Source organism: Protopterus annectens, chromosome 7.part0, assembly GCF_019279795.1.
Source record: "Protopterus annectens isolate FY-2018-M chromosome 7.part0, PAN1.0, whole genome shotgun sequence".
NCBI classification, from domain to species: domain Eukaryota; kingdom Metazoa; phylum Chordata; order Ceratodontiformes; family Protopteridae; genus Protopterus; species Protopterus annectens.
Window position 1 is genome coordinate 1,889,594,394 of NC_056739.1, and position 72,089 is coordinate 1,889,666,482.

Here is a 72,089-nt window from a genome sequence, read left to right on the forward strand (position 1 = left end):
GCTGCAGATGTCTTGTGAGGTACATTCCAAAAGGGGCATTGTACTCTATAATGGGTCTAATGAGTGTCGAGTAGAGGGGAACAATGACCTCTTTTTTTCCTGGATGAGAACCATTTTATGATGAGGTGTGCCATGTAGAAGGACTTCCAGACTACTGTAGCGATGTGACTATCAAAGGAGAGACTACTGTCTACCTGGGTCCCAAGGTCTCTTATCACACATTCAGTGTTAAGTAGATTGCTGCCTATTTGGTAGTTCATGGGGACAGAGTTTTTACCAAAGGGGATGACACTGCACTTTTTGGCATTGAGCTTGAGACCATGGCTCTGACACCAAGCATCTGTCTCAGTGAGGTCCTTCTGTAGGATGTCCACATCATTTGGGGACTTGACTATGGCTCCTAGTTTGCAGTCATCTGTGAACTCTGTTAGCCAGAGATCTTTTGTGTTTGCCTGTACTTCAGAGAAGTAGATACAAAACAGGAGAGGTTCCAGGAATGAACCCTGTGGTACTCCACTTGTCACGGGTTTGAGGTAATATTTGGAGTCTGCAACTTTTACAGTGTGGGTTCTGTCAGTGAGCCAGTTGGTAATCCGTCTTGTGATGTAGGGATTTATACCTAGTTTAGTAAGTTTAGCTATAATTCCAGAATGGGGGAGGGTGTTGAAAGCCTTGGAGAGGTCAAAATAGGCTGTGTGAACCACCTTACCCTCATCTACGGCTTTGGTGACTGCCTCAAAGAAGTCGATCAGGTTCAGGAGGAATGATCTACATTACATAAACCTGAACTGGGTGGGATCCAGAGTTTGGAGGTTACCAATGTCGTTGATTATGAGTTCCATGATGATACGATCCATGGCCTTGCAGACCAGGCTCGTCAGGCTAATAGGGCGAGAGTTCCCTAGATCAGTGGTGGCTCCCCCATTGTGGATTGGGATAACTGTTGCTGTGCGCCATTCAGTGGGTACAAAGTCTGATGCGAGGCTATTACTGAACATGGTGCTTAGGTGGGGAGCCAGTTCGTTCTGATGTTCGTGTAAAATGCAGCCTGGGATGTTGTCTGGTCCCATGGATGCTGTGTTTTTAGCTTTAGAGAGTGCAGCTTTTTCCTGTGTAGTTGTGATTACAGGGTGTCTGAATTCTTCCTGTATAGATATGGGCCCTTTAGGGGATGAGGGGGTAAAGTTATCACTGAACCTATCTGCTAGGATGTTGGCAGTATCAGTTGGTTCAGTAATTTTTGTGCCATTGTGCTGTAACTTACAGCAGATATGGGTGTTGCCATTGAAATTCTTGGCATAGCTATAGAATGCTTTGTGGTTGTCCTTAGAATTAGTGGCGATTTTATTTTTATAGCTAGATTTGGAGGATCTTATAAGGGATCTCAGTGTCATTCAAAGGGGATCCAATGTCTGTCTGCCTGGGATGACATGCTGGACAAGCCACGCTGCTTCACAAGGGACGGCTTGCACCTGTCACCCCTGGGCTTCCGGATATTGGCAAAGGCTCTTGCCAGCCCCATAGTGCCTTTTTTAGGCAAGGCTCAAATTCTAAACCTACCACCCTAGAACACCAAAAAGGAAAAAAACTAAGGGTAATGCTGCTCAATGCCAGAAGTCTCACTCTCAAGATGCACGCACTCGAGGCCCTTCTCAATATGGAGAACATCGATGTCTGTGCTGTGACAGAAACCTGGTTCACGGCTCCTGAGAGCACCCCAGCACTAACAGGTTTCACCTCATATCATGCGTTCCGGCCCCAAAATCCGGACAACACCAAGAAAGGAGGGGGGTGTCCATATTCATAAAGGACAACCACACCTCAAGGTTGGTGGCAACGCACGATGCATCGGAGACCATTCAGGTGCAATTAACCATAGGCAAGACTGCTCTGCAATTTGTAGCATGTTACAGGCCACCCTCTCAAACTCAGGAACCTCACATGGCCTTCCTGAAAACATTGGAGGGGATAAATGTATCTCCAAACACCATCATACTAGGTAACTTCAACTACCCTAATATAGACTGGGAACACTACTCAAGCCCGAACACTCTAACCCAAAGATTCCTGGAGTTCATAAACTCAAATGCCATGGAACAACTAGTCACCATCCCCACAAGAGGAGAAAACATACTTGATCTCATCATCACGAACATGGGATCAAAATGTTCAACACCGAAGTATACCCCTCACTGGTGAGATCAGATCATAAACTAATCTCGCTGGAGGTCCTCATCCCGCCCCACCTGAAACAAAAAGACCACAGTGAAAAACTTCTCAAAAGCCGATTTCACACTTCTAAAAACTAGTGTGGTCTCCTTTAAGGCCCCTGAGCCAGTGGTAAACATTACTCAAACTGCTGAATCACTTACAAATGCCTTCTACCAGCACCTACAGGACTGCATGGATCAGGCAATCCCAAACAAAACTAAGACTCTCTGTACCAAAGGCAAGCGTCCAGTCTGGTGGACCCCAGCCATAAACAAGCTCTACAACAAAAGGAGGAAGCTACTACAAGATAGAGCAAAATCCTTGAAAGGTAAGACACCTTTGATCATTATAAGTAAAAAACTAAGAGCTCTCATAAAATCATCCAAGGCAAATTTTGAGAGAAAAATCGCCAAGGACTCTAAAGACAATCATAAGGCCTTCTTTAGCTATGTTAGAAACCTAGGAGGAAACTCCCAGATATGCTCAGAATTAGTTCAAAATGATGTGAAAATTACTGAACCTACACACATTGCTAACATACTGGCTGACAGGTTCAGTGCAAACTTCTCCCCCGCAAAAGGAGAGATATCTATTCCAGAGGATTGTAGCCCCCCAAACATCTCCAACGCCCAGGTAAGAACTGCCCTCACTAAGGCAAAAACACAACATCCATGGGACGGATGGTGTCCCCGGCTGTGTGCTTCATGAACTCAACGAGGAATTAAACCCACAGTTAGGACAGCTGTTTAATCTTAGCCTCACCTCAGGATACGTACCCAAGGAGTGGCGCGGTGACTGTGGTCCCACTTCATAAGGCGGTGCCTCCACAGACCCTGGAAATTACCGCCCCATTAGCTTGACAAGCCTTATCTGCAAAGCCATGGAGAGGATCATAATGGAACTCATAAATAAAGACATAGGGAACTTGCAGACTTTGGATCCAACCCAGTTTGGCTTTGTCAAAGGCAGATCCTGCCTCTTAAACTTGGTTGACTTTTTCGAGACAGTCACCAAGGCCATTGATGAGGGAAAGGCAGTCCATACAGCCTACCTCGACCTGGCAAAGGCCTTGACACAATACCCCACTCAGGTATCATCGAAAAACTCATCAGCTTGAATGTAAACCCATACATCACAAGATGGGTTGCAAACTGGCTAAGTGACAGAACCCACAGGGTCAGAGTTGCTGGAGCCATGTCAGACTCAAAGCCTGTCACAAGTGGTGTCCCACAGGGCTCAGTCCTGGGTCCACTCTTGTTCGGCATCTACTTTTCTGAAGTACAAGCAAACACAGGAGGGTTATGGCTGACAAAGTTTGCAGATGACTGCAAACTGGGCCATAGTCGAAAACACATCTGACACAGATATCCTCCAGAAGGGCCTCACAGAAATGGATAACTGGTGCCAGAGCCATGGCCTGAAGTTAAACGCCAAAATGCATAGTCATACCCTTCGGGAAAAACAAGGTTACCCCTAGCTACCATATAGGTGGCAATCCACTGAGCACAGAAAAAGTCATCAGGGATCTGGGGACCCAAGTTGACAGTAGCCTTTCGTTTGACACTCATGTTGCTAAAGTAGTTAGGAAAACCTTCTATATCGCCCACCTGATCATGAAGGGATTCACATCTAGATCAAGGGAGGTCATCGTCCCCTGTACTCATCACTCATTAGACCTATGATTGAGTACAATGCCCCGTTCGGAATGTATCTGACCAGACACCTGCTACAGCTTGAAAGGCCCCAAAAGTTCCTCACCAAAAGGATAAAGGGTCTCAAAAATATGTCTTATGCTGCCCGACTGAAAGAACTCCAGCTCTATTCAGTCTCATACCGCTTGCTCAGAGGTGACCTGTGCCTGACATGTAAGGCCATGTCAAACCCAGATTTGATGAATATGCTTCACCTCAAAAAATCTAGATCCCTCAGAACCACAAGGGCGGGAGACTTAAACCTTGACACGGTTATAAATAGAACGTGCTGGAGGGACAGATTCATCACCCAGAGACTCCCTATGCTGTGGAACAAAATCCCGGTACATGTGAGGCAGAGCACCTCGCTGGCCTTGTTCAAGAGGAATCTTGACCAATGGATGGGAGATCGCAGATATACCCCAGGGATTACTTCAGTGTCACTGCTTGACAGAGGCACAGAAAAATGATAGGCATAGTTTTTATTCAAACTAAAGGGGTGGCGAAAGCCACATAACTATAGGCTAGGCTTATAAATGCCCTTGGGCAGATAGCCTAGTATGAACCTATGAACCTATGAACCTATGAACCTATTGAAGCTGACCAGAGAGCTCCTCCACTCATGGGATTTAACTCTCTTCTTCAACAGTTTCTTCCTTCTGTTGTACAGTTTGTTTATGGCAGGGGACCACCAGATTGGCTTCCTTTTTTTGGAGGATAGCGTCTTGGTTCTTTTTGGGATAGCACGATCCATGCACTCATGTAAGTGCTTATAGAGTGCATTTGAGTAGGATTCAGCAGTTGTAACTGTATTGTCCATCTGCATGGGTGTCGTGAAGTTCACCACTTCTGTCTTAAGAAGCATGAAGTTGGCTTTGGAGAAATGTTTACCATGTTTTCCTTATTGGGGGGCGGGATGTGGATATCAAGGGTGAGGAGTTGACTTCAAGTGTTGAACACTGGTCACTCATGCTGGCAATGACTAGGTCTAGGAAATTGTTGCCTCTGGTGAGGGTATGGATAAGTTGATCCAGGGCATTGGAGTTTATGAATTCCAGAAAGCACTGAGCTAAGGAGTTGGTACATGAGTAGTTTTCCCAGTTAAGGGTGGGGTAGTTGAAGTCACCCATTATTAGGGTGTTTGGTTGAAACCTAATATTTTCCAGTACATCAAGAAAAGAGGAGTGGTAATCCTGTGGCATGGTGGGGGATCTGTAGCAAGCTACAATTTGGATTGCAGTTTTGCCCAGAGTTAGTTGCACTTGGATAACCTTGGATGCATTATGCTGAGCAACTAGCCTGGAGGTGTGGATATCCTTAATGAATATGGACACACCTCCACCATTGGTGTTTCGGTGCAGGTTACATGGCTGAAAGGTGTGGTATGAGTTATAGCCTGGTAGTGCAGGGGTGCTCTCTGGAGCCTTGATCCAGGTCTCAGTCACTGCATAGATATCAATGCTCTCCATTTTAAGGAGTGCCTCGATTGAGTGCATTTTGAGATTTAGACTTCTAGCATTGAATAGCATTACCCTCAGTTTTTGTTTGCCTGTTCCTGTTATGGTGGTGAATTTGTCATTTGAACCATGCCTAAAAAAGGCACTATAGGGGTGGTGAGAGCCTTAGCCAGTATCCAAAATCCCAGGGGTGACAGGTGCAGGCCATCTCTGGCAAACCATCGTGGACTGTCGACCATATCATCCCATGCAGACAGATACTGGATCCCCTTATAATGACACCAGAAGCTTAGCCAATTGTTGAAGTCAATCATTTTGTCCTTGTACTGCAGTATCATTCTAGTACTCAGGGCTAGGGTCATAACTGCCTGGGCTACAAGATCAGAGAGCCTTTCCATGTCTCTTTTCATGTAGTCCAGGAAGGTACATCTCAAGTCATTCTCACCAACATGGACAATGACAGAGTCATATTTGTACTTGTTGTGGAGTGACCTGAGTGAGTGGGTTATGTGGTGGATCTTGGCACCTGACAGGCAGCTGACAGTAACCTTCTCCTTGTTTAGCCTGGTGAGTGGTACATCAGTGTGCCTGACTACAGAGTCACCTATGACTAGTGTGTTGATTTTGCTTTGGAGGTTTCTGTTGCTTAGACAAATTATTATTGAGAGTCTTCGCAAATGTTTTTGTGTTACTATGTGTGGATTTTGGTGGTGTAGATTTAGTGAGACTATGTAATGAGTGTGGTGTGGTGTGGCACAAATGTTTACCTTCTCCTCTTGACTATCAAGTTCAGTCTTGGTTGGAGAAAACGTTACCTCCAGTTTGGCTAGATAAGTGCATCTCTCACAGGTTGTAGTGTTGGGTGGTAGGAGGAGAGGGTTGTCTGTGTACTTGAGGCATTTTCTACATTACCTCAAGATGCCCAGATTCATCAGATAGACAGGAGAGAATACTTACAAACTAGTGGAGCATTCTGTGCCTGAGCATCTTGGATCAACTGGGCCAGAAGCACCCCTTCTTATGCTTTAGGTCAGCATAATGATGCCATTCCTGCTCACCAGTTCAGGGGATTCCAGTGGCACTGGTGAGGTCATGTGCCCGATGGTCCTGGGCCTCCCCTTTGTACTGTGAGCCCTGGTACTGGCCTTGCAACAGTCTGTCATCATGGTGTTCAACAAGGAGTCCAGCCATGACCATGGACTCCAAAATGCCCCAGTGCTACACCTGTAAGCACACTTCCTCTCCAACACCAGACATCATTCCTGCATAGATCAAACTACAACAGGTTCTGTGCTTTAAATAAAGCCATATTCCCATCCCGTTGCCATCATTGGACCATTTTTAAAATGCTGAGCACAGCTTAGTATTGCACAAATCCGCTTAAGTGAGTTGAGCAGTTTTTAAAGAGTTACATGTTGAACAGTGCTTAGCAGTGCACAAATCTGCTTAGCTGAGCTGACTGCTGCTAAGAATTAATGTCTAAGCAATGCTCAAACCATATGAGAAGACCTAAGCACTGCTGAGCAGTGTTCGGTTTTCATTTAAGAAAATATTTCAGAATTGCCAATTAATTAATCATTACTGTCATATTATTAAGTGTATATGATTTACTTTACATGATGTTCCCCTATGTGCTTTCATTACATTACCCTAGGGTGTTACTATACTGTATGGGACATTTGTATGTATATGGGTGATTTGATATGTTTTATCCACTGACACTTCAATTTTGGATCAGCTACACTACCCTGGTTAACAAATATCAATTACTACTTAATTTAAAAGTAAAAATAATTTTAACAGTGCTTTCCCATGTAAAAATGTAGGGCCTGTCTTGGTACTCAAACAGTGAAATGCTGCATGCAAAGCAGGAACTCTATCCACTATGCTATCTCATTGTTGAGGAGTTTAGCTATACATTTATATTTAGCTCCTATGAGATGTTTAAGCAGTGATGAGCAGAGGGCCATGACGTGCAAACCCACTCAACTATGCTTAAACTTAACTTATAATGGAAAAATAAATTTTAATAACAAGCACTTTTATTACATGTATTAATACTAATGCTAATTCATATTTGGTAATGCACTACCTGCCTTCTATCAACTTTCTAAGTCTGTATGAGCAATATGAGGACTGAAGTCACTAAATAATAGCATACATTTGAGTTTCAGACTTCGAATCCTTCAGAAAATGTTATGTTACTACAAACCCTTTTCCTCTATCAACTTTCTAAGTTTATGAGAGCTGTACTTAAAATATGTCTCTATTTATGGAACTTTGTCCCCCCATTTGGTTGCCCATTGTCCAGGGTTTGGGCATTAAGAGGTTTACAGGTATGGCTGTGTGTCTGAGGACACACTTGTACTGTAAAGTGTATGGTGCTTTCACAGTGCAGGGGGTGTGTGATAGTACTTGCCACACACCCCCTGCATTGCTTCCCATCCACATTCCAGCTTTCAGTGTCCACAGACACTGAAAGCATTGAAAAGTGACGTATGGCACTTTCACAGTGCAATGGGTGTGTGACAGTACCTGTCCCACATCCCCTGCATTACTTCCCATTGTTGATCATGCTTTCAGTGTCCATGGACACTGAAAGAATTTGTAAGAGTCGTAGGGCAGTTTCACAATACAGAGGGTGTATGACAGTACCTGGCACATACCCCCTGGATTTATTTCACGTTCTACTAATTCTTTCAGAGCCTGCAGACACTGTTTTACTTTTATTTGTTGCATTCAGTGTATGGGGACACCGAAAAACCTTAAAAAGTATGGTACAGCACTTTGAGAGTGCAGGGGGCATGTTGGATCTGTGAGCACTACTGCAACATGCCCCCTGCAGTCAATCAGTGATCATGTCTGCAGATCTGTTCTCAGTAGCCCGCCTTCATGAATATGAAAGTTGCATTGCTGAGATGGCTATGTAGATGCGAGCACCATTCACTCCATATAGGAATAACACTATTCCTACACAGAGTTTATTGAATCCTGGGGCATGTGTTTGTCTACACACAAGTGGGTTTGGGATATGTGCATATTTGTACAGGTTGCATAAATTGTATAATGTGGTTGTCTGCTTTGCTGTTTGGCACATTCTGTTTCCCACACTTGGTATGCTCAGTGGAACATCCTTTTATTTTGGTGATCCATGTTTATGGCTTTTGTTTTGTAATGATTAGACCACTGTTGCATCTTCATATTTTTTTGACTGTGGAAGATGCTCTTAGTTAAAGTCCATGGTTTTGCGAATCACATTTTATATTGTCAGATCTCATTTGAATACCTACTCCACAGCAATCAGGTTGGTCTGTAGACTCTATGGTGTCATGGTCACAAATTCACAGTGCCTTTCTACATTGGATTGTGCTCTGGAATGTATTTTTTTGTACAAATTCTTAAGTATTACTGACCACATTTCTGAATACTGCCCAGTGTCCATGTTTTCGTTTAGAGAGCTGCATTAGTGATCTTTTATTTTCAGTATTTCAATTATTACATTTTTAATTTATTTACCAATTAGGTGGACTGAAAAAAACTTGTCCATTTTTAGCTGACTTAGTCAGAGAAAAAAGAAGTTTGCACATATTGTCAAGTAATATTTTCATTACAATATTCAAACATACGTGTGGTGCAGGGCATCCATGGTGGTGCAGCAGTTAGCATTGTCACCTCAACAAGACTTTTCCCATTCAATTCTTGGCTGGTGTACCTTCTGTATGGAGTCTGCATGTCCTCCCTGCAGCCATGGGAGATTCCTCCATGTGCTCCGGTTTCCTCCCACATTCCAAAGACATGCAGTAGGTGGATTGGACACTCTAAATTGACTGTAGGTGTGAGTGGGTGGTTTTGATGACCTACCACTGCAGGGCTAGACAGCCTGTGGTGTAAACCCTGGCTCGAGATGACTCATTGTTGAAATGACATTCCAATCCCATGTGGAAAATGGGAAAAAGGGTTGAGGATGGATGGATTTAAATATAAACAAGAGTAATAAAAACATATCATGGCTGGGCTTCAGAAACATGGCAGTTATGGCTGCAATTAGCCTTCTGCTGTTTACTAGTTGGGCATGGTGAAGGCTGAAGCTCATTGAGAATTAACATTGTGGCAAAGCAGTATAAATCTAGCAATATCCTACTCACAGTCAAAACAGTGCCAGCAGTGAGAGCACATAACCCTGAGTAGTGGTCACAACATAATTTTAAAAATCCAGATTTTCTCACAATGTCACGATTTTTGCCTTATATTTTTGGTCTGTTCCACATAAAAATTGTGTTTTTCTGACAAATCATTGAGCATTGAAGTCTGTAAATAATGACATACATCCGAGTTTCAGACTTCATATCCTTCAGAAGATATATGCAAACACAAAACATTTTATCCTATCAACTTTCTAAGTTTATAAGACCTATATTTCAAACTTGTCCCAATTTTCGGACTATTATCCCCCCATTGTTTTAGGCTTTGTCCAGATATCTTGTGCTAAGAGGTTGGGAGGTATGTGTCACAGTATGAACTGAGGGGTCTATATTACATATCCGAATGCTTAAATCTTCGAATAGCTAAAGATCGACCTTTAGCAATCGAACATTCAAATATTCGAATATGTAATAAAATAAAATTAAAAAAAAAGAAAAAGGAAAGGGTTTAAGCAGGGGGCCAAGCCCCCTGCACCACTCACACCCCCCGCTACTTAAATATACCAACTCTGAGATCGCACTAAAGTGCGCTACAGTGCAGAAATGGGAAATGTCCCATTCCCTACACTGTAGCGCGATCTTGGAGTTGGTATATTTAAGTAACAGGGGGGTGTGGGGGTGCAGGGGGGCTTACCCCCGTGCGTACACCCTTTAGATTTTTTTTTAATTTTCATTCATATTCGAACATTTAAATGTACGATCGCTAAAAGTCAATCTTTAGCGATTCTAACATTTAAGCGTTTGGATATATAATATAGACTCGAAGTGAGTATGTCATAAACATACTGTTTATTAGTGCCTCACTGCAGCTCTTAGTTGTATTCATGCACACGCAGATGCAGCAAGCTGGAAAAGGCATCTTGCAGCATTAAAGAACCAGCAAATGATGATTTTGTCTATTTTTGACCAAATAAAAGGGTGGCAATGGTAATATATGAAAGTTATCAAATGGTGAAAGCAAAGAAATGTAAGCATATAAGGGGAAATGTAATGGAATAAACAGGGTAGTGATGGTGAAGGTACGATAACATTTTTGGGGGGACAGGCATCCATTTTATAAATATAAAGAGATAATATTTTGATGATGAATTTTAAGGAACATAGAAGAAGTTAAGAGGTATAGGATAGTTAGCAAGGACACATGAACAAATGGAGAAGATAATCAAGACCAACACAGGAGGAGATGACATGCTGAGGGAGGGGGAGTACAATGGAGTAGCAGAAATTAGACACAGAGGAAAGACAATGATGTTAGGGAGGATTGGACAGCAAAAGAGAGGCAGGCATAGACACAAAGCTAAGATGAGAAATAAGGTGGGTATAGGCAGCAGTACCACCCTGTCTGTGTGGGACCTGTTGAAAGACCACCCCTGCCTTGGACACCCTTAGCACTGAGCTCTAACTCTAATGGTAATACCATTGTGGGGCAGGTATGCAACTCTATATATCACATAAGAAGTTTTTCTTGGTGCCAATGTGGGCAGATATGCACTGGTCCACCAACTCCTGGACCACTTCAGCTAACTCACTTCTCCTGATAAGATTTCTACACTCCTGTCAGTGCCACCAGTAGGAACCAGAGCAAGTCCTGATAGTGATGCCCCACGATGAGCAGGGCTGAAGGACTAATCACGTCCTACTACTCAAGTGTAGGTTGAGAGTTGGCCCTGACAACCTGCTGCTGGGTTAGAGGAGGTGGTGCTGTTTGCTAGTGGCTTGTGGGCTACAGCAGAACCACATGTGATGCTGTGAATGTTGCTGTATAAAAATGAAAAGAAATGGAGCAAAACAACAAAACAAACTACATTGGCATGTAATAAACAAAATCTGGAATGGCAAGGATAGTGGTGAGGAGGTGCAAACATGCAACTATATAGTACTACTTAACTTGAAAAATGTATGAACTGATCATTAGCTTCAGTACAATAGGAAAACACATAGGTAAAATTATAACAGGTGACTACTACCTATGGAAATTTATGTAACTTGACGCTGGCACTCTTTGCAACCCTCCCAAGTGTAATTTATGCACTGCACTTAGATGGGAGAAGGAGGGGCATAATGAGTGTTATGCACAAGGGATATCAAGGTTAATGGGAGGCATACCCAGTAACAACTGCAAAGTGTAGCTCTTATAGGAGGCAGGCCATCTATAGGATGTGACAACATGGCACATACCTTTGTAGGTATATAACACATATGTAGTGTATTGCTGGAACTGACAGTGACATGGAAATGCCACAATCACAGTATAGGAGTACAGCTGCAATAAGAATCCAAATGTACATGTGGGCAGTTTGTTTGTCAATGTTGAGGAAAGCAGGATGTAAACTGTGACATCATTTTGGAAGGGGATGGGTAATAGTCCACACAAAACAGTGTTTGACGTCAGGGGGAGGCATTATTTCAAACATGTTATCTGCAATTTGTAAGCCTGTATTTGCTGGAGGTTGGGGGGAGCAATGTTTGTACCAGTATCTGCAGGTCTGTCAGTGTTGGAAGGTTATGACTGGACTACTTTGTGTAAGACTATCACTCTCAGTGCGGTACACAGAAAAAGAAGCATATTGTAAGGTAAGTAGTGAGTGGGCAGTGATGGTCGCTATTGGTATGATGATACTATGTTTCTTTGTATACACAAAGCAATATGCATATCAAAGAGAGACATGAGAAAAGAAAGGTCTTCACTGACAAATCAATAAAAAGAAAATTCTGTGAGAAAGAGGTCCTACTGCAGGCTTTCTATCTCCATGTCTGACAATTATTTGGGTAGGAGGCTGCAGACTGTCCCACCATTAAAATGCTTGGAAGGAGCTTGCTGTCAGTGAGCAGGTTAGGAAAAGGACCACTGACGTTACCATAAATTCTGTAAACAGGCTCTCCACCTTCCACAGGTAGGTAGGCAGATGGTAGGGGACCATTGTTTAAGTTGCCTTTGATTGAGACAGAGGAGTTTCTGGCCACTGTCAGAGGGGAAACAGACTCCTTACAGTGTGGTGCTGGACCTTGGAACTGAGCTGCAACTTACCCTGAGAGTTGTTATTGTTGTGTCTTTCGGCTTTTCCTGGTTAGGGTCGCCACAGCAGAACTCCGGTCAGCTAATGATTTTCAGTTGATTTTTACATGCTGAGTTGCCAGCCCTAACGCACAAACTTCAATGAAGGTACATCCATTCACGCATGTCTCCACGCAGAAGACGCTCTAGCTGAGAGTCAAACCGGTCAGTGTCTTACTGTGAGGCGACAATGCTACCGCAGCACCACCATCAACTGGAAATGCCTCAGGTGTCAATGCCATTGAGTTAATGAAATGTTAAGTGAAGTTGGAAGATACTGCAGTCCCATTGGTGAACACGTATGTCACCATGGCTCATGGTGGTAATAATAGTCTGTTGCTGTATTTTGTTTTACTCTAAGCTGTGCACTGAAGAGAGTAAAAAAAAAAACTGTAGAAAACTGGACCACACACAAAGTGCTGCAGTGCTCAGGTTTGACTGCAAATGCTATATTGTCTTTTAAAACTGTTATTGCATTTAGCAGAGATCTAGCTTGGCTAATCATGCCCCCAAGGCGTAGTGAGGCCCAGAAAAACATTGCATTTGCAATGATATTGTTCAGACCTGACCTTGTCATAGAATAGCTATGCTTTTTCTTGGATTCAATTTTTTTTCTTTTTGTCATCCTGGTCTACTTTACTCATTTTCTGAATATAAAACGAAGGAAGACTGCAAGTTTCATGCAATGCTGACGGAACTCTGTTGCTTAAAATAACTGTTATTCCATGTTGTTATCATTAGCAACACTGCAAGTTTTTGACTTAACATCTTTCTGTTATGAATGTTGTTTATAATAAACTACATATGAAAATTGAACAATGCTTTCTTTTGCATACCCGCCAGTTAGACACTGACAGTTTCCTTGCAGACTGTTTTGTTTGCGGATTATGTTGACAAGATTGTTAAATTCAGAAACAGACTGTGAAGTTCAGTGCTTTATTCAGTTTATCCTAGTTTATTTTTTAGCTTATTTACTGCTCTGAGAACTGTGAAAAATGCCACAACAGAGATGTCACTTCTTTTATTTTTTTTTCAAAGCAGTGCTTCTCTGAGAATTTTCTTCTTATTTGGTGTGTTGAATGTGCTCAGGAAACAGACATCTAATAACATCTTTACTTTGACATAAATTTCCCGATTTCCTCTATATCCTTGTTATTTCTGCCTTTGAATAATAGCTAGTATTCTTAAACAGTTTGAGAATATTTGAAGATGTTATTTAATAGTCATACAAGTGCTAACATTTTATTGTCTTGATGGCTTTGAAGTAAAGAAGTAACCATTTGGTCTCATGCTGTTTTTAACACATCATTGCTTATCTGGGCATTAAATGAAGAGTTAGGGAAGTGGACTTATTGTTGGCCTTCCCACTTCCCTGAACAGGACAAAGGTCAGATTAATTGTCTACAAATGCCATGGTATGTAGGCAAATGTCTTATTAGGGGGGATGCCAGTCTACCTTTCTATCAGTCTCCTAGGGGATATTAGTAGAACTCTAAAGACCGGATCTGCCAGTCAGTTTTTTGACATGGGGTAGGTGCTGAAGCCAACCAAATAAAGGATTGGGAAAGCTGTGATGGTATCTTATAAGCCATATAATAAGTGATATCTCTTTGTATTGCCTCTGAAGCCAGTCTACCCACAAGGTTCTTCCTCCAACTGCTCGACTTTGAAAGCTAAAAGTGAACTAACCCGTTTCTGAACCCACAGGAAGCCAGTCTACCCACAAGATTAATATCTAAGCTGAAACAGCGCTCCTGTGGCAGACATTGAACTGCGCTGGGTCTACAGCACTAGGAAACAGTCCCCTAGGACTCCCTGTAATGAGAGCCTTGACTTCGAACTGGATTCACCAGTCGATAGTCAAATACAAGCAATACCCTATAAAAATAACTCTTTTGCTAAGTCCTGACTGGATATACCAGTCGCAAGATGAAAACTACCACCTTCTCATAACTGACCTAAAATTGGCTCATGAAGCTGCAGCATAAGCAGTACAAGCTAAGATTCTATCTACAGTTAACTAAAGTGGCTGCAGCATAAGCAGTAAAAACTAAGATTCTATCTACAGTTAACTTAATTTACAGGCAGCAGATTGTAACTCCCTACCTTACAAGCACACACTTAAGGTACCTCGTGGTCTGGTTTAGCCCTGCTATGCTCACCCTCGCTGTGCTCAGGCTCGCACCATGCCTCTCCATGCCCCCAATTTCCACCCACCCCCACTAGTGCTAAATTTAAAGCTAAAAAACCACACCCCCTCCACTAAAAACCAACCACAGACAACCACAACTACCAGTCACCACCTCTCCCCACCCATTGCGTCACTGTGTCATTAGTTTCTTCTCCTCCAATCCCTCCCATAAACATAATACTCAGACAAGTACCACAATATCCTCAAAATGCAACTAATGCTATCACTTCTACCTCTTTTGCTCATTCCTTATCTTCTCACCACCTATGAAAACCTGCCCTACCTAGGCTTCCACCACCCCATGTCCCAAGCCATCACAATAACAATTTCATATAATACCAAACACCTCATAACTCCTTATGAACTTGACGTCCCCTCACTTAAATACCATCAACTAAATAGACCATGGAATATCGCTTCCAAAACCAGATATTATCATAAAATAATTAACAAAGCCTCAAAATTCAATATCACCATTCAATACAACCTGATTAGGGATGGTGACATCCACCCAAACCCAGGCCCCTCCACACCCACTAAAACTAGCCCCCAGACCTTCACCCCCTCCAACATTTTTACGACAACACGGCCCGTCAACTCTCTTCTAACTTGCCACCTAAACATTAGTAGCGTAAACAAGATCCACAGTCTCCATGCCCTTCTAGATCTTTACACACCTGATGTGCTATGTTTTACAGAGACCTGGTTAAAACCAAGAACTAAAGATGATGAAGTTGTCCCACCAGGGTACAACATACTTATACTTGACCGCAAGACTAAGAAAGGTGGGGGAGTGGCAGTCCTCTATAAAAATACACTGGACGTCACTCTAGCCCCACAACAACCTCCCCCATTCAATAACGCAGAAATTATCATTACCAAATTACAACTTAACAAATGCAAAAGTATATGCATAGTATGCCTATACATCCCTCCAGGTAATAACTCAACTACCGTTGAAGACTTCCTACAATGGTTATCCATCGCATACCCCCATGAAACAATAGTGGTAAGTGATTTTAATATAGACTGAAATAACTGCTCCTCCATATCCCCCACAACTCATGTAAACCTTCATGGTTACACACAACTCATTACCTCACCCACTAAAACAGACAAAACCAATAACAAAAATAGCATACTTGACTGGATCCTTGTAAACTCCCACCCAGACCTGTACAACTATGGTACTCTCCCAGATGATGTGAGTGACCACCTACTCATCTACATCATCAAACTCACCTACATCATTAAACATAAAACAGACAACCTCCACCAAACCACATATAAATCAATTAGAAATAATAAGAACTTCAATGCTACCCTTTTCCTGAATGAATCCAGAGCATGTAATTGGTCTATTCTGAAGCATCTTCCATTGGACGATGCTGTAGCCTACTTTAATACCACATTTCTTACCATTCTAGACCCTCTCGCATGCTTAGAACTAAAACTAAACTGGTCCCCTGGCTCTCTAAAGAAACCAAAAACAAAATCATTGAAAGAAATAAAGCATGGGACAGATGGTGAAAATCTAAAGACCCACTGGACCAAGTCAAATTCCAACAGTTAAGAAATGAAACCAAAAAATCCACACTACTATACAAAAAGAACTTCTATCACCACCTCCAGCAAAAGCATCAAAACAAACCTCAAACGTTTTGGGCAGGAATCAACAAACTACTCAACCCAGGTCAGTCTTCCACTCCTATCACATTAGCCTGCAGCCATAAATCCACCGAGGAAACCACAAATGCCTTTAACAAGCAAATTGGCTTCTAACTCCTCCAACCCTGACGCTTCCCCAACCACCACCCCACCCTCCTTTAAGTTCCATCCAGTCTCTACTTCTACCATCAGGTCTCTAATTAAAAAACTAAAACCTACTACTCTTGTAGCAGACCTCCTTCTGCCAGAATATCTACAAAAAGTAGCAGACTCCATTGCACTTCCTGTTTCCATTATTATAAACCGGACCTTGACAGAATCCACCATCTGGACGATTTCACACATTATTCCCCTCCACAAGGGAGGGAACTCTCTTGAATTATCAAACTATAGACCAAAAGCCATACTGTCACAACTGGCCAAAATAATGGAAACATTTGTTCATAACCAACTTATGCTCTATCTAATTCAGAATAACCTATTAGCTGACGCTCAGCACGGCTTTAGGCCAAATCACAGCACCACCTCAGTCCTCCTATCCTTCTCCAACACCATTAACCACAACTGTAATGCTAACAAACTATCCTCAGCCCTCTTTTTAGATGTCTGTAAGGCATTTGACATGGTCAGCCATCAATCACTTATCCTTACCCTAACAGCACTCTCACTAAGTGATTGTGCAATTAAATGGTTCCGGTCCTACCTATCCGGCAGACAACAAACTGCACTATGGCAGAACACTCAATCTGCTCATTTTCCCATTACTCTAGGTGTTCCTCAAGGGTCCATACTAGGCCCCCTTCTCTTTTCAATCTTCATAAATGATCTACCCACAGTCACTCCCAATGCTACCTGCATTCAATATGCGGATGACTCCACTCTAATCTGTGCAGCCTCCTCCACAGCTGATCTTATGACAATAACCCAAATATTTTTAACATTGTTGAAAAGTGGTTTGTCAATTGACAGCTGATTTTAAACCCTAACAAAACTAAGCTGCTTATTTTCACCCCCACTTGTAAATCCTCCACTCCACTATACAATCCAACAACAGCACACTAATAACCCCAGATGTACACACCAAACTTCTAGGAGTCACAATTGATAATACCCCAAAATATGACACCCATGTCAATCAAACCATCAAAATGGTTAACAAGAAACTAGGCTCCCTCTGCAGGATCAAACCTTTCCTTACCCCACATGCCAGAATGCCTGTAACTCGCTCCCATTTATTGTCCACCCTTCTCTATGCCTCCTCCCTATTCATCAACGTGAATAAAACCACTCTTAGCAAACTGGCGTGTTGCTATAACCACATTGCAAGATTTGCTACTACTGCGGCCTATAGGACCCACCACTGCCTTAACTTAAATCAACTAGGATGGCTAGAACGGTCTAGCAAACTGCAATTCAACCAACTAGTTATCACCCACAAAGTACTTAATCACACAGATAAGACACCTACACTAAATAAAATGATCTATCCTTACAACAACCTAGGGTCTCTCTGCTCTGCCAATAAACTGCTGGTCCAAACTTCCAAAAGCAATAACATGGCTAGGGATGCCCTATTTGTTAACTCTGTAGGTAAGATTTGGAACTCTCTTCCTGCTGACCTCACACTCGAACTCTCTCTAATCCAGTTTAAAAAAAGTCTCTGACTATACTATCAAAGACACTGGCAATGCCCATGCTCAAAACCTGGATAACACTACCCACTGTTAAGAAAACCTGCCTAAGTGAAATCCACAGGGCTGAGACAATAAGGACAACTTTAATACTGAATAACAATAAAAACAGTAAAACAGGTGAGTGCTTTCATGGTGTTCCACTTCTTCAGACCATAAATGGTCTGTCTCAGCCCTGTGGATGTGTATTTTTATATTGAATGGAATACAGTCAAAATATACAGTCTTATAACAATATATTCATATATGTATGTGTATCCATGTGTATGTGGTATATATGTTTGAAGGGAGTGACAGTGTCCCTCTAAATAGAAGGTGCAAAACCATGGCTCTTCATTAAGCAGATTCTCACCCTCTCTCAACAAGTAAACAAGTAGGACAAGACTGTGAAATAGAAGTACTGGTGAGCACTAGACTGAATGGTAGAGAATTTAAGCCAACAAATACTTGCTTAATAGGAACATGTACAAGGTAAACTGGTTATAAAGTTATTAGTTTGTTTTGTATATGTACAGGGTCTTATAAAAGGTGGATAATAAAGTAAGCATGGAAATGTTGTAGCATACCAGGGTAATAGTTAAAAGTCTGGTAATGTCAGAATATCATGGTTGTGAGGTACTGATGGGGAACCTACTACCAGTTGAAGAAGAGCCTGAAGCAATGGCACAGACACAATACAAGGGATTACCCAACTTGTGGAGCAAAAAGAGATGTATGCAACACCAAAATAGGTTCATTTGAGTGAACTCCTAAGAAAAAGGGCCTTTGGGTTGTGAGCAGTTAGGCTCCGAAGCAGTTTAGTAAGATGCCTTTGTTATGTTCTTGTCTGTGACAGAGATATATAAACTACTGCATGTGGCAAAGAATGTGCTACACTGACACTGCAATCAGTAACTGTTGTGCATGTGCTGCAGGGCTAAGTTGAGCAAGGTAACATATAACAGGTCATTCCAGCAGATTTCCTCAGGACTGTAATGTGAATGAAGATGTTTTGCAGGATTGTAGAAGAGAACCTTTAAATGTTGCATCCACCCAGCCTTTATAACAAAAAGTACAAAAATATATGTGCCTAGAGATATTTTATCTACTTGGAAGGAAGGATCCCAGGATAAAAAATTTGACAACAATCCTTGCAGAAATAAGATGTTACTTAAGATGTTAAGCTATTTAATAATTTGTTGATGTGCATATGATCATTAATTTCTTCTGTTCTAGTTATTATATTTATGTTTTTTTTCATTAGTTACTGTACTGATTATATGTTTTTTTCATCTTCTTTTGCTGATCAATGTATACTATAAATGCCAGTCTATATTACTTGTTGGAGCTTTTTTCTTCGGGCCTCAGCTAAAAAAGGGCTACTTAGCTCAGTTGGACAATCCTGGTCAACAAATGTAAAATAAATAAATAAATAATAAATAAGCAGAGATGGCAAAAATGCATGCAAATAAGGTGACTACCAAGTATAAGCATGTTAAAGCATTTTGTTAGTTTATGGCAATAATGATTAACAAGGATCCTAGTATGTTTCTACCCGACGTTTGTGCGTATATATCCCTGTTACACATGACCAGATACAGAATAGCTAGAGTCTGCAACATGTTTATATCAGTTTGGCTACTAAGAGAGTCAAGTGTTTTATACTGGAAACTTTTTTTTTTTTTCAGGACAAACTGGTCTTGAAGAAGCCAGTGAATAGCTATATTTATAACTGCAATATAGAAGTATGCAAGTGGTCAGCATGTAAATCTAGTAATTTTATGGTCATTGTGCAGGGAATGCATAATAAAATATGCTGGAGTTTCTGTTTTTTCCAAAAACATTTTTATTTTGTTTTCATTATAAACATACGCAAATATACATATAACAAATACAATAAAACAATAAAACTATTTACAATATTTACATTCATCCAATATAAATGATAATTTTATCCATGATAAGTTATAAGTATTTGTTCAAAAGGTTTTCCAATTTTTGCCATGTTATTTTTTTTATGAGTAATGTTATGAGTTCTGTAACAAATGGTTTACAGTTCTTTTTTACAAATAACTTTTGCTAAATTAATAATTTCTTTAAACATCAAATCTTGCTTAGTTTTCTAGTTCAAAGTAATAACTTTTCTGGCAATTGCAAGAATTGACTAGAGTAACTGAATCTGAGATTTTGGTATTGCATTAGGTATAGGAAAATTGAATAGGATTAGTGAGTTAGAAATATGACAGTTATCAGACCATAAAACCTTCACAAAATATCTGAAGTTGTTCCAGTATTGAACATTTCTACATTCAATGAACATGTGAACCCAGTTGTCCTCTAGTAATACATCACATTTCCAACATTTACTTTCACTGTTTTTGAGTATAAGATTTATTTTATGTGGAGTATAGAAACTCCTATTCATAAATGTTCATGTATACAGTCTCCAATATAATGAAGAAGAGGTACCATACATAGATTTCCATAACAGTTGTTTGGATTCATCAGATATTTGTTCTCCAGTAATCTTTGCATAGTAATTCCAAAAATCTGAATCAATCTTTAGAGTGTCTTCTCTTAGTATCTTACAGATAGGTGAGCTACATAATTTTTGATCATCTGTCTTTTCAAGACACCTAATACAAAGCTGGATCAAACTAGGTATAGATTCAGTCTCTAGGTTGATTGATACTCTCACTTTGTTTTCTGTAAACTGCTGTAATGAGTGCATAAACAACCAACTGTCTTGACTGTTATCAAAACTATAGAGAAGAGAGTTTAGTAGTTTAATGCTCTTATTTTCAATAAAGTGATGCCAGAATGTCAAGTTATTTTCCTTTAATTTTTGCATCGCATTAATGTTGAAAGAATCTAGGCAATCAGGAGAGTATGATATAGGGAATATAAGAAATAGGAATTGTTTAATATTGTAATTTCAAGCAATTACATTTTTAAAGTTATAAAATATTTGATTAATGCCATAAGAAAAATGATCAAACTTCTTATTAAATAAACAAAATTGACGTAAAAGCCAATGAACTCTACTTATTCCATATTGTTCCTTAAATTGATTTTCTGTAGTTCTGACATCAGTTATATGAATCTCATGTATTATCTTCCAGCCAGATATATAGGTAGGCGAGATCCAATGTAATATTACATTAATTATAACTGATTTAGAATAAAGATAAGCTAGGAATCCTATCCCATTACTGTTCCAAGCTCTAATGGGACATTTATATGCAATCGTAGGTTTTAAGGGGAACCATACAAATTTAAGTAGCATGTAATCTAATTTTTTAAATAAGTTTTTGGGAGAGGGTATTTTCAATGACTGTATATAAAACAACATTTTAGGTAAAATCATCATTTTAATTAAAGAGAGCCTATCCTCCATTATAAAGAATGTTTTATTCTATCTTTTGATTAGTTCACTAACAGTGCTTATTAAATTATTGTAGTTTAGTTTAACAGATTATTTCCATGTGCTCTTTATACTGACACCCAAATATACTAATACATCATTTTCCCAATTAAACAGGCTATTCTCTCTTAGGTTTTAGTTGATCATTTTGTTAATTAGTAATGTTTTGGATTTATTATGATTACATTTAAGCTCTGAAATTGTTTGAAACTTGCTTAAGGTATTTATAACATCATGCAAAGAACCATCAATATCACCCAACCTTAACAACATATCATCGACAAATTGTATCTTAGGACAATAGTCATTAACTTGAAATATATATATATATATATATATATATATATATATATATATATATTTAGTAAAAGGTTCCACTGAAACAGCAAACAATAATGGTGACAAAGGACAACCTTTTCTAGTTCCCTTGAGGAGTTCTAGTGGTGAGTATAGACATGATCTGAGTTTCACATAAGCTTGTGCCCCACTACAAATTTTCATTAATAAGTTGACTAAATCTGAAGAGAATTCAAGATCAGTCAGAGTTCTTTGTAGGTAAGACCAGATAATAGAATCAACAGCATTTTTTATGTCTAGGCTGATAATAGTTAGTTGTTTTTTGTATTTGCATGCTATGTCTATTACTGATAGTAATTTAATAATGTTATCTTGCACTTTTCTATGAAGAATGAACCCTGCCTGATAATTATGTATTAGATTAGGTAATATTTTCTTTATCCTATTAGCTAATATTGTCATGAAAATTTTATAATCAGTGTTTAGTAACAAAATTGGCCTATATGAATCACAAGATTTGGGGTATTTACCTTGTTTTAAAATGGGGGAGATAATTGAATATTTCCATGATGCAGGTGTTAAACATTTTTGCTTAACCATAGTAAAGGCACTCATCATTTTCTTTATTATATATTCAGGAAAAATCTTATATAGTTCAGGACTTATTCCATCCAGTCCAGGAGCTTTATTATCTTTTAAATTTTGTATTTGCTCTTTCACTTCTGTTAGTGTTATTTGTTTATTATGTTATTTTGTTCCATTGGCACCTTAGCAGTTATATTTTCTTGAATAAAAGTATTTATTTCATTATCTGTCTCCAAAAGTGGTGTGTTGTTATTTATATCTTTATAGTACTTTTTGACCACTTCTAATATGCCCATTAAGTTAGATGTACTCTTAACTGAACCATCACTTTTATATTTAATCTCATTAATAAGATTTTGATTTTTTTTGGATCTTACCACTATTTTATGTAGATATTTAGGATTTATAGCATAAGATTGTAATTTCAATTTTTCCAGGTTTATGGCTACCTTATGATTCAAAACTTCTAAGTATTTTTGGCTTAACTTAGTAATTTCGTTATGTTCTACTTTGTTATTTGGTTCAGCATCCATTTTTATCTTGTCTATTTTTTTTGTAAGTCTAAAAATTCTTTGTACCACTCAATCCTTTTTTTAAGGTACCAGGAATTTATTTTACCATATATACTGTATACACTTTAAAGGTATCTTATAGTATCAGTCACTTCATTATTATCATTTGTTTCCATAAACATGCCTGTTTCTTTAATTATCCATTCCCTAAAGTATTTTAACTTAGTTATGTAAGCAGGAATTCTCTGTAGAAATCTTAAATAATCCATATGCATAGTTAATGTAAAGTTTATAGCATTATGGTTTGAAAGTGGACAAGTCATTATAGATACATCACTTATATTTCAGTATATATTATTTGATACAAAGACCTTATGAATGTTTGTTTGTGTGCCAAACCAATATGAATAGTGAGTATAGAATAAGGAATACTGTTCTCTTAGACCACTTATGTCTTTAAGGTTCATCTGGTTTGTAAAGTCATTTAACTTCTTGGCTTGAGATGTTAGTGTTTGTTTACCATTTTTAGAATTGTCATTGCCTGATAATAGGCAGTTAAAATCACCTGTTGCTATAATTTCCCCTTTTGCATTTAAAGTAATCAGGTCCAGATAGTTGTCAACATATTTAGTACTTAGTCCTGGTATCCAGCATGTATTAATCAAACTATAATACTTCCTATTGATTTCCAAAATAACCATGTTTAGCATCCCATCTTTATCTGAAATTGTATCTATAATTCCTGGCATAGTATAAGTATTTTTCCACAGAATAAGAGATTCCCTTCTCTTAGTATTAAAACATGAATCAGCCAGAATGCTATAGCCATTAAGTGAGTATTTGTGCAGTTTTTTTAATAGATGTGTTTTGTGTAAAAAGATGATCTGGGCTTTTTGCATTTTGATATATTTAAGCAAACCAGTTCTTTTAACATTATTGTTCAAACCATTACTATTTAATGATAAACATGTATAAGCCATTGACTATAGAGTGTATGTTGTTACTTACTGAAAGACCTTTCTTCCATGTTGACTTGAAATCTACTGAAAACTTACATGCTGGAGTTTCTTAATGATATGAATATTGCCATCTGCAGAATGTTTTAAAAAATATGAAGGCTAAAGTAAAGGAAGATGTCCCCATGGGTTAATTTTTTCTAAGGGATGCTTCTGAAGGTCATAGTTCAGTCCCCATAAATTGTGCTGAATGCAGTAGTGGAAGTCAGCATAAGACAATAGGATGAGGAAGTATGCTCGATGTAGGTAGGCCACTGCAAGGTGATTTTTTTTTTATTTTGTTGGTGAGTATAATGACTAAAAGCCAATTTGAGAGAAGCTGGCTAAAAGTGGATTGGCTTGACCTATGAGTTGTACATTTAGGCATGTCTTGAAGAGGGTCAGATTGTCATTTTTATTCAATATTCTGTATTAGCTAAACTGTTTGGATTGTTTTGTAAAATAAAATCTTTTACTCGCTCAGTTTTATTTTGCAGGCCCTGTGCATCAACTAGTAGTGAGAGACAAGGCAAGTAAAAACAGGCTGGCAAAAACTGGAGTTTAGAATGAAGTCCCTTGTCAAAAGCTTACTATACAGGATATTGTTTAGGCTTACTAGAAGGCCTCAACAATGTATTTTGGAGATAGTATTAAATCAAATGTTTTTTGGGTTATTGAAATTACTTTTTATAGCATTACCACTATTAAAGCTAGAAGGAACTTTCAGGTTACTAAGGTAAAATGGTGAAAAAGTGCTTAAATATAATTACTTGGTGAGAACAGTAGCAAACCTTACGCAGTTCATTAATTATTTGTTTACTTACTAGCAAGACATACCCATTAATAAAAAAAATACACAATGGACAGATAGTATAATAAGAGCAAGCTATGTCTCATCCAAAACTTAGAGTAGTTAAAAGTTCTGAAGTTAGTTGAGGCCCTTTGTTTGGTCCTGCCTTCAGGCTCAGTGACAGAAAATAAGCGATGAGGAGGTAACTGGTTAAGCTGAATACTAGAACTCTTTGGTAGCAGGGGTTTCTAGATAATAGAACCAGCAACAACACATGTCAGGTGAGAGACCGACAAACCTATGAGATCATGCATTCTGGATGCAGCAGAAGATGAAATGTGAAATGGTAGCAGTGTGTCTCTTTGTTTGTTTGTTTAGATATGGATTTGTCTAACCACTACCTATTGCTATAAGAATTACAATGCCATCTATAGACAGTGCTATAACAGATGTGGAGAAGGCAAAATAAATGCTTGAAATAACATTAAAATTAAACCAGATCTCCATGTAGGATTTAAAAAGCTTTTCTTAAAAAGATAGTATTCAGAGAACTCCAGAGGGAGTCATATTTACGTACTCAAGTAAGAGAAGGCAGATTATTCCAAAGGGCTAGTGTTAGCTAGGCAAATGACAATTTACCAGAATGTTCTAAGTATGTTTTTGGAACATCTAGCAGTCCTTGTAATGGTGACTTGAAAGACCTAGTAGGAAGAGGGAATGAGAAGCTCTCTCAAATACATATGATATACGTTGTATAGAGCGGAGAAGTTAAGATGGGGGATCTTAAACACAGACCCAGTAGTGAATGGTGATAAGTGAACAACACACAGTAGAGGCCTAAATAGTACATCTGTCAATTCCTGTTATGAAGTCTCACTGCGGAACTTTGCATCATCTGCAGCCATACCAAGTCACAACTGAAATCCTCAGCTGTAGGGTGTTGTAACAGTCCAGGAAACAAAATGCTTCCATGTGTCTTACTGCAAGGTCTGAAACCGAAGTAAGGTTCCAAACATTGCTAGGGCTTTAGATAATGAAATGTCTTGATGACAACATACATATTGCCTTTTGTCAGACTGTCATTAGAAATTCCATACAGACAGTAACCCTAATGAGCAAATCCCAATTCTTTTTCTCCCCTATTTCATAAGGGCAGAAAGTAAAGGAATTTGAGACAGGTAAACAGTGAAACAGTGATATGCACCAACATTGCCTTTGCCTTAGCTGGGTTGACTTTGGTCCAACTTTTACTCATCCACTGAAGGAAGGCTCCAAGACGTCTTCAGTAGTAGTAAAGTTTGTCACATGCTCCTAAGTGAAGGTGAGATAAAGTGGAATGTCATCGACATAAGATGTATAAGCAGTACTACTTTTCCTGTGAATAACCTCCTTAAAGGGAGGCATACATATTGTGAAGGCCAGCAGTACCAAGGATTTTAGACTTGTAACAGCGCACAGAACAGAGTGCTGATGCTGGAGGAATTACCCATAATGTAATCTGTTGTGGCATGCCCAGGAGATAATAAGCAAACAAGCTAAGCATAGTAACAGTTAGACCACATTATGTTTTCAAACACATGATCAACATGATGTGATTCTCAATGGCAAATGTCTCTAAGAGCTTGGGGAACAAGACTGAAAAGAACTGTTCATTTTCAGTCATAAAGAGGTTACTAACAGCCATACTAAGGTATATTACATGGTGAAATAGAACAGGTTTTGAAATCATTTATACCCCCAAAAATACTTAGAAGAAAATTAATAAATAAATACCCACTTAAATACAAACATACTTAAAAAAGTGAATAAATGCATAAACAAATGAATAAATAGGGATAAAACTGTATGGTGGTAGGCTATAAAGACAGTACTACAGAGCATATTCTCAGGTGATCACAGTGAGTGAAGTAGTAAATGAGGGATAAAAAGATATTACTTCCAATTTATAAAAACATTGTAAGGACAATTATGTAATATGAATCAGAATTCTGCATGCATGATAGACTCAAAGTACTTCAAATGGGAACAGTGCAAAAGTAATACAATGAATATTTTAAGCAATCAAAAAATATCAAATATTTCCCATGTTCAAATCACCATAGGCAAAACCCAATACCACTTCCTTGCAAGCTGTCAGTTATCACTCTATATCCCAGGAAACCTTTGCCATGTATTTAAACTTATTGGAAACACTCACCATCCAACCCAATACCATATTTATGGGTGACTTTAATTTCCCCACTATTAAATACAAATTATATAGGACATCAAGGTACAGGCACAGAGATTCCTGGATTTTGTAAACACAAACTCCCTGGATGAGACTGTCAATACAGCAACAAGGGCTGCAACCATACTGGATCTGGTCCTCACTAATATGGGAGAGTGTTGCATACACCCTAGTGTAATGTCTTCTCTGGTAAGGTCAGACAACAAAATGGTCTCCTTTGAAGTAAAAATAAAACCTGGAATCCCAGACAACCCTGGAATATTGAAGAACAACTCTAAGGTTAACTTCCTACTATTAAGTGATGACCTGGCAAAATGTCAAGCCCCCATAAACCCTGAAAACACTGCTTCCCTACACAGAACTGTCCTCAGAAACCATGTACAAGCATATTAATATCTACATAAAGGCAGATGTACCCACCAGGAATAAATACATAACTAACTCAAAAAACAAGCCACCATGGTGGAATCACAGCATCAACAGACTGTATAACACAAGGAAAAAAAATCAGGGTATAAATTAGGAGGTAGAGCAGCCAGCAGGATAAAAATAACTTTTATCAAACTAATCAAACAACTTAGAGCACAAATAAAGTCTACCAAAGCCAAACTTGAAGAATATTTGGCCTCCCAGGCCAAGGACAACCACAAGGCATTCTTTAGCTATGTCCACAACTTAAAGGCAGTATATAATTGTGAGTAGAGCTCATTGTAAATGGACCCACCTATACACAGCCAGAATATATAGCAAACCTACTGGCCAACAAATTGAAGTTCAACCTTAGCCCTCTCTCCCCATAACATTCTCTCAGGAAATACCATAAAATATAACTCCCCCTGCTATCACTAGGAAACAGGTCCTCAATATTCTCTCTAAGGCCTAGAACACTGCATCAATGGGCCTAGACAGTATCCCAGAATGCCATCTAAACAGCATGAGGCATGATCTGTCAGGCCATCTGGAATTGCTATTTAACAGTAGCCTTCAAATGGGCTTCATGCCTCATGAATGGAGAACATCAACAGTCATCTCTCATGTGGGCTGTCTACAGATCCATAAGTCTCACTAGTGGAAAAAAATTAACATGGAAATGATCAATAATGACATAGGAAACCTCCAAGACACTGGACTCAACCCAATTTGGTTTCATCATGGGCACGTCATGTCTACTCTACCTGGTAGACTCTTTGAAAAGGTCAGCAAACAATGGATGAGGGGAAAAAGGTTCTAACTGCCTACCTTGACCTGGCCAAGGCATTTGACACAATCCTGTACTTAGGCATTGTTGACGAACTTAAGAGATTAGGTACAAAATCTTTATGTCACCCAGTGGATAGCTATCTGGCTCACAGATAGGACCCAGGATGTTAGAATTGGGGAGTCAACCTCTATAAAGAGGACAGTCACAACCGGAGTCCATCATTGATCATTCTTGGGATTGTTGATTTATGGCATTTACTTCTCTGAAGTCAAAGCCAATGTCAATGTCCCTCTGATTACATTTACAAAAGATTGCAAATTAGGAGAGGTCACTGAATTACCAACTATCACAAGTGTTCTCCAGGAAGGGCTGACACAGAAAAACAACTAGTGTTTGAGCCGTGGATTAAAGTAAATGCCAAGAAATGCATAATGTTATCCTTTGGGAAGTCATCAACTCCTGGAAATTATCATATTGACAACACATCCTAAAGAGTTGACCCAGTAGTCAGGGACTTAGGAACACACATAAACAGTAATTTAGCCTTTGTCCATCACATGTCTTTAGTAGTGAGGAAATCATTCTATCCTGTGCAGTTCATAAACAAAGGTACGGCATCCACTGTGTTCAGCATTCACTAGACCTATCCTTCAGTACAATTCCCCCTTTGGTATGCACATAACCAGGCATATCCAACTATTGGAACATCTGCAGAAGTTCCTCACTAAAAGAATAGAGGGAATAAGTAACATGTCCTCTGCAGACCTCCTCAAGGGCCCATCTTCACATTCTGTCTCCCACAGGCTGCTGAGGGGTGATCCAAGTCTGGCATACAGGACATTTTCAGACCCCACTCTGATGGACCTCTTGAGTTATCATTCTAAAGAATTAAACCTTGCCTATGATATAAATAGGACCTGCTGGAGAAACAGGTATGTATCTCAGAGACTACCGAATCTCTGGAACAGGATCCCCATCCAAGTGAAGCAGAGTTCCTCACCTAACCCAATTTAAGCATAACTTGGATAATTTGATGGGGAACAGAACATTTATCCCTGGTTTAGTAAATATATCTCTAATGGACACAAGCAGCCTGCAAAAGGTTCATCTCCCAGGCCCCTGTTGTAAATGTGTCCTCTACCAAGCTTCTGCTTACACATATCAAGTGTACCAGAACTTTTCAGAGATTTAGGGTGCATGGCTAGTCTTAAAAAGGACCTTGTGTCCATTAGACTAGTTAACACCAATGAAGTTATGAATTTATGGTACATCTTTTGAAATGATTAATATGACTCAATGGATATGCTAACTATTTGCGAAGGGCCAGGTATCTTGAAAATGGTGAGCAATATGCTTCTTCACACTAAGGACAGTTTTCCAAATAATATTAGATGAATATTGCATCCATCATCCTACTAAAGATGCTACAGTATATTCTGATGAGACAAGGGAGGTGATGACACAGACACAGGGCTATAGAGGACATAGGAGGTACTGTACTGGCACATTCATGAACATCTTAATGGTGCATTGGTATAATGTGTATTTTCAGTCAGACTATATCCTGCTCTGCAGCATGAATTCAGTGAGATAAGGATAGAGGAGATATAGAGTGACAATAATTAGTAAATACATATGCATCAGTTTAAAGACGTGGGATATCTGAAATATAATGGTGCTGTGTTGGAACTGGTTTTTGAGAGTTATATCAAATGTGGCCCACCTTATGTTTACTTGATAAGCAAACTTAGGAGAAAGCGTAGGTAGATGGACAGGTAACAGATAGACATGAAAGAGACCTCTGAAAACCGTCCTTAAGAGGATTCCCTTCTGCTGGGTTATAAGTCTTGATAAGATGCAAAGATATGTTTATACATCTGGATAATCACCTGAACATGACACAAAGAGAATCCTACAGCAGATTTTAAAACCTAAATCAAGGCAACATGTTGATGTTATCCATCAGCAGAGCCATGCCAGCGTGCAGAAACCATGAGATGACCTTTACATCTGTCAACCTAATAGATACACACATGTAAAGAGGGCTGGGAGTGAAGGGCTCTGTACAAGGAGAGAGAGACATACAGGTGGTGTAATGGAACATTCATAGACATGTTTTTGGTCTGTTCTCATTATTAAGCTTCCATGCTCTGTAGCATGAAATGAGTGACATAGGGGTAAAGGAGGGTGAGGAGAGAGACAGCAGGCTTACGACAAGAAGAACAAGGTTAGATAAATATCTCATGGTTGTGGGGATGGATGTCACTTTTAATAATCTTTTTTGGCCAGTATTCAATATATGTCAATGAGAGTTCATAACTGTGGCAAATATTCAGATATGGATGATTAAACAAAATCACAGAGATTCACAGAGATACTCTATCACAACAAGAAATAATGTGAGATGCATCTGGAATTGAACTGGTGATGCTATGGGCAATATCAATCTTCAGTCAATATAGGAAGTTGCACTTTGTTACATCCAGCAGTCCAAGAACTGTCAGAGTAACTGTTTTAAAGCAGTGCCTTTATTCTGCTTGAACTCTGTGTTCCTATACTGCAGAGAGTGTAAGCAGTATTGCATGGAGATAACCAGACTAGTGTAGCCGATGGAAAAAAAACTTACAGGTTTTGCCATGGAATTTGAAGAGCCATTCATCACCACTTCTCATTGGTGTATGATGCCAAGCTCTGAGCAGATGCAAAAGACAACAAGTTAAGTTTTGTATGGGTCATTTCTCTCCATGTGCATTTTGTGTGATTCTATTTTTAGACCAGATTAAACATGTAAAAATTGAGTTGATAGGAAAGTGATGAAATGGGGAGGCAAGCAGACAGAAGAACAAATGGAAAGCAATGCAGGCATTTGCAGCAGGTGATAGGGAGAGAACAATAGTTATCCACTTCTTCACCACAGTAATCTGCACAGCTAGAAAAACATTTGATGAATTTGGATTGTTACCACAACGCAGATGGGTGACAACAGTGCTATGATGTTGTATAGCCTGTAGACCAAAACAAGTGTATCAAGAAGACACATATGTGAAGTGGAGAGATAAGTAAGGGACAGATTTTTTTGTGGGACAGGAGTCTCTTTGTTTCTAAAAGAGAGGGATGTTGGGGAAGGGACCTAGGAACTTGAGGGTCAGATAGGTAGGGTAGGTGGTGATGCAGATGCAAAAAAAGAGGACATACAAAATAGATACAGGAATGGTGATAGACACAAAATGTTTTGGGGACATCATAACTGTGGATAGGTACAGTATATCAGAAGCATATGCCCATCAAGCATGGGAACACTGAGAAATGAATCCTCACCCTCAGAACTGTCATCACTGTACCCTTCATCATACATCAACATCACCAACAAGCTAAATGCACTCCAAATTGATAATGAGATACTTATATGGCTAGCTAATTAGCTGAGAGACAGAACTCACACTGTGATGGTGGCAGACACAGCCTCAGGCAGCATGAAACTAACCAATGGGGTACCACAGGGTTCCATGCTAGGACCTCATCTATTTGGCATATGCTTTGCTGATCTACAAATCAAAAGTCAGGAGCTCTGGTTAAACAAGTCTGAGAATGATTCTAAACTTGGTATTATACATGAATCCTCTTTTGATGTGAAGAATTTACAAAGAGAACGTGCACATTTTAATAGTTTGTGCACTTACAATGGGCTAAACTAAATGCTAAAAAATGCAATATTGTTGCAATTCACAAACTCTCCTCCCAGTTTACATTATAGAAAAGACCACTCAAAAATGAGTTAAAATGGTTATGATTGTGAAGAAACTAAAAACACTGTCATCTATGTTAGCATGTCTGGCAGGAGATTTGTGCATATTTTATATTAACTTGAACTGTATGCCAGCTTGCCTAATTGGGAAAATGCAAATAATTTTAAAACATTGGCTCTGATTAAATAATCTGTCAATGCTTTGATACAGTTCTAACTGCACATGTTTGAGAATGACATTCTAAAGTACTGTTCTGGCTGTTCTGGACATAGCTATCATCTATTTTCATAATTAATTTTCATAACTGGACACCCCTTTTGAAGGGCATGAAGACCCTCTGATTGGTGGCAGTGTTTCTGTGCTTATTTTGGGAAAGAAACACAGCTGGAAATCTGTGTCAGGCTTTCTCAGAAGTGTTTGGATGTGTGAGATTTTGAGTGTGAATGTATCAGAGGTCTTAAACTGGCCACTTTGCCTGAAGTGCGTAATAAGAAAAATACATTTGGGTGGACATAGGTATATAGTCCAGTCCCAGAAAAATAGTGTGTGTTCCTTTTGTGCTCTTAGGGGAAAATTGTGAAATACTACTTTTGTTTAAGTGACATTCTCATATTGGAGTCAGTTATGAGGATTGAAGCTCCTTAGTTACTGCTCCAGTATAGTAAGGGACATCACATTAATTGGCAGCAGTCTGGTGAGGTATTGGCCAGGTGTCACAAATATATTTGGCTAACAGACACAAGGCACAGGGTTTGATTCTCACATGGGTTAATTGGTTAGACTTAAAATGGTCCACAAGGGCAGTTAGCCTAGTACTAATCTATAAACGTATGAACCTATATCATGAGATACCTTGGAACATAGGTAGATAGCTCTCAACTTTGATCATCATGTTGCAACAGTGGTCAGGAAATTCTTCTATCTGGCACAGCTGATTACAAAGGGTATCTCTTCTATCTCCAATGAAGTCCTGGCTCCTCTCTGTTCTGTAGCAGTCAGGCAAACCATAGGAAATAATATGACCAGTGGGATGTGCCTTACCGAATAAATCAAGCAGCTAGAAAGAGAAATCTCAAAGGTTCCTGACAAAAAAAGTCTTTGGACTAAAGGACCTAAGCTATCAAGACAGGCTGAAGACCTTGTCCTCATATCCAATGTTCTACAGTCTCCACAGGAGCAATATGTGGCCTTTTGGGTTATTAGGTATCTAGCAATCCAAGACTTCTTATTTCTCTACAAATCACACAACTTTTTGAAGACTAAAACCAGCAATCAAAACCCACTTCAGCAAATTATGAAATCATGGTGGAGAGACAAATTTGTCTGTAGTGATTAACCCTTTTTTTGGAACAAACTTCCTCCAAAGATCAAATAGTGTGACACCCTATTTTCCTTTAAAAAGAAGTTACACAAGTAGATGGGCATTCATAAATTCACCCCTGGTATTACTGGCCTATTACTCCCTGGAAAAGAACATAAGGTCTTAGGATGGGAACTGGCAAGGTGTAAATGACCACATTTTTCCTAGTACATTCTATGATTCTAAAATTCTATATGATAGGTAGTAGAGATGCCAGATTTACCAAAGAAAACTATGCTGCATTAGTTGGTGTTGAGGGTTAGGCCATAATTAAAACACTAACCATTTGTTGGCCCAACCATTGCTGGAGAGCTTGAGTATCACAATGTTATTTGATAACCACCTCAGTTTGCAATCATCCCAAAACTTGGTAAACCAGATCAAGTCCCCCTTGTCCCAATTACACATACACACACACACACACACACACACACATATATATATATATATATATATATATATATATATATATATATATATATATATATATATATATATATATATATATATATATATATATATATATATATATATATATATATATGTCTATAAAGGGATTTAGAATAGAGCTTAGTGCGTCACCATTTGTGACATTTTTTGTCTGGAAAAATACTTCTGACATTAATAGTATGGGTACTTTCACATTATTCCAACATACTTTGTAAAGAGAAAATGCTTAGTTAGTAGAGTTTGTCAATAATCTCAGCATGGAGGAAAGGAACAGTGTTAGAGACCTTTCCCTGTGAATAACCTCCTTAAAGGGAGGCATACAAGTTGTGAAGGTCAGCAGTAACAAGGTTTTTAGACTTGTAACAGTGCACAGAACAGAGTGCTGATGCTGGAGGAATTACCCATAATATCAAATATGAGATAGACATACACATGGTGTAATGGAACATTCATAGACATGTTTTTGGTCTGTTATCATTATTAAGCTTCCATGCTCTGTAGCATGAAATGAGTGACATAGGGGTAAAGGAGGCTGAGGAGAGACAGCAGGCTTATGACAAGAAGAACAAGGTTAGATAAGTATCTCATGTTTGTGGGGATGGTTGTCACTTTTAATAATCTTTTTTGGCCTGTATTCAATACATGTCAATGAGAACTCATAACTGTGGCAAATGTTCAGATATGGATGATTAAACAAAATCACAAAGATACTCTATCACAATAAGAAATAATGTGAGATGCATCTGGAATTGAACTGGTGATGCTATGGGAAATATCAATCTTCAGTCAATATAGGAAGTTGCACATTGTTACATCCAGCAGTCCAAGAACTGTCAGAGTAACTGTTTCAAAGTAGTGCCTTTATTCTGCTTGAACCCTGTGTTCCTATACTGCAGCGAGTGTAAGCAGTATTGCATGGAGATAACCAGACTAGTGTGGCCGATGGAAAAAACTTATCATGTTTTGCCATGGAACTTGAAGAGCCATTCATCACCACTTGTAACTGGTGTATGATGCCAAGCTCTGAGCAGATGCAAAAGACAAAAAGTGAAGTTTTTTATGGGTCATTTCCATGTGCATTCTGTGTGATTCTATTTTTAGACCAGATTAAACATGTGAAAATGGAGTTGATAGGAAAGTGATGAAATGGGGAGGCAAGCAGACAGAACAAATGGGAAGCAAAGCAGGCATTTGCAGCAGGTGATAGGGAGAGAACAATAGTTATCCAATTCTTCACCACAGTAATCTGCACAGCTAGAAAAACATGTGATGAATTAGGATTGTTACCACAACACAGATGGGTGACAACAATGCTATGGTGTTGTATAGGCTGTAGACCAAAACAAGTGTATCAAGAAGACACATATGTGAAGTGGAGAGCTAAGTATGGGACAGATTTTTTGTGGGACAGGAGTCTATTTGTTTCCAAAAGAGAGGGATGTTGGGGAAGGGACCTAGGAACTTGAGGGTCAGATTGATAGGGTAAGTGATGATGTAGGTGCAAAGAGGACATACAAAACAGACACAGGAATGGTGATGGACACAAAAAGTTTTGGGGACATCATAACTGTGGATAGGTAGAGTATATCAGAAGCATATGCCCATCAAGCATGGGAACACTGAGAATTGAGTCCTCACCCTCAGAACTGTCATCACTGTACCCTTCGCCATACATCAACATCACCAACAAGCTAAATGCACTCCAAATTGATAATGAGATACTTATATGGCTAGCTAATTAGCTGAGAGACAGAACCCACACTGTGAGGTTGGCAGGCACAGCCTCAGGCAGAATGAAACTAACCAATGGGGTACCACAGGGTTCCATGCTAGGACCTTATCTATTTGGCATATACTTTTCTGATCTACAAATCAAAAGTCAGGAGCTCTGGTTAAACAAGTCTGAGAATGATTCTAAACTTGGTATTATACATGAATCCTCTTTTGATGTGAAGAATCTACAAAGAGCACTTGTACATTTTAATAGTTTGTGCACTTACAATGGGCTAAACTAAATGCTAAAAAATGCAATATTGTTGCAATTCACAAACTCTCCTCCCAGTTTACATTATAGAAAAGACCACTCAAAAATGAGTTAAAATGGTTATGATTGTGAAGAAACTCAAAACACTGTCATCTATGTTAGCATGTCTGGCAGGAGATTTGTGCATATTTTATATTAACTTGTACTGTATGCCAGCTTGCCTAATTGGGAAAATGTAAATAACTTTAAAATGTTGGCTCTGCTTAAAGAATCTGTCAGTGCTTTGATACAGTTCTAACTGCACGTGTTTGAGAATGACATTCTAAAGTACTGTTCTGGCTGTTCTGGACATAGCTATCATCTATTTTCATAATTAATTTTCATAACTGGACACCAATTTTGAAGGGCATGATGACCCTCTGATTGGTGGCAGTGTTTCTGTGTTTATTTTGGGAAAGAAACACAGCTGGAAATCTGTGTCAGGCTTTCTCAGAAGTGTTTGGATGTGTGAGATTTTGAGTGTGAGTGTATCAGAGGTCTTAAACTGGCCACTTTGCCTGAAGTATGTAATAAGAAAAATACATTTGGGTGAACATAGGTATATAGTCCAGTTCCAGAAAAATAGTGTGTGTCCCTTTTGTGCTCTTAGGGGAAAATTGTGAAATACTACTTTTGTTTAAGTGTCATTCTCATATTGGAGTCAGTAATGAGGATTGAAGCTCCTTCGCTACTGCTCCAGTATAGAAAGGGACATCACATTAATTGGCAGCAGTCTAGTGAGGTATTGGCCAGGTGTCTCAAAGATATTTGGCTAACAGACACAAGGCACAGGGTTTGATTCTCACAATGGTTAATTGGTTAGACTTAAAATGGTCCACAAGGGCAGTTAGCCTAGTACTAATCTATAAACGTATGAACCTATATCATGAGATACCTTGGAACATAGGTAGATAGCTCTCACCTTTGATCATCATGTTGAAACAGTGGTCAGGAAATTCTTCTGTCTGGCACAGCTGATTACAAAGGGTATCTCTTCTATCTCCAATGAAGTCCTGGCTCCTCTATGTTCTGTAGCAGTCAGGCAAACCATAGGAAATAATATGCCCAGTGGGATGTGCCTTACCGAATAAATCAAGCAGCTAGAAGGAGAAATCCCAAAGGTTCCTGACAAAAAAGATCTTTGGACTAAAGGACCTAAGCTATCAAGGCAGGCTGAAGGCCTTGTCCTCATATTCAATGTTCTACCGTCTCCACAGGAGCAATATGTGGCATTTTGGGTTATTAGGGATCTAGCAGTCCAAGACTTCTTATTTCTCTACAAACCACACAACATTTTGAAGACTAGAACCAACAATCAAAACCCAATTTAGCAAATTATGAAATCATGGTGGGGAGACAGATCTGTCATGTAGTGATTAACCCTTTTTTTTGTAACAAACTTCCTCCATAAATCAAATAGTGTGACACCCTGTTTTCCTTTAAAAAGAAGTTACACAAGTAGATGGGCATTCATAAATTCACCCCTGGTATTACTGGCCTATTACTCCCGGGCAAATAACATAAGGTCTTAGGATGGGAACTGGCAAGGTGTAAATTACCACATTTTTCCTAGTACATTCTATGATTCTAAAATTCTATTTGATAAGTAGTAGAGATACCAGATTTACCAAATAAAACTATGCTGCATTAGTTGGTGTTGAGGGTTAGGCCATGATTAAAACACTAACCATTTGTTGGTCCAACTATTGCTGGATAGCTTGAGTATCACAATGTTATTTGATAACCATGTCAGTTTGCAATCATCCCCAAACTTGGTTAACCAGATCAAGTTCCCTTGTCCCAATTACACATACACATACACCCACACACACACACACACACATATATATATATATATATATATATATATATATATATATATATATGTATGAAAGGATTCAGAATAGAGCTTAGTGCGTCACCATTTGTGACATTTTTTGTCTGGAAAAATACTTCTGACCTTAATAGTATGGGTACTTTCACATTATTCCAACATACTTTGTAAGGGGATAATGCTTAGTTGGTAGAGTTTGTCAATAATCTCAGCATGGAGGAAAGGAACAGTGTTAGAGACCTTGGCAAGATCTGGTTAAGCTATGTAGATTTCCTGTCCCTTATTCATGGTGGCAGTAAACTTTCAAAGAACTCAACCATGGTGAGTAGGCATGATCTGCCTTTTACAAAGGCAGTTTGTTATGCATCTAGGGATATAATGTCACCTATGTCATTGTTTATTAGTTCAGCTATAATACAGTCCATATCCTTGAAAATAACACTAGATAAATATTAGACCTGTAGTTCTCAGGGCATGTAGAGGGACCACCTTTATAAACTGGCACCACAATTGCCATTGTCTATTCCTCTGGTCATAACCTATGGAGAAACTCAAGTTGAAGTGTTCATGCAGGAGTTTTGCAAAATTGTTATTTGTGCTTTCCTGCAGGCATCCTCTGATGTTGTCAGGACCCATGGAAGGAAAGTACCCAAAGAGCTTGCTTCAAATTAATCTCAGGAAGAGAGGTTTGAGAGAGAAGGGGGTTTGGTGGTTTGGGTGGGTTTGTGCAGCGATGTGGGAAGAAGATTTGACCACTAGAACATTAAGGATGTCCTTCAGGGCAGAGAAGTTGGTACCACTAGAGAAAAGTTATTGTAGGTTCTTTGTAAACTTCCTAATATAGCCAAAGTAGGGCATGCAATTGACATTCAAATTAGTTGCAACCTAAAGTTCATATGTGACCTTACATTTCCTAAAGATAAGTCTGAGAAATGTACATACTGGTTTTAAATGGTAACTGTTTGACTTGTCGGGACCAGCTAGTATGAATCCAAAAATACTGAGACTTAATGGTCAAAAGATCGGACTGATATATACTAAGTCCAAAATCATCGCCATTTCATGAAATATTTCCTTTTCTCCTAGGCATGGCAATCTCAGAGTTTATATACATATATATATATATATATATATATATATATATATATATATATATATATATATATATATATATATATATATATATATATATATATATATATATATATATATATATATATATATATATATATATATATATATATATATATATATATATATATATATATATATATATATATATATATATATATATATAGATATATATATATATATATATATATATATATATATAAGTTTGGAAGAAGGGCATACAGGGGTGGCTTGGCCCCTCTGCAAAAAGAAGTTTTAATAAAAAGAGTGATCTTGGGTTTGTCTTTTTTTGGCATCTCAACACTTGGCAGTTTGAGTGCCAACATTTCACTAGGGAGCCATTTTAAATCCCTTTTATAATGATTAAGTTGACATCCTTCAGTTTCCTATTTGTTATAGAGTTTGTTGATGTGGTAGCTCTGCCTTATGAGTTTATTTTAAAACTTGCCATTATGCTTACACCAGACTGTCACAGATTACTTAATGCATCTATTTAAGAGACAGTAACATTCAGAGCAGTAAGCAGCAGTTACAGGATATGTTGAGAAGAGATAACATTTGTGATTGTTCATAAGATCAATAAGTAGTAAGCAGCTATGTTGGAGTAATTTCTGAATGTAGTGGAACTATAATGAGCCACAAAGCAGGGTTTCATATTGCAGATCACAATAACTGGTCATACTTGACTAGGGATGATGTAGCAGATGGTATGGTGAGGACAAGATTAAAAAGATTGGTACCTTTGTTGTGTAGGTGGCAATTTGGTCAAGTGTATTTGCATTTAGAAAGTCTAAACATTTCTGGACATATGTGTTTTTGGTAGCAACTGTTTGTCCATTTACCAGTGGACATTTGTACATTCAAGTCAGCCATGGAACTTTCTAACTTTCTGATAGGTTAAGTCATTCTGCATGCTCTGAAGGGGTCCTAGATGAGGGGATATACTTGACTATAATTTGATAATTAACTTTTTTGGAGAGTAACTGAGTTTTCAATGAGTTCTAGGTTTGTTTTATGAAAACTCTTGTGAGAAACAATGGGAGTACAAAAAAATGTGAATATTCCCCCACAGTTGCTGGTACATCTGAATGCATGATAGGTATTTTACCCTAGAATGTAGTTTGAGCTATCACTAAAAGGGAAGCAGGATCTTTAATTTACTCTGCAGCTCTGCAACCACACATTTTATATAAAGTTAGATCTGCTTCTTTCAGTAGCATGTCTCACTTTTTTTTTCTTATGTCATACATTATTTTATCTTTTGCTGAATGCCATGAAGTAGCTAATGATATTTACAGTCCTTGGTGCTGTTCTTAAGCTCAAGGGCATATGCATTTGTTTTCTGGACCATGTGATCATGTAAACAGCAAATGTTTAACACATTGCAAATTTTTTCTGGGTTGATAGTAATTATTACGTAATAAATATTTCTCGGTTTGATACTTGTTATTGTTTTCTTCATCAAAGAAAGAAAACAACTCAAATACCATTAAGGCTTCTTGACAGAAATTGAGTTGATGTGAGGTTTAATAGAAAGGAATCTGCTGAAAATAAGAGTAGTTGAAGGTTTAGAAGTGCAGTGCAGTAAAAGTGGGGGTGACATTACGGATAGAACATTCTGTTTATGGTATATGACAGAAATGGAACACAAATTTTATTTATCTATGAGAGATTGAATCACGATCTAATGAATCACTGTTTCCAAAGAATAAATATTGAAAATGCTGATTCTAAAACAACAACCAATGAATTATTTATATCAACTCTATTATCCCACCACAGTGAACAGAAGGAGAAAATCCTATGGAAGTTCATTACTGGCTCAACATACTGCAGTGAAAACAATCACAACATTAAATTTTCACTCTACAGACAGTAGTCCACCAATGCTTCAAGCACGTGTACGTACACTTACAAATTCACTTGTTTGGCATTAAAAACAGAACCTGCAACATTCTGATCTTCCTGCCATCAGCGGTAAGTTTAGTGATCTGTTGATGCATTGATATTAATGATTTGCTAGGCATATTCAAGAAGAGAAAATGGGAACAGAAACTGTAACAACCTATTATACAGGACTGAACAATATGTTAAAGAGTAACATTAATTCTGAAAATATGGGTGCTACACAAAGTTCCAAGGTTTGTAGATGTGCAGTATGTATCTATGCAGAGTACAGCTACACCTACATACAAATACATAGAATGCTAACTGATTGCAGTGACTACAATAATGCAAAGACTGCACTGAGGAGCACTCACTTTTCATAACTTTGTAGAATGAAAAAAATGTAATGGTTTAGCTAAGAGGGAATCTGTTAAGGCATAAATTCTTGACTAAATTTGTCTATTTTCAGAAGTTGTGGAAGAGTGTGGGACTACGCCAGCCCATATAAATTAATGGCAAGAAGTTAAGGCAAGCAGCAACCAGCACAACTATCTGGAATGAATTTAAAAAAGGTAAAAGGGTTTTATAATGACTAAAGGGGTGTCATTATTTGGGTACCCTGGTTAATTCTTTGTAAGGTGTGAAAGAGGAAGGTAGAACAGCTAGAAAATAAGAGAGAGAACACAATGCACAGAAAAGGAAGATACAAAGATATTTGTCCTGCAGGAGGTGGGAAATGCATGGAAGCTATGTTTCTGTTGAAGGCTAGAACCCCATATTTTTTGTATTATTGTAGACAAGATAGACATTGGTAAAAGCAGTAGGGAAGAGGGTGCAGGAGAGAGGATTAGAGAAGGAGGGTGGTGAAGAAGAATAAGAGCAGTTCTCACCCTTGTCTGAAGGATCTCAAATATTTCCACTGCAATAGAAGGCCCCAAAGATGTGGGGGGTGGCAGGGGCCTCCAGAGGCTAGCTGTTCAGAGCCAATTGGGCAGTGACTCTTTTACCCACTGTAGGAAGCCCTGTATGAACTAAAGGTGCCTGTCTACTGCCCACTTAGTCACATTCTCCATAAGGTCCTGAGGCTCATACCTTTCAAGGCTTTCCAGATTGCACTAGATCATGGTGCCTACAGGACTGGAGCTACCACCCGACCTTGTGAGAACATCCCTGGGCAGGTAGGGTGTGATAGAGAATGTGGTCAGGCTGCTCCTGGTATCTGTGGACCTGTGGACAAGGGAACATAAAAGGGAGAGAAAGAAAACAATTAATTGAAAACAACACATAATTAAAATAGTCAATGAGAGAAGGAAGGAAAGAGACAGTTGGAAAATGACGGCAACAAATTTGCTTAGAATTCAGTGTTTCATCAATTTATATCTTATTGACAGTGCCTACTAAGCATCTGATAAGCAGGTATACTAAACTAAATGTTACTACATTTTATTCTGACTTGTAATTCTACAAATGGTACTAGTATTGACTGTACAAAAAAGGTTGCTTATTGGTATTACAATATTTCTATAATTCTACTATTTATTTATATATATATATATATATATATATATATATATATATATATATATATATATATATATAAAGGATGGACTACCTTCATTTTTATTTGACATAGAATGGAATACAGAATGGATTGCTTAATTCTACATATTCAGACAATCTAAGCTGAATGTAGGTAGGTTATGGGTAGTGCATCATCAAAGGAAATTTGTTTCCTTTGTTTGATACACTGAGTGTAGATGTATTTTTGTGCTATATAATGAACATTTAACATATTGGAGTGGCAGATGGTCTGCAATTCTTGCCAGATGTCAACATTTTTTACCAGCGCTGGCTTCTGCCTTGTGCAGCTTTTGCAAGTATGACTCCTGCTAGAGGCCGAAATAAATCTCAGTCTACTTCTCAAAGCAACTTGGAGCATGACTCTGGGCCTTTACAGCTGTTGCCATCCTATGAAGAGCCAATATAAACATGAAGTATGTAAGTACAGGACAGAAGATCAGAGGATGTGAACCATATGCTGTAAGGATTGATATCAGTATGTTAGACCCATGCAACTGTATGTGTGTATTACCCATGGAAGGGATATTAATTTTATGTTTGGTTTACAAATTGTACTTGAGCAGTCAGTTGAACTTCCACATTTATTTTTATAGCTATACCTTATTGTAAAGGGAAATCAATGAACTGACCATCAAGCGAATATGAGTTTAGTTGTTATTTCTTTTTACATATGATTATTCTGCCTAGGATGCCAGGATGTCATTATAGTGTTATTTTAATAATTTATGGAAGCATGACCTTAAAAGTATTGTTTGGGATATTAGTTTCATAATTGTTATTTTGCAATTCATTACATTAATAAAGTGTTCACATTTTATTTCTGACTTCATTCAATGTAAGTGAGTGTTAGCAAATGATAAAGTATAGGATACTTTGATAGATGCATGTTGATTAGAGTTTAGTGTACTCCCACCTACATGTTAAGTTAGCACAGATATATCTCTCAATGGTGTGGCATAGTTATATGCGATGGAGACAGGCTGTGCACTGGCATGTGTTAATATAGCCAGTGCCCTTCAGTGCAACTTGTACAGAAAAAGCCAATATCATTTCATGCCAATAAGAGCAGATAAACAATGCTTAATATTGTGATTCATGGAAATCTGCCTGGCTGAGATTCACTTGCATAAAAAAGTTTGTAAGTGGCCACAGTTCTCTCCAGTAGTCAAATAACCTCTACTTTTAGGTCTTCTCAGCCAAGTTCCATTGTGATTGAGTTGAAGACATTTGAACTAGTTATAGTAAGATAACAACAACTTACATTTTAAAAATTATGGAAAGTTACCCATAATTAGTTTGCTTAGTTCAGCAAACAATGTTTATCTGGAAAAACACATTAATTTTAAGGATAGGTTGTTGTATGTTGATGACAGTCATGGGACTTGTAATGTGTGAACTGCATTTATGGTTTTTACATATGCGGGTGTGTAATGTGTACAAGTTGCCAGTGAGAACTTTGATTATTTTTATTTTTTGCTGCTCAGGGTTTTGAAAAATACATAATGATACTGGAAAGAACAGGTGATTGTACTGCTGCATTGATTTATATATGATGCTGTCAACTTTTGTAAATTCATTAATTTATGATTGTACTGATAGCAATGATTACAATTTGGATACTTGAAATATGTGTGTGATTCTGCTTTACTTTATGAAATTAGAAATAGAATCTGCTATGGTATTTCAATGAAATTAGTGCAAGTGTTAGATTTATTCCTTACATTAATGCCAGTATGTTTTTGCTTAGAACATAGGTGTCAGGAATCTTTTTTTAGTTTGCTGCTACAATGCTTTGGCAAGGGACTTAGTATCGAGACTGCCAATGTGTATTAAATAATATACTAAAGGCTGTGTTGCAGGGCTGATGAGTTGGTTTCATATCTGTAAACATTGCACTAGGGGCATTCACATATGTTGTTTCAGGTGAATGCATCCAAACAAAGGAATGATAGCGTTAGTCCTGAAGAGAACCAGAGACTTATTAAGGCTCTCAGGGCACATGACAAACATCTTTTTTGGCAAAGGGAGAGCAAAACTATTTGAGAATGTTAAGGTGTGGAACTAAGAAATTTTGGATATAAATATGTTTGGAGGTGGAACCACACATTGATGCAGTACAGAAAAGGTAAGACAAATCTAGAGGGTGTTTGACTGACCAGATTTGCTGATGACTGCAAGCTGAGTACAATCAGTTAATCCCCCAAATATGTAAATATTCTCCAGGAAATTATGCCATAGACAAGTAACTAGTGCCAGAACCATGGCCTAAAAATCAGTGCAAAAAATGCATAATTATACTCTTTTGGAAGACAACTACCCCTGCAAATTACAACACTGATAACATTCCCGAAGGTTTGAACCAGTGGTAAGGGACTTGTGAACTCAAGTTGACAGTAACCTGAACTTTGATCACCATGTGTCCATAGTAGTGAGAAAATCCTTATACTTGGTGCAACTTATAAATAAGGGCATGACATCCACATTTAAGGAGATTACAGCCCCATTATACTCAGTCCTGATTAGGCCAACATTTGAGCACAGTGTACCTCTGACATGTACCTGGCCAGGCCTTTGCAACAACTGGATTGGCCACATAGGTTTCTCACTAAAAGAATACAGGGTGTAAATAATATGTCATATGCAGACCACCTTAAAGCCCTGTCCCTGTACTCAGTCTCCTACAGATGACTGATGTGCTGTCCGTGCTTAACCTACAAAGCATTCTCTGATCCAGCCCTGAGAGATCTGCTACACATTTGCAAAACAAGCAGCACTAGAACTACCCATTGTAAGGATCTAAACCTTGTCTGTGACATAAACAAAACATGTTGAAGGGAGAAGTATATGTCTCATAGTTTACTCCTTCTCTGGAACACACTGTGCATTCTCTTGAAATGGAGCACTTTCCTAAGCCTATTCAATTGCAATTTAGACACTGGATGGAAAATATCAAATTCATCCGTGGCATGTAGCCTGTGGCCCTTATAGACAGGATGATTTATAAATGCCCTACGTCACAGGCATATACCAAAGCCATTTTAGCTCATGGGCATTGATAGCTGGGAAATTTGTGGTATGAATGGCTAGGTTGAAAAATAATCTAGGGCCATTAGCCGAGTAACCTCCTATGATTCTACGATCCAATGACATGGCAGAACATTGCTGAGAAAAAGGCTAGGTGGAACACAGTCATTATTATTAAATGGGAAAGTCCAACTTGGTACAAAGCCAATTTTCAGTGGAGGCCCAGGGAGAAATGCTCCAGTCATGTCTTTGTAACGAGGGAGAAAACCAGAGCACACAGAGAAAAATACACACATATGCAGGGGGGACATGCAGACTCCACACAGAAGGCACCCCAGCCAAGAACTGAACTGGAGAACCTCTTGCTGTGAGGCGACAATGCTACTGCTGCAACACTGCACCGTATCAGTGCAGGACCTCCTACACTGATCTTTTTAACACCTGATGAGGAATACCTTCTCTCCATACTGGGAGTTGAGTACAATACTGGTGAGGATGCCAGAAGCATAATCAGAGGTGGTGTGGACACTGGCAATTACTGACTTCAGCAGCTACCACACTTATGCAGTCAGGAAGGTTAGTGCATCCCCGATGTTAAAGTCACATACTAAAATGTACTGCTGAGGATAACTTGTACATATGATGCATGATATTTGTTATCGGCATGTCATCCTCTATTTCTCCCATTTAAGAGAGGGGCCAGAGTTTGCATGGTTGACGTGCTCCACACATACGTATATTTAATTCATTACTGTTGTCCTAGGTCTTAGTAAACTTGTCATCACTTATTCCTTCACAGTGTCAACAGCAGAAATGAGCCGTTCCACTGTGCCAGCAAAGCTGGAAGATGTCAACAGCAAAATAGCTGTTGATGATGATACTTAAGAATATTTATGACACTGCCTGAGGACATTGGCACACAGTCACCAAGTGCAACGGCAGGATCATACACCCCGCAGCAGGTATATAATTCAGCAGCCAATGACACAGGCTGAAACACTCAAGTAGATGATGACGTTACATTGTAGACTCTACAGGGAGGGACCGCAAGTAGCTCAACACCACTGTTTGCTGAACCACAAGAACACATTCAGGAAAATGGTACAATCTCAGAGGTAACGCTGCCCACTGTAATGCCTGTGCAAAGGAGTGCTGGGTGAAGGCACATGTCACAGCTAGCTCCAGACACACTAAAAGGCTTGGCTGCCCAAGACATTGTTCAGGCTCATTCCACTGCCACATAGAGTCAGCTAGAGATGGTCAGAGTACTACAAGAAGTACATGAGGATTTCCATTACTACATGGAAATAATAAAAGTCATGGATAACGCCATGATCACACTGATGCACAGCTTAGTGGCTCAAACAGCAGCCATCTCTACTTTCATGTGTGTACTAGTCAGGACCAATCAGACTCAAGTAGGAAACAGTGATTTACAGAGATGAGGACAGGGTAATGTCCAGCCACATGGGGGCAGACTAGGTTGCAAACCACATGACTCTCGGGAAAGTACTGGAAAACGTTGGGAGCGACATAACCCTAAAGAAGGCAGGCAGGCCTCATCAACCTTCATCTACATGTAGATGAACCTCTCATTCAAGGTCTTGGTCATTCAGCACTGTGAGATCAATATCTGTAGGGTCATCTGTATCCAGTAAGTCATGTCATCACTGTAAGTCATCATCATGCTCACATGCTTCATGCTAGCACTTCCTCATGATCATGGACACCATTTTCCACATTGTCCTTGGGTGACAATGAGTATGTCACATTTGTCCTGTTGTAAGTCAGGAAGCACAGTGAAAGTAGTTACAGTATCACATGGGGCAATCCAGTAGTACCCTTTGACTGTTGCAGTGTTATTGTTTCAAGTGACAGACAAGGTAAAAAAAAGTAATAATAATAGTAATAATAATAAAACTGGGAATTTCCAGATTGCAATTTAGAAAAGTATTAAGGGACTGATAGACAGGGAGGATGAAAGATTCCAATAGTAATACAAATCCTGCCATCAGCACTAACACTGTTGGCAGTTTACTCCCTGCCCTGCACAAATGATGATTGCTACTAGTTCTGATGACACACAGGTAGATGTTGATGACAGAATGAATTAAACTGACATGCGAATACCTTAAAAACTCATTCCCTCCAGTACAACCCTTTGGAGTGTGTACCTTTAACTCCTAGTGGGTGTGGCCTGAGCCTTTAAAAATTAAGTTATCACCTTACAATTCTAACAAATACTTACTGACAGAGGCCAGATATCAATACAATTGTGTTTGCCATCATGTATGCTTCAAGATAAAGTATTCTGATACCGTGTATGATTTTGGAATTATTAATGCAATATGAACAAGTAATATTTGACGCCTAGAGGAGCAGTAGGAGGTAACTTCATATGCACCTGGAGGCGTCACTCGGATGTAATAAGAACAAAAATTATTTTTTATTTATCAGACAAGTACCGAAACATTAAAACATACTATCAGAAATGTACAATTTTCTTTTACAGTGGTAGGGAGCACCTCATGTAAACTGCAATGTGGAGTACAGTACTCAACGCATGGTTAAATACACACATTTCTACTAGTTAGTAAGTGATGTCCTCCAAGAGCAATTATTAAGTAATGGGCATTCTAGTATAAACATTACCTGAATATTTCACTGCACTTCCTAAACAAACCACAAAATACAGTACAAAATTACATATTACATATTTTACATCCTGCCAATGCCATTAACTGCTCAGTGCTCAGTGAACAGTCAAGCATGAGTCTGAATATAAGCTGCCAGTAAGCAAAAGAGACTTATAAATTATATAACTATACTTAAATGAATAAACAAACAAAAATTCCTTTGTACCACACAGTATGGCCTACACATAGCAATGCATGCATCAGTTATAATCTGTGCCATGGTCTGTAGTTGCTAACTAGATACCACCTCTTTGTGCTTCTGTGTACCAAGCACAATCCTGATGGATTAGGTCCAGTACTATAGCTGTCAGCTGGCCACCAGCACTATTGTCACTTGTGGTAGGACCTGTAGCAGGAGTTGCACAGCAATCATGAGCAATTCACCCATGTGCATAATCTTGTTGTGTAGGATATAATGCATGATAAACATTGTACATGCAGTAGCAAGGTCATACTGAAGCTTACTCCCAGACTCATCCAGGCAACATCAGGGGGCTTTCAGCAGTCCAAACACTACTGCAATTGTAATCTGTGTCTGAGACAGGCAGTGTTGTATCTTTCTTCTGAAACCCCTGTAGGATTACTGGCAGATGTCATGAGCCATGGGTTGAGTGGGTGAGCTTGCACACTTGGAAAAGACATAACAAAAGAAGGGAGGAGAGGCACAATAAGGGAAAGGTGGCTTAGTACTAAGCAACACTATTTTAAAGTATATCTAATTATAGAATTATAGATAAAAATTCCCACTTACAAATAAGGTGACCATAGGGCATCCTGCCATGCAGGAACAGTTGGAAAAATGATCTTGTGTTGCCAGATATAGGAATCACGGGGTCTACCAGGATGCTGGGCTGACACTTTTGTGATGCATCATATGCATCACACATTCTCCAGGAGGTAATAAAATGGCATTTCTTCTTTTTTTCGATACTACTCACCTTGAAGCCAGGATTGGTTCCTAATGGCAACATGACTTCAATATATTTCATCAAGCACTGCAGTAAATGATGCCATCCTGTAGAGGGCATGCATGGTTCTGGCTTGGTCTTGCAGTGACACTGGCAGATAAATATACTGATCCATATATGCCATGCGTATGTTGAGGAACTGCTGAATTATTCTTGAAGCAGGACCCTGAGAAAAAGCCCTACATGCCACAGACTGTCTCTGGAAAGTCATCATGAAAGGTATAGTGAGATATATACATAATCTTAGTATCCAGACGTTTAGAAAAGCTGCATATCCTCTCAGTCCCCATCTTAGGGCCATACAAACTCACTAAAGCTCTTCTAATATTATTGTCCACTCTAGATCTATCAAAATTTCTTGATTATCAAAGTTGCAATATGTTATTCTTTGTGTTTATCTTTCCCTTCTTTGCCAGTGTGCACCACTGATTCCTATGGTATTGGCTTATATAGAGAAATAACTAAACACCAGTAACAACAAGCATTTTGTCCAAATGTAAAGTAGATATAAAGGGTGTAGTTGCACGTTTTATAACATGTGGCAACAAAACATGTCAAGAAAGAGGACTCAATCACATAAAAAGCAGCAAACCTTTTCGGATTTGAATCTCATTAATTTTCACTTGCATATGTTTATTGAAAGCAGCCTTCCATAAGTGTAGTGAGCCTCTCTGAATTTTGCTGAAACTGGGCTCAGCCACAACCTGTGCAGAACGCCTTTACACTTTAACACAATACCTATGAATACTACGCTATATATTCAAAAGCATCATGATAGTGTACAGTTCCAGCAAGGAATAACTAAAGAAATGTTGAAAAATGTTTGCACATAGAAATTTGATTAATTACATACATGGCCTTCAGTCAAGACAACAAGGGAAAAGAAAATGAATAAGGTTAAATAATGGATGGGAAGAGAGCCAGTATAATTTCACAGAGACTGATGAAGAGAACAGAGTTCTGTATAAAGTGTGATATATACTGAGAATGCAGATAATTATTAATAGGCATGCTAGTTGGACCAAACAACCTTTGCTTGTCATCAAACTACACTTTCCTGTTTCTCAACTCAGATAATGTGCATTCCATGATATAAGCAATAAATTAGCCAACGATTTTAGCCTGCTGTGTATTAACCCCATATTACTCTAAGTGGGCAAGCCTAATGTTCATAATTACGTCTTCCTTGTGCAGGTTTGTGGAAAGATTAATCTAAAGAAATTTGATTCGGATTTCTGCTCTGCGGAGGAAATTAACTTTAATTGAATCAGTCAGAGCTGTGTGCAGTGGTAAGGAGAAGAGTTATAAATGGTTTCACCAATTAATTATATGTATATATCATTTTCCTCCATTAATTAACAGTAATGTTTTAAATTCTTGCATGTCCAGCTTCAGATAATTCCATTTTGGCATTTATACTAAAAAAGTATACACACTTCTTTATTAGTTCTGACACTCTATTGAATGAAATAAAGAAATTTAAAAATTACTAACAAATCTGCATGAGTTTTGCCAAGCTGCCTTAAATAATCAGAGGCAAAATGCTATACACATTATGGAAACAAGTAAAATAAATTAAATTAACTGCTTTTTGAGTATTGCGTTTCAGTACTTGGCTGTCAAGTTTCTGCATTGTAATTCCCAAAAATGAGCATTGAATGTCACATTGGTTTGTGTGCAGGTGACTATTTTTTTTCTTTTGTGGCTATCTTAATTTATCACATGAATATGTTTATTCCAAATCATCTAGCATTTTCAGTATGATGGAAGGGGGTGAGATGTGGTTGTAGTATCTTTATGTGAAAACTGAAGAGCACATCATTTACATTTCCAGGTCACATGAATTAGTACTATTTGTTTGTAAACATTTTTTGTTTTAGATCTGAGAAGAGCTGTGCGAATACTTTGTTTGCTTGGGTTCCTTTCCTTCATCATTTGAGAAAGACAGTCATTTTTCATTGCAGTTACTGGCATTATTTTGGTTTTGAAAAGAAAATTAAACATAAAATATTAGCTTAAACTTAGTTGTGAATCACAATATATAGCTGCATATTTTTATTGTTATCTGAAAGAATGTTACCGAACTGCCAGTCTTGTCATTTCCATGTTCACAATGGATGGTACTAGGAAACATAGAATGGGGTGAATACAGAAAAATGGAATCTCACAACTCAAGCACATCAGTGTAGCAAAGCTACAGAAATCATTCATTACTGTGCAAATGTCAGAGAGCTGATGTACATACAATACTTGTGCAAAAATATACAGGAATGACAGCAACAACACTGTCCAGAGATGACAGCCTTGTACTCATACAATGTTACCATCTAAGTACAGAGGTTTAATGTTGAGTCAGATACTACACTGTGCTTCAATGAAAGTGCAGGTGTAGAAGCTTTCTGTCTGACTGTATAACTTTATCTGTGTGTGTTTATAGACGTGAGCACATACTGTGCACATGAATAATAAGGGCTATATAAAGCTATGACTTGAATAAGGAAATTCTGAAGACTACAGCAAAAGGTGTTTCATATATTATACAGGGCAAACTGGCAGCTATTGTATTTAACTATTTTTGTCTGTACTTAATTATTTATTGCTTTGATTGCTGTTTCTCATTCATTTTATGGGATGATGTAACTAGTTTGTTGTATAGGACTTTGTGTAAGCTCCTTAGCTTTTATTTAATAATCTAGTCTCATGAGCTGGCTTTATACTGCTTTTCAGAGATTTTACATGCTATTGTTTTCCTTTTTGATTAGTTTAGGTATATTTTTAAGAAAGTATGGTCAGGGTGATTTCAATATATTTTAGGAGTTTAATTTATTTGTGTATTGTAGTAGATGCTACTTTATTTATTTTAATGCATTGATTTTAGGTCTGTCTTGCCATAATCCTGCTTTTTATTGGCTAGATGTGGTACCTTTTTATTTTATTGTTTAGTTTTAATTATGCTCCACCTTAATAATGTTATATTTTGTTTCTTTGGTTAGATTTAGGTGGGCATCATTGCAATGGGGTTTATGTATATTTTTGTGTATATTGTATAGATATATGTGTGGAATTTTTTATTTTGTTTGTGATGGGAATAACATTACAGATGTTTGCTTTTAGTATTTTTATGATTTGGTTAGTATGTTATTTTTTGTATGCTTATATATATATATATATATATATATATATATATATATATATATATATATATATAGGGTTTTATTGAACTGCTTTGCTGTAATTTGTTCGTCTTGTGTCTCCTGTATCTGCCAATCTGGTGTTTTTTTTTTTTTGCTTTTGTTTATTGTTTGGTATACCTTATTCTGAAAATTTGTATGTTTTTATTTCTGGCCTGATTTAGTGGTAATGATAGTTTGTTATTGGAGCAATGTGGTAATTCGGGTGAGTGTGTTTTAGGTGAGCCGAGTTATTTTTTTGTCTGTTATTTTGGTTTTAAACTCTGTGCCTCTAACATATAGTCAAACAATCCATATATGCTGCATTGATGAGGACATAAAAAGTTCAAAGCATGGCATGTCTCCAACTATTAGAATTTGTCTTTATTGTCCTAAACTTACCCATAAGGACTTAAAATGTAAAAAGTCAAAAGTCATGGGCATTCAGAAGACATGTAGCTGAAACACTGGTATGTCCTTTAGGGGGTCACAGGCATGTATTGCATGGACCTTCCCTCCTGGAAGTTTATGATACGATGCAGTGAAAGCTCTAGTTTGCTTGAATCTTGCTTGCAGTTTTTACTGACTGGTTTGTTTGTGTGACCTTTTTATCCTTTGGTTTTGAGATTATTTGGGCTATTTTAGAAGCACCTTAATATTTATGTACATAAAACTCGGTATTAAGCTTTGTGTTTCTAAAATATAGCGAAACAGTCCACTTATACTGTACCAACAAGGCCAAAACAATTTATTTCTACACCTAGTGAGGATTGGGTTTATGACCTTAATACCTATAAAGACTTTAAAAGTCAAATGATATGGGCATTTAGAAGTAATATGGCTGAAACAATGGTTTGACCTTATAGGTTCATATTACATTATGGGTTCATTTGCATGTATCCCATGAATTTCTACTACAGGAGGCTTAAGGTGTTATACAGTGAATAGTTAGTGGGTATGTGACCATTTTATACTTTGGTTTGGATGTTGTTTGGGATATTCTGCAGACTCCTTAATGATTATTGAGTGACACCAAAACATTTTATAATAGTGTCTAACTCATTTCATTAACCCCCGGAAAAAAAACATGTTTCTTAGGTGTCCACATTCACAATGAATGTGGACACCTAAGAAACATGTTTTTACACCGGGGTTACCCACATGAAATGTTAGACACTATTATAGAAGAAGTGTCTTGTAAGCGCCAGTGTCATTTTTACAAACTGATCTTGAATAGAGAACTGGTTCTTATGAATGACACTGAATCCTCGAACACAGACTTAGTAAATGTCCACACAAGTAAGCATCCTTCTGAATGTTTTGGTGTCACATTCATAACAACATACAGTCTCAATAGTAGTGACTGTGTTCAGGCACTACGTAAAAATTGGGAATTACTCAAAAAGGACAACACAGTACACCAAAAACTTGGTAATCACCCATTGGTTGTTTATAGAAAGGCAAAAAACCTCAAAGCCTTCCTTGAACGACATAACATTAAAAAAACAATGACAGCTGGCATGTTTAAATGCCAGGCGTGTAATTTTTGTCAATACACCTTGGAATCCAATAGATTTAAAGTTCACGATTACGAATACAAGTTGAACCTAAGAGCTAACTGTAATTCAAGAATGGTGATCTATTTAGCTATGTGCCAAACCTGTACAGCTTTCTATGTGGGCAAAACAGAACGACGCCTATGTGACCGCATTTATGAACATACTTATGCGATCAGGAAGCAGAAACTTGACAATGCACTAGCAAAATATATTTCAGTTTATCCCAACCATATGTTTAAATTTCTGATTATTGACCAAATCACACAGGACTTCAGGGGTGCTCCTCTCCCACTTAAGTTAGAAGAGCGAGAGTTGTTTTGGCAAATTAGACTCAACGCATACAGTTCACCAGGTCTGAATGAGAACTGTTCTTTAAGTAGTGTTCTTAAACTTAGGAGCCTCAATAGGTAGGCTGTGTCAGGTCACCTTCCACACTAGCACGACGCAGTTATTCTAATGCTTTTGAGCACCTTGGTTCAGTGACCTTATGTGTATTTTTTGCTGAGTATTTTTTGCTGAGAATTTGTAGTTTTATCTTGATACATTACTTATTACCAATTATGTTCAGTACACTTGATGTGCTTCAACATACACAGTTTAGTGCACTAACACAGGTATTTGTATTAACTCAGTTTTATAAACACCAGCGGAGTTTCTATGCACTTGTAACTATTATTTCTTTGCCTTACTAGCTTAGTAGTAGGCTAGATTTACACATTTTTTATAGACAATGCTAGTTGCACTTTTAATCTGACTATTTGGATTTTTAGTTTTTACTTTAAAAGCAGTTTTTAGTCTAGTTGTGTTGGTAAATAGGGCATGTCTTCTAAGTCAGCTTTCACTTTAAGTAGTTAATTGACTTTGCAAGTATTAGCCCAGAGAGTATTTAAACTGTGACTTTTTGTCTTACTTGATCTGAAGAAGTTTGTTTATTGGAATAAACGAAAAGCGCTTTATCACTTCGTTTTGTGCTACTGCGTGGTTTCTTCTCTACTTTGTTTTTAAGGTAAGAAAAAGGTCAAAATTTCATATGTCTATTGTTAGTAGGGTTTGGATATATTGGCTTGAACTGACCCATATAGATTTACAAAGTCAAAAACTGTGGATGTTTAGAAGACATATAGCTGAAACAATGGGGTAATTTGCATGCATCCCACAAGTGTCTGCTATATGAGGTTTAAGGCATTACACATTGAAGACTCTAGCTTGTTTGAGTCCTTCTTGTAGGTTTTACTGAATGGCATGTCTCTGTGACCTTTTGACCTTTTGGATGACACGTTATTTGGAATATTTTTCAGGCACATTAATGTTTATGGAACTCAGGCTTAGATTTGTGCTATGTGTTTCAAAAGACTACATAAAAAACATATTGGTGGCACCAACAATTTAAAGAAAGAGGACCCATATGTTACATTTCCTTTCTTCAGAAGCAAAAATAAATGACTTTGTAATGTACATTTTTAGAATATCTTAATTTAAAGTTGACAGATTTTACATTGTGCCTTTCCTTGTCTGCTTATATGTTTATTTCATTTTTGTCGATCTCTGTTTTTTAAACTTGTATTTGAATAGTATTCCATAGTCCTAAAGGATGTGGGAAGAGTTATGTGCAGTTTGGCTTTCAGATTTTATGTTAATTAGTTGTCCAGATTTTTGACTGGCTATGCCTAATTTTCCAGAGCCTTTGCACCTATGTACAATGTCTGCATTTTTAGAGGTATTAGTAAAATTTATCATATCCATACACATACAGCCATACAACACCTATCAGAATGTCATAGTCTCATAGGTAGGTACTAGGCTATCGGCCCTAGGCCCTATACAAGCCTAGTCAAAAAGGTACCCTGGCTTTCGCCACCCAAGAAGATTATTTTCCTGTGCACCTGTCGAGCAGAGCCACAGAGCTGATCCCAGGGGTGAATTTCCTATTTCCCATCCAATCATCAAGATTTTTCTTGAAGAGTGCTAATGAGGAGCTTTGTTTGATATAGATAGGTAGTTTGTTCCAGAGTATGGGAAGTCTCTGGGACAGGAATCTATCCCTGCAGCATGTTGTGTTTATTGTGCTGACAAGGTTTAGGTCCCTAGAGCGTGTAGCTCGGATGGATTGGGATTTCTTTAAGTGGAGCATGTCCAAAAGCTCTGATTTTGACATAGCTTTGTATGTAGGCAGAGGTCGCCTCTGAGTAGGTGATATATGACAGAGTAAAGCTGGAGTTTTTTGAGACGGTCTGCGTAGGGCATCTGTTTGAGGCTAGTAATCCTCTTTGTGATGTATTTCTGTGGCATATCCAGTTGTTGTAGATGTCTTGTGAGTTACATACCAAGAGGGGCATTGTACTCTATAATGGGTCTAATGAGTGATGAGTGGAGGGGAACAATGACCTCTTTTTCCCTGGATGAGAAACCTTTTCTGATGAGGTGTGTCACATAGAAGGATTTCCTGACCACTGTAGCGATGTGATTATCCAAGGAGAGACTACTGTCTACCTGTCTCCCAAGATCTCTTATCGCACTTTTGGTGTTAAGTAGACTACCACCTATGTGATAGCTCATGGGTACAGAGTTTTTACCAAAGGGGATGACAATGCACTTTTTGGCATTGAGCTTTAGGCCATGGCTTTGACACCAGGCATCTGTCTCAGAGAGGCCCTTTTGTAGGATGTCCACATCATTAGGAGTTTCAATTAGGGCTCCTAGTTTGCAGTCATCTGTGAACTTTGTTAGCCAAAGACCTTCTGTGTTAGCCTGTACTTCAGAAAAGTAGATATCAAACAGGAGAGGAACCAGGACTGAACCCTGTGGTACTCCACTTGTCACTGGTCTGAAGTCAGATTTGGAGTCTGCTACTTTCACAGTGTGGGTTCTGTCAGTGAGCCAGTTGGCAACCCAGCTTGTGACATAGGGATTTATACCTAGTTTAGTGAGTTGGGGATGGTGTCAAAACCGTTGGCGAGATCTAGGTTGGCTGTGTGAACCACCTTACCATTGTCTACAGCTTTAGTGACTGCTTCAAAGAAGTCAGTCAGGTTTATGAGACATGATCTGCCTTTTACAAACCCGAACTGGGAGGGGACCAGAGTTTGGAGATTACCAATGTCTTTGTTTATAAGTTCCATGATGATACGTCCCATGGCCTTGTAGACCAGGCTCATTAGGCTAATGGGATGTTAGTTCCTGGGGTCCGTGGTGGCTCCTCCTTTAGGGAGTGGGATAACTGTCGCTGTGCACCATTCAGTGGGCACAAAGTCTGATGTGAGGCTATGATTTAACATGGTGCTCTGGTTGGGTGCCAGTTCATTCTGTAGTTCATGCAGAACACAGCCTGGGATGTTGTCAGGTTCCATGGATGCTGTGTTCTTCGCTTTGAAGAGTGTAGTTTTTACCTGTGCAGCTGTGATTACAGAAACTTTCTTCCAGTATAGAGATGGGCCCTTTAGGGGGTGAGGGGAGGGGGGTAAAGTTAGCACTGAACCTATCTGGCAGGATGTTGGCAATAGCAGTTGGTTCTGTATATTTAGTGCCTTTGTGCTGTAACTCAGAGCAGATCTGAGTGTTGCCATTGACATAGCTATTGTATGCTTTGTGGTTGTTTTTAGAATCAGTGGCGATTTTGTTATCATAACTAGCTTTGGAGGATTTTATGTGGGATCTCAGATTCTTTCTGAGTCTTACCAGGGAGTTATTCCAGTCATGGAATTTTACTCTTTTTTGCAAAAGTTTCTTTCTTCTGTTGTAGAGGTTGTTTATGGCAGAAAACTACCAGATTGGCTTCCTTTATTTTAGAGGATAGCATCTTGGTTCTGTTAGGGATAGCACAATCCATGCACTCATGTAAGTGCTTATAAAGTGTGTTTGTGTAGGATTCAGCAGTACTACCTTTATTGTCTGTCTGCATGGGTGGCGTGAAGTTTGCCCCTTCTGTCTTAAGAAGCGTGAAGTTGGCTTTGGAGAAATTTTTTACAGTGGTTTCCCTAATGGGGAGAGGGGTCAGGTTGTGGATATCTAGGTTGATTAGCTTGTGGTCAGATCTAACCAATGAGGAATTGACCTCTGGTGTGGAACACCAATCACCCATGTTGGTAATGACCAGGTGTAGGATATTGCTGCCTCTGGTGGAGGTGTAGATAAATTGATCCAACGAGTTGGAACTTATGAATTCCAGAAAACGTTGAGCAAAAGAGTTGGTACATGACTAGTTTTCCCAGTTATTGGTGGGGTAGATGAAATCGCCCATTATTAGGGTGTTGGGTTGTACCCTAATATTTTCCAGTGTATCAAGAAATGAGGAGTGGGAATCCTGGGGCATGGTGGGGGATCTGTGGCAAGTTACAATTTGGATTGTGGTCTTGCCCAGAGTTAGTTACACTTTGATAATCTCGGATGCATTATGCTGGGCAACTAGCCTGGAGTTGGGGATATCCTTAATGAATATGGACACACCTCCACCTTTAGTGTTTCGGTCCATGTTAGGTGGTCAAAAGGTGTGGTATGAATTATAGCCTGGTAATGCAGGGGTACTCTCTGGAGCCTTGAACCAGGTCTCTGTCACTGCACAGATGTTGATGTTCTCCATTTTAAGGAGTGCCTTGAGTGAATGCATTTTGAGGTTTAGACTTCTAGCATTGAGTAGCATTACCCTCAGATTTTGCTTGCTTCTACCTGTTACGGTGGTGAATTTGTCATTTGAACCTTGCCTAAAAAAAGGCACTATAGGGGTGGCAAGAGCCTTAGCCAGTATCTGGAATCCGAAGGGTGACAGGTGCAGGCCATCTCTGGCAAAGCATTGTGGTCTATACAACCATAAAGTGTTGCTCTTTTTGATGTTGTTTAAGATGACATGAATCCACAGCTGCACTGCAAAAGCAGAGGGGGCTCTATTAACATCAGAACAATTCAGTAACATTTTTTAGGTAGGCACCTTTGATTTTCTTTCATATCTGAGTTACATAGTATTAAGTCCAACTGAAGTGTAACTGTACAGCAATTATCTGCAATAGGTAATCATAAAACTCATTCAGATACTACAACAAAGTCCTGGATATTAGAGTAGCCACACTTTCCTTCTGTCTGGAGCTATCAGACATGTATGCACATATATGTGTGCATTAACTGTGTGTGTGTGTGTGTGTGTGTGTGTGTGTGTGTGTGTGTGTGTGTGTGTGTGTGTATGTTTCTGCATACATGAGGTCAAAAAGTATCATAAATGCACATGAGCACACATACACACACACACACACACACACACACACACACACACACACACACATAGAATTTACAGGCTGAATAGCAATGAGTTTGAAAAATTCACACTTTTTAAATGTTTTACGATAGTTGGTAAAATCAGTTATTGTTAGGAAACATTGATTATATACTACTGATAGCTTCATTTGATAACCGTTTGAAATACCAGGACCAGCTATAGCTATTCCCATAATTCTGAGACTGAGTGGCTAAAATAAAAGACTTAACTATATTAAATCTAAAATTATACCTCTGCATAATCTCTTCTCTTAGAGGTATGGTAATTTTAAAGTCGGTATTTATACATTTGGAAGCGTAGGAGGGTTGAGCCCACTTCAAAAAAAGCATTTTTAGGAGAAGTGCAATTTTTGATATTCATTCTTCTTGTGCCAGTTTTTGTCTTTTTTTATGTCTGTTGCCATTTGGCATTTTGAGTGCCAACATTTCAATAGGGAACCTTTCATTTTTGTATTTATAATATACAGTATATAATAGTCCAAAATAAACACCAACATTACAGAAGGTATGAGTGTAAAGCTTTAATGCTACTGAGATAGATCGTTTTGCATGTTAAGTGGTATTCATAACTTCTAGAAGTATCATTTGGAATATGGACATCTGCTGTCACTGTGTAATTAAGCCACCTGACACAACATAGTATCAGTGTTATGAAATCATCAGTCAGAATAAAGGAAATATATTTACTGAAGTACCAAATATATTTGCTGGAGTTCTGTTGGTTTGGTTCACAGGGAGTTTGGTCTACATCTGTTTAATCAACCACATTTGGTCAACTATACAGATAGTTGTGAGATCCCGGACTTAATATATATATATATATATATATATATATATATATATATATATATATATATATATATATATATATATATATATATATATCATTAGAAGAGATGTGGGGGGGGGGGAGTTAGCCCCTAACATGGGGGATGTTGTTTGTTTTGTTTTCTTTTTTGTTAACTAATTTTTCATACATACTAGGAAGTTGATATTTCCATTTTCAGTGTAAAGTGGTTTACCTTCATGATGCCGACATTCATTTTAATCAACCAAATGAAGGTAAATCATTTGATGTCAGGGGGTTCTATGTTTGGAGCAATAAGAATATGATTTACAGTGTAAATATTTCTCAAATGCATCTCCCTGATATTCTTTACAAGAAACTTAGATGAAAACAGAAAGCCCTGGATCCAGGAGTTTGGAGGTAGCTTCATGTATGTCTGTAAATAGATAGGCTAAAAAATCTGAAGCAGTACAGTTTGCTCCATTCTTACATGTCACTGGGGGAAGGAACTGTAAAGATATTTAACCAACTACTTTTCTTGATAAGAAAAAAAAGGACAACATAGTAGTACATATAAAAAATCAGTAATAACTGCCAGCCCAGAAAGAATTTGCCATTTTTAGGTAACCGCTCTTTACAAATTACACAATCCTAAAGAGACTATAAATGCTAATGTTACTGATCCGAAGAATAGTCTCAAAGACTGCATTTGATAAGTTACATGATTCTGTAATAGAATCACGATTTGTTGTTGAAGATATTATGAAAAATGGGGATATCCGTTAAGAGACACAGTCCTAATCTTATCAAAGTTGTGAATGTGTGCAGAGAAACTGACATTATGAGTGCACAAATAAAATAATTAAATTATGCAATGGAGGTACATGAAATAAAGTCAGTGTCCAATAAGAAGCCTTGAATGAGAAACAAAGGATGTGTTATAAAGGTAATGGATGCAAATAACAAAGCTATGTGGGAAAGAGACTCTAGTTAAAAGATTAGACTGATTATGCAGTAGCTTTTATTAGTTACAGCTTTGTCAGCATTAGATGCTATGCTCAGCATTTAATATTTTCTCTGGAAACTTTGATAGAAAAGGGCATTTCTAAAATTGTGTTAAAGTAGAAATAAAGTTGCTGAAAACAATTTGCAAATTGTTTATCAGAAATATGAAAATAAACTGTGCATGTGCATTGTTAAAGTAAAAAGGAACATTAGTTTAAAACCTGAAATGTAGAAGAAACCAAGAAATAACACTGCAGATCACACTATGGTAAATAAATGCTGGCAATTAATAGATTGCACAGGTTGCAGGAAAACTGAAAAATATTTTAAACATCAGGTTGGTGGAAAACTGAAAAATATTTTAAACATCTGGGACAGGATGGCACAGAAGACAGAGCTGTGTGTACACTCAGTCTACTCTGGCCACCATGTGACACCACTGGGTCTAAAACTGACACCTTCTCTGGATAAAAAATAAGAAACTTTTCTTTTTCAAATATTTGCATGTAAAGAGTATGTTTGCATTATCCGTTGGATTGTGTGCCCTGTAATATGACAGGAATGATGAAAACAGATCACAGACAAAAAAGATTGATTGTGTACAGAATCAATCTCACTGTCACATAGATATCCTGCAGACTGTACAAAGCTAAAGTTTTGATATTCTACATGACTATAATGATATCTTTACAGGCAAGACATAGGAAGCATGCCAGGAGAATATTACATACAAATAAAACATGATGCAATGCCAGTGCTACGTGCTCTATGCTACCAGAGAAGAACTTGTAGCATTCAATTTATTTTACTTACATTTGTTTACTGGGATAGAGCACTGATCAAATATGACCAAGAGTGGACTGGCCCAGGTTGCTACATACAAAATGAAATAAAAAGAAATGTGATATGAATTAGGAAGCAAGTCAATCCAACAGAATGGGTGAATAGTATGGGCACTGTTCAGAAGAAAGATAAAATTCCAATGTACAGTACTAGACAATATCTAAAAAGATTGAAAGAGCATTGCCTATTGTTTATAGCTGAAACAGTAGTCTGAAGAATGTGATATTCTTTCATTTCTTTGTGCTTGATGCAAATCTAGGTTTATGGCAAATGAGACTAGTAGAAGCAAGTTCCAGATATTTTACATTTAAAAAGAAAATAAGAAGGTATGCATACTTACACATTGTTTTGTACACAGAGTTTTGAAGGAGAGGACCTTATATGCCTTTTAAGTTACAAGGTGTTCATAACAGAAATCAAGTAGTCTGTTATTAAGAGAGAGAATGCCACACACGGGTTTGTATTTTTGTCTCACAGTGTAAGTGGATCCTCCTCAACTAAGGATGCACTGAAATGTATGACCTTTATAAATATTGTTAAGCAGAACATATTGTGTTGTTCTTTAAGATATGTATTGTTCTTTAAGAAAGACAAGTTTACCTTTATATTAGCTAGAGAGCCTTCTTCAACCAGAGCTGGAAACAAGCAATTACCAGATTAGTTCATTGTATAAAAATGGAGGTTATGGGCCTGGAGATCAGAAAATTTGACCCCTCAGTGTAAGTTGAGTGCTTGAAGACAACAGACAACCTAAAGGAGCTTGAGATAATCCTGAGACATTCTGCTGAACAGTTCAGCCAGATGGAAGCTATCTGATTTTGGGGAGGAAAAAACATAAACCACTGTGAAGGAATGCAGAGTTTCTCTTATTTTTGTTTCATGTCCTAAAGAAGAATTTATATCACTGAACTGTTAATTTGCTTTCTGTATTAATAAAATCATGTTAATTTATGAAAAAAAAGTCTGCTACTTTGTTTTGAACCAACAAAATATGCATATACATCTGTCTCTCTCAATACACACACACATACATATCTATCCCCGGGATTCATAAAGCTTGCGCCAGGTGCAGGCGTAGCATAGGCGGTATAGCGCTAAACATGGCAGCCGAGCGATTCAGGTATGATCCAATTCCATGTGCACTACTGGCGTACGCCAGGTCTGCGCAGCCCTCGGCTTAGGTATGCTAATCACCCCATGCGCAGTGCCGCACCATGCAAATGAAGATACATAGCGATTCATGAAGTGGTGCAGGCGTAGCGTAAGCCCACAGAAATGTAAACCAAAAAACACGGTTTACATTTTTCCAAACAGAACATCGGAGCTATGAAAGTGGACCAGACTCATGTATTACAAAGTTAGCATATGCCAATGGCTAAATATATAGCCAATGGCATAAGAAAAGATGCACAGCACCTAAAAAACATTTAATGTCATGTCCACAGTAACGCAAAGTACAACTGCAGAGCATGTTTGCGCAAACGGGAACACAAACAAAATATATACAAATGCCAAAATCGCAATGTAATACAAATCATGATTTCACCATAATGCTCAATGGTATGCATGGTACACCACAACCAAGCTGCAAGGGTTGCTAAGGGTCTGCGACAGTGTTCGGCATGGTAACTAGGAATTAGTAGTCAATGCCATACAAATGAGGCAGGTAGTAATGAATCGCAAACGTCCCACTGGACTAAGGATGTACCATACGGCACAGTGCTACAACACCAAGGAGTGGCTTAGAAGTATACATGACATCAGTAGTGGGGTGTGCCACCATAGCTGTAAGCACATTGGAGCAATGCAAATCCAGCCTGGACATTGCTAAGCAAAGCCGCAGGACAGGGGTGAGGAGGTAAATATAGCATTGTTTAGCTGAGAGCACATATGGTGCCCAAAAGCACATGTGTACGGGGAGGAAAACGTGCCCGAAACCCAGTAAGCGGATGCACGCGCCATATACCATAGCTCTAACAGGAAGGTCAGGGGAAGAAAATAAGGAAATGTTGCAGTAGGGTAATTGGAGTACATCTGGGCAATTAATACCTATTAACTCACAGCGGGCAATCGATGGCAGCTGACAAGTCTGCTCGCAGAAACCTGCAAAACAGGATAGGGGAGGTGTTGGATTGTAAAGAAAAGAGAAATGTCATAGCAGAGCAAAGCAAACCTGCAGTAGACCGGCCATAGAACACATTACGTAAGATAATCCAGGTGTAGGAATGTACAAATGAAAGCAGGCTGCTGGATGCATGCCAGAAAATGGGAGGTGAAACGTGAAGAAATGTAAAGGGAAGGGCAAGAGGTAATCCACGGCAGCCAAATGTAATTCAACACCAAAGGCACCACAACAGTAGTTCCTGTCATAAAACACATAAGATACCCTGCAGCTACGATCGTACATACACACCCTATGACATCATCGGTGTTCACAGCACAATAGTATAAAGCGTGAAAGCACCCCACACACACCTGTGTATTCCCAACCACTGCACCATAGGTGTAAACATACGGGGAACTTTTACAATGTACATGTTGGAAGCTGCCATAGCTGTGATTCATCACCATGTGTTAGAGACTGACGGTGTTGTGGAGGATGATGCTGACAACCACCGCAGGCCCCGGAGGAGGAGAAGAGTGTTCAGAACAAGGGTAACCTACCAGGGGCTACATAATCTGGAGATAGTAGAGCATTACAGGGTGGACAGCGACATCTTACAGCAAATAGTTGAGCTGTGCAGGCCACACCTGAGATCCAGAAAAAACAGAGGGGAACCCATCCCAGTGGATGCAAAGGTATGTGTAAGCTTGCGAATACTAGCCACAGGTACCTTTCAAAGGCCAACTGGAGATATAATGGGATCTCACAGGCATCAGCATCCAGGGCACTACACCCAGTTCCTGGATGCCATGTTACCATATGCCAATAAGCATATATACTTCCCCCGAACTCAGGAGGAGTTGGCCAGCAATATGCGTCTCTTCCACCATGTGGCACACTACCCCGAGGTACTGGGTGCGATAGACTGCACGCACATACATATCAAGTCACCACCCAGTGAGCATGGTAGGTGCTACATAAACTGCAACTGATACCGCTCCATCAACTGCCAGGTCATGTGCAATGCCCAGGAAATTATCATGGATGTATGTGTTGGCAGCCCTGGAAGCTACCATGACTCCCACATCTGGCATGCCTCACAGCTGTATCAGGTATTTGTCAGGGGGACATCCCACATGGCCACCTTGTGGGTGATGCTAGCTATGCACTGGAGCCGTGGATGATGACTCCCATCAGAAATGCACACACACCCATGCAAGAACGCCATAATGAGGCACATGCACAAACCAGAATCATCATAGAGCATGTGTTCGGGATGCTGAAATCACGGTTCCATTGCTTGGACATATCTGGTGGAGCCTTGCAGTACTCTCCAGGCATGTGTGCCCACATCCTCATAGTATGTGCCATGCTACATAATATGATCCTGCGGAAACAGCTGCAGCAGGGACAAAATGGTGAAGGCCCTCACAGCCCACCACAATTGCCAAGGCCATCACAGGCACAGAGGGTTTCAGACCATGAATACCCTGTGCCAGCCCCAGTAGGCAGACAGAGGTGTGCCCAATATGCCTATGCCTTGGCAAAGAGGGAACGTATAGCACATACTCTGACAGTGTAGGCCTTTATGGACTGACACACCTCTCCACCTGCACACGCATTAAAATGGATGGCACACACACACACGAACACCTGTAAATTGTAATGTATAGTTGGCCTACTGTGTGAATCCTACATAGGCAGCCCTCAACCATTGTACACACAACAGCTATTAGAACAAGTAATGTCAACACCTGAACAGTACACGCACCTATCAGCATATGTTGGTACTGTGTGTATAGGTTCCTAGGTACATCGGTAGGTACACACCCGATTGTCAGAGTCCATTCATCAATCGAGGCAAACAGTGTCTGCTGTCACCACCACATCAAGTAACCAACTGTCGCTCAGTGGAGCAGAGCCAATTGCGGGATCCATGTGTGTAATCACTGTTCCCCACACACTCTGCATGGATTCCCTGGTGTGTTAATGAGGGGCTCCATATAATGTAATCATGGATGTAGTGGCAAAGCATGGGGTGTACCCATGACAGGTATCTGTCACCCCAGCATGCTCCACCTACGGTTTTGTGAAGGTGTAGCACATTATAGTGTGTGGCTCACTGTGACATACATACCCAATGCTGGAGCACATCCATTAAACATCACTTGGACATACCATTAATAGGTCTCATCCATATGTAAACTAACTGAGTTACCCATTTGATTGCAGTATGGAGTAACAGCCGTAGTACAGTCCACATACAAAATGCCATAACACGTGTACAAATCCCAGATGCCCAAGTGGTAAATGCAGTGACTCTCATGCATGTTCCCGGTCCCATGTCCTGCAAGGGATGTATAGTAATCCCGAAGGCACGAATAATGCATGTTGGATGCAGGTCATCAGATCATGTTTAGCACATGTTAGCGGGAATATGTGTTGCCCAGTGCTGGTAAGCGTCGTTTAAATATGACTATACGGATATGCGTGAAACAGGGCTAAGCTTCTCTGAATATCATGCAGATCACGGTCAGTGATGTCCAGAACAGGTGAAATCAGCATTATTCACCCCTGTACTAATAGTGCCTGCTCTGAAGGGTAAAATGACCACTGCCAGGAGTAGAACACACAATCATGTACACAATCACCTAACACTAAGCTACCCAAGATGTACCAACGGCAGGTGTGTAATGTGACAGGTTCAAACACAAACGTGCGGAGTCCAGGTAATAGTATACACCGACATGTACTCAAAGAAAGGTGTATTCTACCTGTCACTCTCTCTGTTATTTATATATATATATATATATATATATATATATATATATATATATATATATATATGTATGTATTATATATATGTATATATATATATATATATATATATATATATATATATATATACATACACATAATAGAGATAGAAAGGGTGATAGAGAGATATATGTTGATATATACGGATTCACCTATATCTGAAAATATGTAGATAGGTCAACGACATGTACACAACCATGGAGGTACAAATAAATAGGATACTGCCAACTATGGAATGTGCCACATACTAACACGAGTAATCATGAGGCTGAAAGACCGAAACACAGTACCGGAACACTAGAACCGCGTGTAATATTATCACGATATTAAGGGACATTTAGTTATCGATGCCGGTGTTGCAGTCCACGTAGGTACTGTGTTCAACTGTGTTTGTGATTGCCGCAGTCTGTGTATGTGTGTGTTGAGGGTACCGTGTGCATTTCCGTGGGACTGTAATGTGTGTATGTGTGTTTGCATCGTGTGTCTGTTAGTGCTAACTCAGAGGTAGATCATTACGGTAGGTGTGGTTATAGCTGGCCGTAGGCATACGGTTACCACCTGTCCCACTTTAAGAGGGACAGCCCCTCCCTGGGCAGTTGTGTCCTGACAAAAAATATTAAAAAGGGCAAATGTCCGAGATTGCAGGACATAATTATGTCCCATATATTATGTAATAGTTGCATTAAATAGTTATGCCTGTATCTAAAAAACATAAATGTTACATGAAACATGATAAGTAGCTAAAGTGCTACAAGAATAAGTATGTATTCAGGATAAAAGTATGTGCTATCCTGTGTACTGACCATGGGTATGTGTCGGCCTGTAAACACTGATGTGTGTCCAGCAAATGTCCCACTATGGCCATTTGAAAAGGTGGCAACCCATGCCAAAGAGTTTCAGTCACCAACACAACCGCAATGAGTGCAAATATCTGTGACAGAAATACATGGGACAGCTGTCATTTAGTAACATTCCTTTACATATCGCTGTATTTCCGGAGGTATGGAAGTATCAACCTCACCTGCATACTATACAGAAACCCATTAACAACGGCCCAATGTATAAGCCTGTAACAACCATAGTTTCAGTCTACTAACTGATAGGTCTTCAATTAGGAAAGGAGCCCACACACATATATGGAATAAGTAGAGATGCAGTCCCCACAAACCTGTATATGCTATGTACACCCACCTACATCTCCCACACATGAAACAATAGCAATACAGACTGTAATAACATCACAAACATCCACTCACTCAATTACATCTTCAGAAGCGTTAACATACCTTGTGAGAGACACATTTGTAAAGGCACCATGTGAAATTGTAGCTGTTGTATAATGGAACAGACGATGTTACAGGTTTTGTTTGCAATAGTCCCTTATCAGATGATTGAGATGACAGGTACACTCACATGTAGAACCACATACTCTAGCCATCACACACAATCCACGGGGGACATGAATCCAAAATATCCTTGTCTCTACAAATAGCGGTTGCAATTCCACAGAATAAAACACATACAGGCCATCTCCCCGAAGGTAGGGCAATGCCCAAGTGGAGAATTCAATTATACCCCACTGGTGCCATGTAATTGGCGAATGGAGTAGCTGCACAGCTGATGTGCATGTAATAATTTACTCAGGAACATCTATTGGCAGCAGGAAACCACATGTTACAGGTATCGACGTATATAAGGATGACTTGCCAGACATTCAAACCGTATGCTCATACCATAGAACCGTTTAAACAGTAAAGGTGTAAGAGAGATATTTACAAAAGTTCGGAACGCTAACAAGGTATGTAGAACACTCAGTATGTTAGTGTATGTATAGCCTGTTTTGTATTAAAAGTGTCCGCAATGCATAAAGTGGGAAAAGGTATTATGTAGTGATGTCTTGCTGAGCATAGTAACGCTTGTAGAAATTGTGTGTCCTGCTGTGGGCCACAAGGTAAACATCACAGACACCACAAGGGATGCTACATGAGGGCTTTAAACAGAACAATTCCACACCACCCGCCGTCAGTGGTAGGGTATGTCCACCAAGTACGTGCCATAGCAGGGGATAGTATATGTTGATATACTGTCACAGTAGGCATTTGTATGGGCATATAATGACAATAACATGCCTAAGGTGGTCCTGCTGTGCAAGTATGCTTTGCATTATGGGATAATATGTAAAATATGTGTAATGTACATTATTGTAGGCAGATATGTCAGATATTCTACACAGCACAACAGTTATATCATGCAAACAAAAGGTATCGTCTATTGGCATGTACAATACACAATAACAGGATACATATGGCTTGTAGTCATGGGACACTGTAACAGCATGATAGCTAATCAAAATGGAAGAGCTACTCAATTAACCATGCACAAAGGACATGTAATAGCTTCACAGGTTCATAGTGAGGTACTATGCTGTCTGTCAAGTCTATGTATAAGCCCAACTACAGTGTTTACACCGGTGGCACCTCTCTAGGGTAGTGTCCTGTCTGTGAATAGCAGAGCCATGTGTTACCTGCACCTCTTCACAGTACAGCCACTGCAGTGATCCCTGGCGTACATGTGTGTCTCCCATCCACCAAGTGAGGTATCTCATAAACAGTGCTACTGAGTGTCCCTGCGTGATGTACATAGGAATCATGTATCATGTTCCAAAGCATGGTGAGTGTCTGGTTTGGAAATGTAACCCTCAAGCACATCCCACTCATCGTTGCATTTGCGCACATATCCATGAGCATGTTGCTCTCAGTGGCTTTTGCTTATGTTGCTTATGTGGAGTATATCCATGAATATTGTTGTGGACATGGGCCCTGTATGTTCAGCAGAGGTCAAACCTGAGTATGCAGTATGCAAATGTGTACAGTTGTGGTGTCCGTAGTTCTGCTGCATACGTCAACCTTCGGAGTTCAATAATCCTCATGGTGTGTTAATGTTGTGGTATGTAAAGCTGTTGATGTTCTGTAAGGTACACCCTAAATGGGGTGTTGTACCCTTGAATGTGTGTATACGTTAGGAGTTTAGAGGTATAATGGGTGCCTTTGTTCCAGCTACAAACCTAGTACAGATAAGGGTGGCCACGTAGAAGGATATCCATGCCAATTTGGCAATATGGTTATCAAAGGAGTGGGTGCTACATATGTGTGTACTAAGATCCCATATAATGTCACATGTATGTAGGGGACTACCACCTATGTGATAGTCAGTGGGTGATTTGTATAATCCAAAGGGGATGTTCATGCACCATGTGTCATGCAGCTTGAGGCCATGTTATCGACATCAGGTATCTGTCACAGTGACATCCTTATGGAGGGAGTCTGTATCAGCTGGTGGATCAATCATGGCGCCTTGTATGCAGTTGTCTAGAATCCTAGTCAGGGTAAGTCCCTCTGTGCTAGCCTGTACCTCAGGGAAGCATATACCGAACATGAGGGGCTCTATGACTGAGGACTGTGGTATGCCAATTGTAACTGAAATACAGTAGGTACTATGGTATGCTACCCTCATTGTGTGGGTCCTGTCCGTGAGCCACTTTGCATAACATCCTGAGACGTAGGGGTCGATGTGCAGGTGGATGTGTATGTTGTCAATACCAGAATGGAGAACGGTGCTGAAAGCCAATGAGAGGACAATGTAGGCTGTGTGGACCCCCTTACAGTCATCAACTACCCTGGTAACTGTATCAAAGGAGTCCACCAGGTGTAGGAGCCATGGTCTGGCCCTAACAAGTCCAACCTGAGGTGGCATCAAAAGTCTGGAGCCCACCAATGTCTCTGTGAATGACTTCCATGATGATGTGCCCCATAGCCTTGCAGAACAGTCCAGTCAGGTATATAGGGCAATAGTCCCTCTGGTTCATTGTGGCGCCACCTGTGTGGAGTGTGATAACTGTTGTTGTGCGCCATTCAGGGGCCACAATATCTGATACAAGGCTATTAGTGAATCTGGTGGCCAAGTGGGGAGACATGTTGTTCTGAGGTTTGTGTAAATCACAGCCTGGGATGTTGGACGGTCACATGGAGTCTGTGTTCCAGGCCTTAGAGAGTGCAGGTTGGAACTGTATAGTTGTGACCGCAAGGACCCCGCAATGTTCCTGCATGGATTATAGCCCTGTAGGGAGTGAGAGGGTGTAAAGTTAGCATTGAACCCATCCGCCAGGATGTTGCCAACATCACTCGGTTCTGTAATGTTCCTGAGTAACCGTCGTATGTCAGAGCAGATGTGGGTATTGCCATTGACTACTGACATAGCTCCATAATGCTTTGTGGTACACCCTGGAATGTGTTGCAGTAATGTTTACGTAGCTAGGTTTGGAGGGTTTGATAAGGGATCCCGGAGCCCTACTGAGGCTGACCAGTGAGCTACCCCACCCATGGGATTGTACTCCACTTTGCAGCAGCCTCCACCTTTTGTTGTACATTATGTCCATGGAACTGGACCCCCAGAGTGGCATCCGTTATCTGGTGGGTACCATCATGGCTCTGTTTGGAATAGCATGATCCATGCAGTCGTGTAAGTGCTAATGAAGTGCACTGGGGTATGTTTCAGCATTTGTATGTGCATTGTCCATCTGCACAGGTGTCATGACGTTTACTACTGCTGTCATAAGACATCTGTAGCTGGCGTTGTACTAATCTTGTACTGTGTATGCCGTGAAGGGTGTGGTGCTGGGATGTGGATAACAAGGGTGATTAGCATATGTTCGGAAACTACCAACGAGGGGATAACCCCAGGTGTGGAACACCAGTGACATGTTGGTAATGTCCATGTCTAGGATATTGTTGGTCTTAGTGGTGGGGTGTATGGGTTGATCCAGCCGAGTGGAGGTTATGAATCCCGGACAGCATTGGCCTAATGTGTCGGTACATGAGTAGCTATCCCAGTTAAGTGTGGGGTAGTGTCAGTCGCACATCAGTACTACCTGTCTGAACCCTATTGTCCAGTACACCAAGAAATGAGGGCCGGTAACCGTGGGGTATGTTGTTGAAGCTGTAGCATGTTACAATGTGTATAGCAGTTCTGGCCACAGTTAGTTGCACGTGGATCACCTCTGATGCACTGTGCTAAGTAACCAGCCAGGAGGTGTGTACAACATAGTGAAATATGGACACACCTCAGCCGTGGGTGTTCCGGTCCAGGTTACATGACTGAAAGGTGTGGTCTGCGTATAACCTGTCAGTGCATGTGTGCTCTTCGGAGCCTAGAGGCAGGTCCCAGTCACTGCAGAGATATTGAAGTGGTCCATTATAAGGAGTGCCTTGCCTGCGTGCGTCAGAGATGATGTCAAGCATTGAGTCACATGACCCCATGTTTTGCTTGCCTGTTCCTGTTCTGGTGATGAATGTTATTGGAAACTGTGCAAGACAGGCAGTATAGGAGCAGCAAGAGCCTTACATGTTATCTGTACTCTCAGGGCTGACAGATGCAGGTCATTTGTGCCAAAGCATCGTGTTTTGTTGACCATGTCATTCAAAGCGGACAGGTACTGGATGCCTGTGGAATGACAGCAGAAGCATAGGCAACTGTTGAAGTGAAACAGTCCTTCATTGTACAGTGGTATCTAGTCTGGATGAATGCAGAATGCTCCCCAGGGCTTGGCCGATACCTTCTGGGCTACAAGACCGGAGAGCTATTGCATGTCCCTGCACATGTAGTCT